General features: G+C 34.8%; 2 protein-coding genes across 7 annotated transcripts; one reads left to right on the top strand and one right to left on the bottom strand.

The window, feature by feature from the left end:
* Positions 1-11789: 11789 nt before the first annotated feature.
* On the bottom strand, positions 11790-48750 carry LOC140793636 (acetyl-CoA acetyltransferase 2-like). 4 transcript variants are annotated; one of them, XM_073145244.1, is made up of 15 exons: positions 48635-48750; positions 48084-48154; positions 47347-47445; positions 47048-47221; positions 46860-46965; positions 39539-39677; positions 38370-38447; positions 38221-38286; positions 28606-28691; positions 23014-23113; positions 22736-22846; positions 22593-22634; positions 22332-22418; positions 14406-14509; positions 11790-11996 (listed from the first exon to the last, which is right to left on the bottom strand). In XM_073145244.1, exons 2-14 carry the CDS (start codon positions 48121-48123, stop codon positions 14420-14422), a joined length of 1218 nt encoding a protein of 405 aa, XP_073001345.1. In that variant the 5' UTR covers positions 48124-48154; positions 48635-48750; the 3' UTR covers positions 11790-11996; positions 14406-14419. The 4 variants fall into 4 exon arrangements, with proteins under 4 accessions (XP_073001345.1, XP_073001343.1, XP_073001346.1 ...); XM_073145242.1 differs by having other exon boundaries at positions 14424-14509; XM_073145245.1 differs by having other exon boundaries at positions 48559-48703.
* Positions 48751-62335: 13585 nt separating this feature from the next.
* LOC140793345 (uncharacterized) lies at positions 62336-65807 on the top strand. 3 transcript variants are annotated; one of them, XM_073144771.1, is made up of 3 exons: positions 62336-62584; positions 63508-63575; positions 63668-65807. In XM_073144771.1, the coding sequence occupies exons 1-3, from the start codon at positions 62476-62478 to the stop codon at positions 65258-65260; spliced, it is 1770 nt and encodes a 589-aa protein (XP_073000872.1). In that variant the 5' UTR covers positions 62336-62475; the 3' UTR covers positions 65261-65807. The 3 variants fall into 3 exon arrangements, with proteins under 3 accessions (XP_073000872.1, XP_073000874.1, XP_073000873.1); XM_073144773.1 differs by having other exon boundaries at positions 62340-62584; positions 63741-65807; XM_073144772.1 differs by lacking the exon at positions 62336-62584 and adding an exon at positions 62714-62913.
* The last annotated feature ends 6282 nt before the right edge of the window (positions 65808-72089 follow it).

The following is a 72089-nucleotide window of genomic DNA, read 5'->3' as shown; positions in this document are numbered from 1 at the left end:
AGAATATCTGACAAACATTTTCCCACGGTTGCGCGGACTAATTCCTGTAATACATTCAGATCTTTAAGGAATCGTAGCATGGCTTATCTTTGGTTCTAGATCTTATCAAGTGGTATCAGAGCTTATCAATTGGTATCACAGCAGGCGAATCTCAAACTTCCATTAATGGTTGAAATAAGGAAGATGACATCAACAAGGAGACCTATGGAGAGCACACCGACAAGGGAAGACTCAATCCACGATGACCCTAATCGTAAGGCCGATTCCTTTGGAATGACTACAGTAGGACTAAGTCAACCAACGTCCATGGGTTCGAATATGGATGAACTTAGGCATGTTCCAAACATTATTATATAGAGTTAACAACATGCAAAAGGATCACAATGAATTCAAGGAATATGTCGTGAATCGATTAGGTTCGTCATCTCCTTGACGACGATCGGAGTTTTAAGAAGGACCAGCAGTGGGACCTCATCGAACCGATACCCCACAGGTCCAGGTGCGTCATTTGACTATCAATGATCCCCTCTTACCTATGCCTTCACATCATCCCCCACCACCGTTACAAAACCCAAGACCGACGGTGGTGGAACCCGAGAGGCGTGCGGCACCGGTGCGCTTCGTCGATGAGGAGGATTGGCACTATGAGGATGAGGTTGATCCCTATGAAGATGATGATGGATGTGCTCAAGGATTTAGAGAAGGTGATCAACATACACAAATGTTTAGATCTGAACCAAGGATCTTTCGCGAACCCGACAACGCTATACGGGGGAGAACCGCACGGTTGGACTTTTCAAATTTTCAAGGCAGTGATCCAATGGATTGGGTGTTTTAAGTTGAACAATATTTTGATTGTCAAGGTACAGCGAAATGTGCGAAAGTCCAGATGGTAAGCTTTCACCTCCAAGGAACGACATTGCATTGGTATAGATCAATTATTCGTGGTGGTGGATTTACTGGATGGGTGTATTTTTGTAGGAGGATTACACGCAGATTTGGGACAGCGACTTATGAAGATTTTGCTGCCACATTAAGCAAGATGGTTTAGAGGACGACCGTATCAGAGTACCAAGCTGAGTTTGAAAGAGTTAGTAGTCGTTGTGAGCCACCTTGACCCGAACAGTCATTGATGAGCACATTTATTTCGGGGCTACAAGAGGAGATACAATGGTACGATCCTTCCTCGGCTATAGGCTCTGATACCAACTTGATACGAACCCTCTTTTGGTGCTATGGCTCTGATACCAGATTGTTACGATCTTGCACGAAACTTTAAGATAAGATCCCGAAATATCCCGCCGTTGGATCACTGTGAAATTTTGATATGTTGTAGGCCCGGAAAAGAGCTTTCCAACGGATCTAGTTTCAGGCGAATCGGAGTTGGGGATCTCGATATATCGTTCGTTTAGTAGACGAACGTCAGGATACTCTGTTTTTGGATTCCGTGGATGAAGGCACGAAATCCTGGGTAATGGTGGATTGTGGAGGGCCGGTGTTGATGGGGTGGCACCGGTGTAAAAGTGATGGTGGAAGGGTTATGGATGATGGAAAAGTTAGGGATAGCGATGGATAAATTGGAAGAAGGGGGAGAAGAGGGCCACTCCTAAGGGACTAGGGTGATTGGCCTATCGAGGAGATTAGAAGCGGCGTCGCCGGGGAGATTGAGGGAACGGGAGCGAAGAAGATGAAGGAGGCAAGGCAAACTCAATTCTCAATATTCAATTCCTAATTTTGGTTGCCCTACACATACTTTTATAGGCTAACCAACAACTCAATCTTATCCTAAAACACAATCTTATCCTAAAACTCAATCTTATCCTAAAACACAATCTTATCCTAAAACTCAATCTTATCCTAAAACTCAATCTTATCCTAAGGTAAATCCAAACTCGAGACGACGTCGGTGAAGTCCGAATCGTATCAATCCACCACGCTTCCGCAACCTTGTCCTCAAGGTTTGAAATTTGGGAAGCGATCCATGATGTCTGTCTCTAGCTCCCATGTAGACTCGTCGCAGGTTTGCCCAGCCACTCAATCAGCACTTCGAGTCTCTAATCTAGATCCTTGGCGTCTTCTCCTACGACTTAGGACTCGAACCGGCTCATTGGAGCCATCTTCCTCCATTGGTTCGGGTAAGGTCGAACCCACTACATGGTTAGGCCCGATCTGGGCCTTCAATGCCGAGACATGGAAGACGGGATGTATCCTGGTTCCTTCGAGGTAGGTCCAATCGGTAAGCTCTTTTGGACCGATTCGTTGTAGCACTCGGTACGGACCATAGTACTTGTATCCCAACTTTTGGTTCAAAATTGGCCTCAATGTGGACTGTCGATACGGTTGAGCTCGAACGAACACCAATTGATCCACCTCAAATTCTCGCTCTGGTATCGGTAGTGGTTGCAGTAGCCCGCTAGGCTTGAGTGCCTCCGATTTGGCTCGTTGGCAGATTTGACATTCACGCACATACTTCTTCACGTCCGTCTTCATCCCGGTCAAGTACGTTTTGGGCCAGCCGCTTGTAAGTACGTAATACCCCTTCATGACCTGCTATAGGAGTATCATGGAAGTGTGCCATCAATAGCCTCCGTAGCTCTTCGTTTCGGGGTACCTTGATTCGCCCGTGCTCTAGTACTAACCCATTGCGCTCCTCGTGCTCGGGGTTGCTTGAGGGGTTCGCTCTCAACTCCTCCATGAGTCGGACCAGATCACTATCCCTCTGCACCGGCTCTTCGTAGATCTGAAAAGAAAGGAAAAGTGGGTGCCGAGAAAGAAGCGAGCTCCCTTTTTTTTGAAAGTTCAAGCGGCGGTTTACTTCCATCCAACAACACTCTCGACCATCTCTCCAAAAGGTCAATGTGAGGCTTATAAAATCAAAGGTCACGGGCCCCAAGCTCCGAAGCCATTGGGTCCCTAAAACAATATCGGCACCTTGCAAGGCCAATGGATAAAGATCCAATGTGAAAGTTTGGCCTTGCACCTTCAATTCTGCACCCCCACAAATAGAAATCGCTCGCAAGGTGGTGCCATCTCCAATCGTCACATCGAACCCTTCCGTGGGTTCCGACTCGAGCCCAATCTTCCTAAGGAGCCTCATGTCAATGAAGTTGTGGGTGGACCCGGTGTCAATCAAGATTCTCACTTTGTGGTCTTCTTGACTACTCCGTTCACCCGCAATGTCTTTGGCGCCGCCGTCCCCGAATAGGCGTGGAGGGAGATTTCAGCTATAACGTCCTCCACGTTTTGCTCCTCAACTTCTTCTCCTCGATGTCCAGCCACATCTGCGCTTTCAGCTGCAAGCTCATCCTCCGCTTCCTCCAATCCATCGATGAGCATCACCGATCCCATCGGTTTAGCACAACGATGCCCCGGTACAAACTTCTCATCACAACGGAAGCATAAGCCCTTGGCTCTTCTTTCTTCTACTTGGGCAGGTGTGAGTGCTCGCCCGGACCTCTAGGTGCGTACTTCACATCTTGGGATGGCTTCAAGGGTGCTCGAGGAGGTATCAATGCAAAGAGCAGCTCTTGGTACTCCGCTAGTGTTTCCCGCCGCTATGTTTGGTAGAGCTTGATTGCGGCTTCCTTGGCTTGTCAATTCTGCTTCTAGTGTATCTTCATGGCTCTATGCTTGTCTTCCATAAGCACCGCATCTTGGAAGGCCTCCTTTAAGGTTCTAGGCCTTAAAGCCCTCACATCGGCTTGTATGTCACCCCGCAGCCCGGAGATGAAGGTGCTGCGAAGTTGCCGATCCGTCCATGGTGGATGACATCGGCTACTAATCCTCTCAAATTCTTCTTGGTATGACCCAACCGTGGTCTTCTGAACCGTCTTTGAGAGGAGAGCATCAAAGTCTTCATAGCCCGATACTCCAAATCGCCGTGTGATATCGGCGCAAAATTCAGCCCAAGTTTCGATGGCCTCAATGGCATTGGCTGATCGAAACCAATGAAGCGCCGCATCCTCAAGGTGGAAGCTTGCAAGCGTCACCTTGTATTCTTCCGCCGTACCTTGGTATGCAAAGAATTGCTCCGCCCTATACAACCAATCAATTGGATCGCCACCTTTGAACTTGGGGAATTCGAGACGCACGACTTGTCCACGAATGTCGTTGTCTCGTTCGGATCATGCCCAACTCCTTGTCTAACCGGCGGAGGATGCACCATGAAGGGTTGATGATCCCTCCTTCGGTTTAGATCAACTCGCCGTGGTTCCGGATCGTATCGGCCCGCCCATGGATCTTGATCTCCAATGTGGTCTCCATGGTGATTCGCTCGTCGGATGGGTTCACCCGCAACTGGTCCTGGTGTAACCATCCTTGCTTGCCTCTGCCCATAGGGTGGTGGTAGCAGCGGCTCTTGTGGTTGCAAAGGCTGAACCGGTGAGGATTGATTCAAGGGGGTGGACTCGCGTCGTGGGGTCGATGGTGCCTTCCCGTTAGACATTGCTTCCCTTGGCGCCCGTAGTTCCCGCATCATCTCCATCATCATCTGGTGGTTGATGGCCATCTGCTCTGAAATAGACCCCAACATGGATAGAATGCTAGGCTCTTCCGTATTCCGATTAGATCGGATGGTTCCGCGGGTGGAAGTCCCCGCAATCGTCTCTTCCTCCTCTATTGGGAGAATCTCTTCTTCATCATCACGCCGTGTAGCCATGGATCTGGTGGTCGTCATTGGAAGCGCTTGTCCGAGGAACGGTGGCTCTGATACCAGATTGGTACGATCCTTCCTCGGCTATAGGCTCTGATACCAGCTTGATACGAACCCTCTTTTGGTGCTATGGCTCTGATACCAGATTGTTACGATCTTGCACGGAACTTTAAGATAAGATCCCGAAATATCCCGCCGTTGGATCACTGTGAAATTTTGATATGTTGTAGGCCCGGAAAAGAGCTTTCCAACGGATCTAGTTTCAGGCGAATCGGAGTTGGGGATCTCGAGATATCGTTCGTTTAGTAGACGAACGTCAGGATACTCTGTTTTTGGATTCCGTGGATGAAGGCACGAAATCCTGGGTAATGGTGGATTGTGGAGGGCCGGTGTTGATGGGGTGGCACCGGTGTAAAAGTGATGGTGGAAGGGTTATGGATGATGGAAAAGTTAGGGATAGCGATGGATAAATTGGAAGAAGGGGGAGAAGAGGGCCACTCCTAAGGGACTAGGGTGATTGGCCTGTCGAGGAGATTAGAAGCGGCGTCGCCGGGGAGATTGAGGGAACGGGAGCGAAGAAGATGAAGGAGGCAAGGCAAACTCAATTCTCAATATTCAATTCCTAATTTTGGTTGCCCTACACATACTTTTATAGGCTAACCAACAACTCAATCTTATCCTAAAACACAATCTTATCCTAAAACTCAATCTTATCCTAAAACACAATCTTATCCTAAAACTCAATCTTATCCTAAAACTCAATCTTATCCTAAGGTAAATCCAAACTCGAGACGACGTCGGTGAAGTCCGAATCGTATCATACAAGCAGATATTCGTGCTCTATGTCCTACTACTCTTGAGGAGGTCTTTGAGAAGGCCGTGAGGATGGAACAAAAGCATAGGGCTGGAGTGTTTCCCCGACTTTACACCTTGAGAATAGAATGGGGGAAGTGTGGAGGGCTGAACACCTTGTTAGAGTCTTTTGTGTGTTCGAACGAGGTCGACCTCGTTTGAACGCGATCGGTGGGAATCCACTAGAATTAGAGTTAATAATTATTATTTTGGCTTGTTGGCTAACCTCTATAAAAGTGTGGATGGCAACCAAAATTAAAATGATGAATGATGAATGAATATTGGTTTTTATCCTCCTCTATCCTCTCCTACCCTAATCTCCCTCCTCCCTTTTCACCAACCAACCACCTCTATCGTTGGCAAGGTCTCATCTATCTTCTAATCTCCCTCGTCTATCGAGTCCTCCCTCCTCCTTGGGATCTCGACCACTTCTTTCCCTTTGTCCTTATCCCTTAATCTACATCAACATCCACTCTCATCTCCATTATCATTCATAACCCTAACATTCACTCCACTTGTCATCACCACCATCATCCTCACTCTATTATATTTTCTTCCTAGTTCTAGTTCGAATCTGCGAAGAGCATAAATATGAAAAACATAAATCAAGAAGTTACAGATCGATCAAACTTAGTTCATAATTTTTTGATTATGGAAGAATATTTGGTGAATATTTTTCCTTGGTTGCGCAGACTATTTTTTACAATCAATCCAAATCTTGAAGGGATCGTTCTATAACCTATCAAAACGGTTAGTTTAACTACAACCCGACTTGCTAATGGACCAAATTCGAACCTGATTTGGGGCAAAAAAAATCTCTACCCGATTAGGATACATATTGGTTTCTTGCCAAAACAAACTTAGATATGGATACAGATTGGCTAGATTTTTGAGTAGGGGTGCAGATATCGAATAGTTGTTTGCCCACATAAATTTATAAATAATAAATCCAACCTGCCCAAATATGGTTCAAACTCGCTCGGTTTTAATTGAGCTAAGCTTAGCCCAAGCCTGATTTAGGCCCAGCCTGACCTAAGCCCGAGATGGTAGTGGGTAGCATGGGCTAAGCCTTTGCTCGACCGGCTTGGCCTGAAAGTTCGATCCAGTACTCTCATCTATGGCCCGACCAATAATGTATGCATATTCCTATAATTATTTTAGTCCCACATTGGATATTTAGTAAACTATATATCAATTTATAAATATGTTTCCATGAAAGATAACTAAAATGTCTTATATAAGTCCATGGGCTAGTGGGTGGTAACGGGTTAGAATATCCTAGCCCGGCCTAGCCTGAGTGATTGGTAGGTTGGGCCATGAATAAATATTTAAGCTTGATTGGCTCGAAATGCTCGGCCCGCTCAATGGTCACATCTAACTACGGATCTACAAGCGCTCAACATCTAGAATCCACTATCTCTGATGAGGATGTTTATGACCGTTGTAGAATGGAGCTACATGACGTGGTGAAAATGATCGGTTGAACTTTGACTGACCTATCAATGGACCAGATAATGGACTAGATTTGGGGAAAAAAATTCTCTACCTGAATGGATACAGATCAGTTTCTTGCCAAAATAACTCAAATTTGAATACAGATATGAATATGGATACGGCTCGGCTAGATTTTTTTCAGGTAGGGATACAAATATCGAATATCCATTTACCCACATAAATTTATACATAATAAATCCTACCACTTAACCCAACTTGTTAACCTATAACCCTTATAGCCTGACTCCCTCCAAGCCTCCCCTTACTTTCCTTAATCCATCACCTCCTTTTCATAGCCCAATGTGCACATCACCTTCCTTTCAATCACTACTCTCTCTCATATGATCCCAATCGACTTCCATCTACAGTTAATCTTTGGTGAGGTAGGCCAAGGAGGGAGGTCTAACTAGAAATTTCTCTATGGATCTACAAGCACTCAACATCCAGATCCGCTGATTTTGACGAGGATGACTATGACCGTTGCATAATAGAGCTACATGACAAGGTGAAACAATTGGTTTAACTCTTATCCAACCCGCTAATGGACCAAATTCGAAATAGATTTGGGTAAAAAAATTATCTCCCTGACCTAGATATTGATCGGTTTCTAACCAAAATAACTCAAATTCAAATATAGATTTGGATATAGATACAGGCCGACTACATTTTTTCAAGTGGGGATATAGATATCGGATATCCATTTACTCATGTAAATCTATAAAAAATAAATCCCCACTTAACCTAACTTGTTAACCCAAAACCCTTAGGGTGCATTTGTTTGAGGGATATATGTTAAATTCATAATTATCATATTTGTTAAGCCCAAATTATTACATATTAATATTTTATTTTAACTAGTTAATGTGGTTTAGTTATATGTAGACCTTTGATAAATTTTATCTTATTTAGTCATTAAAAATGGTCAAATTTGGGCTCAAACTAGATTTGGGCTTAACCACTTAAGATAATTAGTTAATACTAACAAACTCAAACAAGCTCTCATCTCTCAAGTCATGCTTAAGTCGAACTAAGATCTACTAATCACATTCTTCTTTATCTAAATTAGAATGGATCAAAATTCCTTCCTTTTTAATTAAGAAACACATTTTCAGCAAATAAATCTCTATCAAAGTACATAATTTCAGCAAAGAATCTTCACCTAATACAGCAAATTTCAATAAGAATCTTTACCTAATGCAACAGATTTTTAGGTTCAATTCACTAACAAATTTCAGTAGTAAATAGATTTCAAATTTCTATTTTGAGCAGATTTTTTTCAGCCAAACAAACTACCCACCTAATAGAGCACCAACTTATTGACCAAGATCCTTGCTACTAGATTTTGTCCAAGGTGTCTATAAAGAGAAGGGTTCAGAGCTAGAGAGGGATATCTTTTTCTTGTGCATTTCTGTTCAATTTTTTTTAGAGGAGTTGTAGTTTATATTCCAGTATTTAAACTTGCAACTGTTTCAATTCAATTGGCAATAATAGAGCTCATTAAAAGAAATTTCAATTTTTGTAGGTGAGAAAAGTTCATATTTTGATTTTTTTTTTTAGCTTACTCACTTGTTTTTAGATTTGGACTTTAATGGTTTTTGAAGTCAGCAATTATTTTTAGGTTAAGGATGAAGCTTGCTGATAACATATTTTCTTTATTCTAAATCTCTTTTATGTTCTTGATTGCTAAATAAGTTCTTCTTTCTTCTACTTTAAATTTGTTATTTAGAATTTAAATATTAGTTATTTTTCTTAAAAAGAATACATCTAATGATTTAAAATTTTTACTCCATATTTTCTAAAATTGAAAGAAGAACTTAATTTTTATGAAAATTGAATTATTCATACAAAGATAATCTTTTGATTCACCGGTGATTGATTTCTTAGTAAATCGTAGAAAAAGAAGAGATTTATATTATCTAATAAAAAGTGTTATCTATAAGTGGATTTCAAGAGCTTATTTTTCTCACACTTAATTTAAAAAAATCTGCAAAAAACTTTTTTTTCCATAGATCTCCTAAACCCATTTCGTAACTAAGTTAAAATAATTTTTAAGACTTTCAAATACTTTAAGTTTTCAAACAAGTCAACATAGGATCGATAACTTGCTTACCGATCTACTCTATAGATTCATGTACTTACGAGTGTTATTACATTTATCACAACAATATAAAGATGAGATTTGATTAATTATCCCATGGGCCCACATAATCTTAATACGAAATTAATAGATAGGATTAGGAATCCGTACCGGATACCATATCCGCGAAAAGAGAGGATATAACATCCCACCTAAGATATTTCCTAGTGGAGGGATAAGAGTTTTATTACTGTATTACCTTTATATAAGAAATAATAAATTTGAATACATAAATAATAAAACTAACAATCTTAATTACTTAAATGCTATTTTTTTAATTAGTGTTTTATATTTTATATTTATTTAAAGTATGATATATTAAAATACGTTACATTTTTTATTAAATTTTTATATAACTTATCTATTATTTGTATTCATTTTAGTTTCAATTTTGATTATTTTGAATTTGAACGTGCTTAATTTTTCTAATAATATAATATAATTTTGTGATATTTAATGATATAATTTAAGTTTGAGATAATCAATAATAGTTTAAAAAAGTAATTGATGTTTCTATTTTTTGTATTAAGGATAATAATGTAAGTTTTTTAAATTATCTCATATATAGTCTTGCATAAATCAAACAGAGATTAGAATTCTAATATGAGATTAGTAATTGTAAGGGATATGTCATCCCTCGGGATAAGTCATTATCTAATCCTACAACCAAACTCACTCTTTCAGCCTTACTCCCTCCCTCCCAGCCTCCCCTCATTTTCCTTAATCCCCCTTCATCTCAGCTCCATCTCCTTCTCATAGCCCCATGCTCACACCACCTTCCTTTCAATCACTATTCTCCCTTGTATCACACTCATTGTTGATAGACGAACCCTCGTTTGGCTACGACATACCACACTCGTTCAAGATTATATAAGCAACATTAGGTTGTTTAGCAAATCTGGGAGGGATCTATGACTAACTGTATATAAAGTTGTTTAGACTGTACAAGTTGATGTATATAAACTTGTTCAAGATTTTTGTTCCTATTTGTCTTTTTCTCCCCCTTTGGATTTGCTTGCATTTCTTTTAAAATAGCTATTTGTATCTTAGAGATATTTGTATTGATTTGGACCTGAGAAGATATGTGGTGGTATTGTAATATTTATTAGGTTAGAGTATACTATATTAAGACTACATAGGAAAGTAGTGCCCTTAGGTTTCGTTCACTTGTAATAAAACTAAATTTATAATAAATATTCTAATTTATTATACTAGAAGAAGAAAGCTATTTGTATATTAGTACAAGGAATAATAATTATATTTGATGTGATATAGAGTTGATATTAAAGTAATAGAAACAGTGGCATTGTATTGAGGATTAGTAATAATTTATACCCGAATAATTAAAATACCCTTGATTGGATTTAAAGTACTAATATCTAATAAATCTATTCTTGGGGTCATTTTTTTAAATAAAAGTGTAGGCTATATATATAATATACCCGCATTACCATAATATCCTCACATTACCTCAATGCAGTAAAATAACATCGCAATGCAAGTAAGATCCTTGCTCTACGACTGTATATTTTATTTCCTTACAATGTAGGTCACTAATTGCTAGCTTCGAAGAGGAGAGAGAGAGAGACATGTGATTGATTATTATCCTCTCAACGGGTAAAATAGTAATTTATTATTATTATTAGACTAAAATAATTTGGGTATATGAAATGCGAGGAGTTAAAAATAGGAATTATTATATCAATATAATCTTAAGTGGTTATTTAGTTGTTCGACTACTAGCCGTTGAGGTGAGTGACTTGTTCTCTTTAAGGTGTTCGACAGTTAGTCCTAGGGGCGAAACGGGTTTGATGTTTGTTAAGGTTTCATCCTGTGTCACAGCATAGACTTGTGAAGAGTATTTGGCATTCTTTTGGCTCCTCTTGATTCAGGCCAACATGCTAAAAGAAATGCCCAATAGATGCTCGAATTTATTTTTCTTAGACTTATAAACATAATTTGGATGCTTGAATGTTCGAGATCTTCAGAATCTAGTCGCCAAACAAATAGAGACAGGACTATTGTAGCTTCTCTTATGTTTTTTTCTTTAACAGTGTTGTCCCTTTGTTAGTACAAGTTCTAATTTTTTGCTCGGCATACCTTGTTATTTTCTTAAGTTTGCGAGTAAAGTCTTTTTTAAGATGCGATATATATCTCTAGTCATTTATTAAATCTGATCTGTTTCAAATCTGATCTGTATTCATATCTGTCTAAGATTCAATCCATATCCAAAAAATTATCTATTTCTATTTAATTATAATATAATTTTAAAATTTATCATCTTATCTCTATCTGAACCAAAAATATAAATCTTAATATGGGTTATACACTATCAAATCCATATCCGATAAGCTAATTGCCACATTTATCAATTGCTTAATATATATTATTAGTGTGATATTTTTTTTCCCTTATTTTATAAATTATGAGTGTCTTAGGTTATTTTGTTCTACATAAATCACTTCCTTCCTGTGCAAGACCATATATCTTCTCAATGCTGGAATGATTTTAGTAAATGAATCAGAAAGGACGGACAAATCTCTGCCAAAATGTATGGATTTATTAAACTTTGCTTCCGCTATCTTCCTGTGCAATTAACCAGTTTCTGAAATTTCTTCAGCTTAAAACAATGTATGTATGATATTGCAACCATAATGGCAATGGTAATTGGTGTGGCATTCAGATGAAAAAGATCTCATAAGTAAGGCCTTGCCCTAAACTAATTAGGCTTCCACATTCTTGAGCTAAATCTAATTGAAATAATACTAAAGAATTTGCACAAAATGAAGTCAGATACAACACGGGTTATTATCAAAATAGAAAATCTCTCATAAGAACGATCGGTTGACTCCTGCATGAGACCTGCATATTAGAAAAACCTTCATCAGAATAGAGCAAAATACAAACAAGCTTGCAAATTTACACTCAAAGAACTAACTAATACTAACAGTATATATTTATTAGTAAGTCACTGGAACCACTCAAAGCTAAGCTTCAAAAATTGACTTGGATGTCATGTAACTGGATAAAGGAACAAGAACATGGCCACTCTGCATGTCCAAGAAGGGAAGAAGATTTGCTTCTCTTTCTGATGTCGGACAGAATAGAGATGTCTACCGTGCAACGATAGACCGTCCAGTAGAAGAGAATTGAGAGATTAGAGCAGGACGAAAATGGAGAGAACCAAAGAGAATAGTGATAAACAAGCCACATCTGGCCAAACAAGCTTCTTTTCATTGATCAATCTATTGATAATACAGTTTTCAGCTCTCTAAAGGCCTTTTATAAAGACACTAACTTGCTCACAAGAAAAACTAATTTGACTCTTGATGGAAATCTTGAAGATAAAAGTAATGCAAAGACTCTAAACAACTTTTAAAAACTTTAAACAAGGACTCTTTATCTCATCTAGGTTACTGTTTCATGAACACTGACAGCTACAGCACCACTATAATAAAATCAGAAAAAGAAGATATAACCACTCCAATCTTATTTAGTTCTTCAGGAAGAAGAATGTCTGATATCTTCCTATTACAAAAACAGGAAATTCATAAACTTGCTTGAAAACCTCTGTAAAAGCAATTCCTGAATGAAATATTAGTATAACTCAGTAAGGGACATATCTGACAAGCTTCAAACTACTACTCGCCAGACAGTTTCCAAACAAGTACCTTTTCTACATGCAGCACTGGAGGTCCTTGAGTATTAATCTAGTAATTACATTCCAAGCTTGCAACAAAGGTCTTCAGCCTCAAACATATTCTCTTAGTTATGTATAACATAGGAACAGCAATGATTTGTGCACCAGGCAAACTATAGAGTGCATGAATGTACAGAGAAATAACAAAAAGTTACTATCAGGCAGATCATAGTTGTTCATGCTACCTCTCCCATGCACATTGCACCTCGAAATAAAACAAGAAGACAATGCTTAAGAACATCAAACCTGATGATAAAGGAGAATTCTCTAAATGTGTTCTGGTGAACATCAGAAAAGACATTGAGCATTAGGATAGTCAAATATTTGAATTGTCATATCCAACAGACAAATGGTCATTACTACTAGTTCTCAGTATAATTATCATCATTCATAGGCCAAACACATCCCATATTGACATGCACTATAATTATGGATCCATGACAGCACCAGTATAATTTGGCATCCAAGCCAGTAGTAGAATATGAGCAATAAGTCATTATTCATCCTATTCTGGCTAGATGCAGAAGTTTGACTGAAAATGAAATATTCCGCTGGTCCAAATGCAAGCTTTTATATAGTGCCAACATAGAAGAAGTTTATTAAGACATACCAAAAACTCAGCAATGCTTCTTCATAGATTATATGTAACCAATCACAGACTATTCTCTCACCTCTATTACATAGTGTAACAAAAAGTTCTCTGCGGATACATAAGGGTAAATTGGTTTATGGTGCTCACCAGATAATGCAAACTACAGTGGGTGCCTTATACCTAAAGCAGTTTCCTAAAATATGTTATCTTTTAGGTCTAGAACACATATCTTGTTAAGTCCCATCACCTACTACTCAGTGGGTGAAGTACCTACTTCAAGCAGAATATGACTAGAATTACATAAATACAATAGCATGAAGCAATACAAGTCTTGGAACATAAAGTAACCTTAGCTAAGCTGCCAAAGATGTCAATAAAGTAATATTACATATAAAAAATACATCATACAAAGATTACTAAGGAAGCAAAATGATCAGATGAAAGAAGACCCACCAATAAAATTGTTGCCAAGTCTGATGACTAATCAATTCTAAGCATTATAGTAGTTGCCTTTTACTATAGCACCTGTTATGGGTTTGGAGTTTTAGAACAACGCTACTATGTGGAATTTGGTATGATCATTAGGTGTCATAAAGATATGAGCCACTGGCATTGGGTGTCGGCAGTTTGTTGAAATGAGATATGCTAGGAGGCACATTTCATCCCCCTGGCAAAATCATGGTGTCAATGATGATTTAACTAGCAGAAAGGAGAGATGGATGGAGCAGCGGCAGAGTGATGGGAGGTGGGAGGGAGAGAAGAGAGCAGAGGGAGGTGAAGAGGCTGATGACTAGGGTTTACATTGCGCGAGGAGGAAGATGTAAATGCGAAATGATTTGGATCGGAAATCAGAGATCACTAAACTTGAGATGCTCTAGTGTGACAAGTTATTCCAAGTTCCTAGAGAGGACTCTTATGGGGAAGCCAACAATGACATAAGCATATAAGAACGCAAAATGATAGAGCATTTGAGACTCACCAAATTGAAAATGCTTACACAAGCTGTAGAACAAGTGCAGAAGCTCCCCCACCGCCATTGCAGACACCAGCAACTCCAACTTTTCCACTCCTCTGTCTGAGAACCTGTGAAGATACAAGAAACATATTGTCACAAGCAATCAATAATTCTACTTCACACAGAGGTACTGAGTATTGTCATAATTTGAAAACATATAGTTTAGGAGTTAAGTATATTAGGATGGGTCTCCCTCCCTCCTTCCCTCCTCCCTCTGTACCTTGAGTGTGCTAATACCACCAACAGATAATATATCTCCGATCTTGATATCAAAGTGAAACCAGCTAAATGGCCTTTACATCAAAGCAAAAGCTGAATTCAATATATAGACTTCAAGACAATAATCATGAATGATGTGTGCACTGGTCCATAACCTAAACAAAATGCATCCTCACTTCAAACATTCGAAAAATTGCAAATGGATGTATGGGTTATTTAGAACTAATAATATAAATTATTAGTGAATTACATGTCGGGTGACCTATGACAGGGCAAACATTAAGATCAATTGATAATTGAAATTAAATTAGGACAATTAATTAGCACTAGAAGTACTCCAAACTAGCAACAGCTTAATTGAGAAATCCAACATGCAAATTTTAATTTTTAGGGGTTTCTAATTGTGACCAAAATGTTTGTACTCTTTCAAAAATGCCATTCAGTTACTTAAACATAACTAATTATGAATAAAACCAAACTTAGATTTAAAAAAAAAAACATCTTCTCCTTGTATAAATTATTTTAAATGGTTCCAGTCTCAAGAGCTATCTAATATTTTACCCAAAATCATAGTACAAGGAAAATATCTTCTTTTATGCAACACAAGAATCGTTAAATAAATATATTTTAAGTTCTCAACTTCAAGAAAGGTTATTTTAGTCATTTATATGTGTTTGATAATTTTAACAATACTAATTAGATTTACATGTATGGTCAAGTCACATAGCGTATGGAAGATCAGATTGTACAAAAAAAATAAAATCATAAGAAGACTAGAGCTTCATGTTTTAGAACCTCGTCCACAAGGGGTTAATGGCATCCGGACTACCGGAACAGTTTACCTAATGAAACTTAAATAGCCTCTGTACAGGATAAATTGCGTCTGGACGGCATACATAGGACAACAAAAGAAAGCTTTGAATCGGAAATGGATTTGAGAATTCTTTTAGTGACTTATCCTATCACGAATCAAGGATATTTCTAACCCCTAATTAAAAGACTGATAGTCGGAGATTGGATCACCGATTGGAAAGAGAACTCTAGGATTCTTATTCCCATCTTAAAGGAATTCTGAAGTTTTTTTCTTAGAGTTTATGTTTCATATTTGAGTGAGGATATTTTTATACTTGTCTAATTGCTTAAACTATAGTTGAGGATAATCAGTAGCATCAGAAGGAACTAATCATTTGTCGACATCAAACACGTTGACATCAAACACATCGACACGTGCTTTTGAGGATTGATCTATCACTTGAGTGCTTACCAAAAGAAAGCAATATTTTTCACGAGATTAGTTAATCAAGGGGTTCTTGTTCAAAAGGTTACTCAAATACTACGGCATAAGAGTGTTGAAAGGGGTTGTAAGTAAATATTTCTTCTATTACTTAGTGAAATACGATCAATCACCTTTGAGTGGGTCCGTGGTTTTCTTCCTCTATGAAAGAGATTTTTCACATTAAAAAGAAATGTGTTGTCTTGTGTCAGCTGCATTTATCTTTTTTATTCGGCTTTTCCGTTTTCTAGTCCTAATTAGTTTTTCTGCACACCAACTTGAGTTTGATTTTCTTTGATATAGTATTCAGATTTTCTAATTAGTTTCAGCTTTGATGTTTGATTCTTAATTAGTTTTCTAGACCTAGTAGGACTCGGTTTTCTTAAAAAAATTTGGATTTGGTTTTTGACTTTTGACTTTGACTTGGGCTTTGAGATTCCATATCTCTAAACCTAGTTAAACTAGGAATCTTACTTCGAATTTTCAATAGGTATCAGAGCAGGTTTCTCTTATCTTAGAGAGATCCTCTAATATGGATTTGTCTAGAGAAGGTCTATCAATAGTTAGGCCTTCCAGTTCTTCATGGGTCTAACTACTCATTGAAAGCTAGGATGAGAGCTTTTCAAAATCAATTGATAAGCATGTTTGGATTTCTATTGTATATGGTTATTCACCTCCAACTGAAAAATTAGGATAGTCAGTGGTACCAAAACCTATTGAGAAGTGATATAAAAACAATTTTGAAGGCATGGGATGGAACAACAAACCAATCAATGTCATATTCAGAGGTGTCACTCAGGATAAGTTCAGATGCATCAGGACTTGTGAAATCGTAAAGGAAGCATGGGACATATTGAAATTTACAAATAAAGATAGGCATGCAGTTAAAATTTTAAACATAAAAATTGACCACTTCTTTTGAGACGCTCAGGATGGAAGGATTAGAGACCTTTGATGAGTTCTATGCTAGACATGGTGAATACTAGTTTCAGCCCTAGCAAAAAGGACCCTCAGAGTAAATTCAACAAAAAAGTCCTTCAATCACTACCTGAAAGATTTGAAGCAAAGGTAACTAACTGTAAATTAAGAAAAGTAAAGATGTTAACGCTATCAAAGTCGAAGATTTAATAGGAAATTTACAAACTTATGAATCTTTACTTCATCGTCCTAAAAAGATAAAAGGTATTGCTTTATTATCTCTAGAAAAGGATAATTATGATTCTGACAACAATGTAGATCCTGAATTTCTGGCTTTCTTTGTTAAGAAATTTAAAGAGTTTATCCAGAAAACTAATAACATGGCAGGGTGACTCATAAGGAGAGGACTTTGACTAAAAAAATTCTATAAATAGAGCCTTATGGCTTGTATCTTAGGTATGCTTGGAATAAAAGATTAATTAGCTTTTGCCCTTGCATCCCTAGAATATTTTTCCTCTCAACTTGGTCGCTGGCCTCAATATCTCTCTCCTCCCTTTTCACCAACCAATGCCGCCTCTCCTGTTAGAACAATATTGTCTTGCTTATAATCTCCCTCATTCGCCAATCCCCCTAGTCTTGTAAGGCAGGCCTACTTCTCCCCTGTCTTCTCTCCTACAGTATCAATCTACCAAATCATCACCACCATCATCAACCAACCACTCCATCTCCTTCACCGTCTACAAGTCGAACCACTCCTGCCACCAACACAACCATCGGTTTGTTATCCAGATTAGACCCTGGTATAGTCCTAATCTATAAAGGATCTAAATATAAAAAACCTAGATCTGGAAGTTAAGAAGTTATTCCAACTGGTTTTATAATTTTATGATATTAGAAGAATATTTGGTGAATATTCTCCAATGACTGCAGAATTGTCTACGATTCGAATTGATCCTGTCAGTTCGAATAATTGTGAGATTATTTCAAGGAGCATATGAATGACAAGGACGATAATGAGGACATTAGCACCAATATTCAAACGGGCCTACGATATGCTCTGTGAGTCATAAATTGATGAAATCAAATGTGAAGATGACGAAAAAGCTTAAAGTGGCCAATGATGAATAGATGTATCTCGAGAACCAAATTGTAGATCTTAAGACAGAGCTTTCATTGTATTTGATTTGAATTTTTTTTATTTGATGGATTTTTATGGATATTGTTTGAGTAATATCTTCATTGTTTAAGTTTATTTAAGTTATCTTTTTCTTTAGGTTAGTTTCATTTTTGGTATGTTTCTTTTATTATTTCTTATTTTCAGAAAAAGTTAAAAAATCTAAGAAATTTAAATACCAAAAAAATTTTGATAGCAACTTACCGATCTATTTGATCATTATATATTTCTTAAATAAGTTATATATTATTCTTGTGGTAGAGATTGTCATGTTTGATATTACATGTTGAATAGAAAGCAAATGACCTAGAGTGCATATCAGGTAAATCTAAAATTTAAGTTATCCTTAATATCTAATAGGTTGCATAATGCCCATATTTGATCATACTAGATTGACCATTAGACTTGTTGCAATTGTATATCAGTGAACTTTTAAAATTGCATTGGAAAGGAATACCTTAAGGATAAGAGTAAAAGTCACCTTAAAATGAGCATTTAAGAAAAATCTTAGACTCAATGTGGCTTCACAAAATTGAAGAATTGATTGATAAAAGGTGAAAAAGAAAAGGAAAATCTTATTGAGAAATTTTTGCATGAAGCATGCTTTTGAAAAGATTCAAGGAAAGGGTTATCTTACATTTTTAAGTGTGTAAGCTGCCATTGCAAATTTTAGGCTGATTGGACTTCTAGATTAATCACTTATTTACCTATCTTTACATATTAGTGCATCATGATAAGATCTTTTTTTGAATTTAGTACTTAATATCATGCAAAATAGGAAAATGCTTGATCTTCAAATGCTTTGATTGATTTTGACATCTCTAATCCTCTAATCCTATAATATGTTTCTATTTGACTTACAGTATCTTTGATTATATTAGCAAAGTTGATTTTTAGAAATTCTAAATTTTGGCACAATACAACACTTTTTTGGATTTTTGGAATGTACACGGCGTCAGAACGGGATCTGACTCATGTGGATGGGTTGCTAAGCTGAGATAGATACTCTTTGAGAGTTCATTGGTTTTCTTCTCTCCTTTGTTCTAGAATAATTGGAATTTGCATGATTACTCTCCCTCGTCAATTTGTGACAAAAAGTGTCATCAAATTGTTCCATAATCGGAGAAGATGATAGGGTAATGGGTTGATAAAAGGATCCATTGAGGAATGCAATGGCGACTACAAAGAGAGGGTGATGGCAGAGAGGAGGGCATATCAGTGATGACCTATCCTTCTCTTTTTCTCTCCTCCTCTTACATGGGGTCAATGGTAGAGATTCTACTCTTGTGGCATGGTCAGCAAGTGCCGCAGCACATGCCATGCTAGCCACCTTGACTTTACTACAAATGTTCACCTAATGGTAGCAATGTTATCTATGTGACATGATTATAAGAGAATCAAAAGCTTGCTAAATAAGCTTCTCTCAACCAATCAATTAAGTACTTAGAAAGAATAATTTTCTAATCTTATTTAAGGTCAAAGTTACTCTTAACAGGTAAACCAGAAAGGCATTAAATGTAAGGACCTGTTTCAAGTGGCACATATTTGTCATTCGATGTGTACTATGATAATAGGAAATCGACATGATACTGAGCCATATCTCAATACGTCCCCCATGTCAATGCATGGACTAACACTACTCCATGTCAAACCGACAAATTATTTCACATTGTGTTGCCCCATGTTAATCATCTTAATCGACAGATTTGTCAGCCCTATGATTTAAATGGTTTATTATTTAATTTTAATGATAACAAAAAAATGAATAAACTATATTATTTTAATGATACCAAACATGTTAAAATAGTAATTATCAATTGAGAAGTTTTTATCTTTGATGTAAAAGTTGAATTAATTCTAACTATGTGGTCGTATTTCTGGCATAACTTTTAATTGCTATATGATATCCATTTAATTCTTTTATATTTGAAAAGAAAAATCAATTATCTACATCTTTGTTATAATATGTAATTTTTAATTCTTAGGTTTTAATTTTCAAGCTTATGTCACAATTTAGATATTACAAAACTGTATTCTGCCAAATAGATTCTTGACACCTGTCCAATTTTCTTATTTATAAATTTCTTTATAGTGATCTGATAAATATGATATTTTATATGTGAAAAGTAAACTTGATATTTTAAAACTTTCATATATAAATATATTTAAAATTCGAAGTTTACCTATGTGCAATAGGGCCTACAAATTGACCATTCATTGCTATTTTTCAGGCTTACATCTTCGTACACGTTTACTCTTTTGGCCATAACTTTTAGCTAAATGTCTTTTGATATAATTCTTATCAGGTTGGAAAAGTAAATTCCACCGTTTTAGTTGTTAACAAGGTGATGCAAGATAGACAAAAAAAACTATCCAAAATCTGCATATATTAAATACTTTGTAAAATAGTTTTCATTTTTTCAAATTATTTCAAATAGGAAATAATCTTCTCAAGCCTATAAAAGGAGGCCCATACCTTATGTTGAAGCAAGAGTTTAAAAGGCAAATCAAAGGATACAAAAGAAAGCAATGTATTTCAGCCCATATTGGAGAAGAGAAGTTCCCACTTAACAAGTTCTCTTTATACTTTTTCTTTTTCTTAGTAAAATTTATTTGTAAATCAAACTCTTTGAGAGTTATCATACATTTTAGGTGTGTGTGTGTTTTTGATTTAATTTGTGAAGAATGTGGAAAAGCCTTCGTGATTTGTAGGTGAGAGATCGAGTATATCTTTTGGAAGAAATTAGTGGGCTTCTTGACTCAAAGTAAAGGTTATTTTGAGAGAAGAGATTTTGAAGGATAAATCTCTTGTGTAAAATTTATTAGCACCTTAATAAGCTAGTGGTATGTCTTTTAATGCTTAGTGAATTTTTAAGGAAGAAAACCTTGAGGAATGGACATAGGCATTGACCAAACCACTATAAATATTAGTATCATATTCACTCTCTCTTTTCTTCACTTATCTCATTTAAATTTTCATAACATAATCATACATATAAAAATAAAGTTATCTATTTGCATTCTCTTAATTTGATGAAGCTTTGAGTTTCTCATTATCATTACAATTTGCGCAAATATTTGCATACTTGGTTTTTATCTTCTTATTTAACTTTTAAACTCAATTCATCCCCTCTCATAGGTTGCCTAGTCGAGTCAACAAGATTATTTCACATCATGCTGCCCCATGCTAATCAGGTCAATCGGCAGTACTGCATTGAATGTGTGGTTTGGCAGTACCATGCTGATGACCAAATAGTTTCACTATCCATTTCAAGATGATCCAAGTAGAAAGGGTGAAAACAAGATTCAAAAGAAGTAACCGCTATTGTTAAATGAGTTGGTCACTACTGAGAAAATAGCATTTGCAAAATTAATGACTCTGCAATAAGGAATTTATAGATAAAGCATCACCGAGCTCTCCCATGATATCTTTTATCAAAGAAATTGACTCACTAGAATACTACAAGCCAAATTGTAGGAATCTCAAAATATTGTTTGGACTTTGGACATGCAAAGGTACAATCATTAATTCAAAATTGTCAATGAAATATCTGTGGTGATTATAATTACTCGTTATTGGTTGAACAGATTAGTCATCAACACTAAAAAAGAACACAGATTGGTTCTATAAATTGAAATTAGATGCAAAGTGCAACTGGCTTTTTGATATTATTGGATAGCTAAAAGGATCAATGCTAAGGAGAAAGATATCTGAATGATGAGATATGATAGTGCACCTCCATTTTTATTATTAGCATATACTCATTTTAGAGTTTTTTGCATATCAATATAAGCCTCTTTAGTTATGACTAGTCAGCTTAGAACAAATTATTGATATTTCCTAATTTGCATTTTCCTATTTTTGTCCAGAAAGTTAATTGAGTCTATTTATATGTAGTTGCCTTATGCACCATCATTTTCTAAGCAAGTCATAGTATCTCGGTTTGTTTGCTTTTTGTTCATGGTACCAAACATTAAAAGTAAGACCTAGCATCGTGGCATACAGGAACACATAAATGCAACCTAGTCAATCTGCCACATCAAGAAGAAAGAAAAAGGCATGTCTGAAACATGAGCACAAAGGTTTATTACATCCAATATATAGAAATGCAAGGTCAGTTGTTCTGCTCTGGTGACTAAAATCAATGTAAATGATTAGTAGAACTACTTATCCAGATAAGATGCCAGAAAAGGAACAAACACTGGGAATTATTGTGGCTAATAAGCATAGCTATCCAAGTCAATGATAAATGAGAAGAAGAAAATAGAAGTATAAAATAGTTATGCGCTTGAGTATGATGCTTACCCCTATCAGGGTGACCAAAATGCGAGCTCCACTACAACCTAGAGGGTGTCCTAGAGACACAGCTCCACCATGCACATTAACCTTTTCCTGCAAGTGCAAACAGCAATAGTGACAAGATAAAGAAAGAGTTCAAGATATCAAAATGATGGTAAACATATCTACCAAATGAAACCCAATGACTAGCATATAAATCTAGTTCTTCAAAAAGTTACTGTAGTGAACATAATTCTAGAATCATATTAAATAAGTAAGATAACTTACAGAAGAAAGCCCAAGAAGCTTTTGATTTGCAAGGGCCACAACCTGGCAATAATAATTTGAGTTAAGTTACAAATAACTAAAAAGACAAATGTTATGATGAATCAGTTTACTTAATGCGGTTGATAGGAAGGATTTAGTCATACAGAGAAAGCTTCATTGATTTCATAATAATCAACTTGAGAAGCAACCAAGCCAGCATTTGAAATTGCCTTTGGTATGGCAAGAGCTGGAGCTGTTGTAAATAGCTCAGGGGCCTGCATGAGAATTCACTTCGGTAGAAATTATGAAAAAAGACTGACTTGATTGTATTCAACTGGCCAGTCTAGCACTAGCCTACTTGTCTTCAATTTTTCTTGATATTATCCAGCATATCATCTTTTTATTTTAAGTGTGACAAGGGTTTCTCTCTTTGTTGCCATACCTGAGCGGCATCAGCATATCCTGTTATCTTCGCAATCACTTGCAATCCAAGATCCAAAGCCTTCTCTCCACTCACTAATACCAATGCAGCAGCACCATCACTTCACCAAGAGAACAAAGAGTAGTTTATTGGCATATATTCACAGCTTAAAGAGACATCTTACAGAAGGTACTATATTTCATCAAGAAACAACAAAAATAATCAGGTAACTTATCAGACATCTCAACTGTTTATGGAACAATCCTCATACAGAAAAAGAGACTTGTCTCGTTCAAAGAAGATGATACAACAACTTGAAATTCAAAAGTCTTTATATTGGAAACTCTTAAACTAACCTAATAATGCATAATTATATATTAATATTGATGGCCAAAAAATCGATCCTAGAAAGCAAGGTTCTAAAACTCGATATTGGGATCGGATCGACCGTTAAAAAAATGATACGTATCAGCTATATTGGTCGTATTGGCCGTTTGTATCAGATTGGATAATTTTTAATTACGTAAAAAATGTAAAATAATTAAAAAATGTAAAATAATTTAAAATTTGAGAAAAATAATAGAAAATTAATAATGCGAACCGAGTAAGATTGGATTGCATCATAAGAACATTGAGCTTAATTGATCAGCCTATTTATCTTTTAATTGATTCATACTTATGTAAATTCTTAAGGTAAGTCTAGTTACGTCATGTAAGCCACTAAGGCAAGTTCAATTAAGTTATGTAAGCCACTGAGATAAATTCAATTAAGTTATGTAAACCTCTAAGACAAGTCCTAGTTTGAGTCATATAAGTTTTTTAGGACTAAGTCCGAGTAAGACTCATTGTATCTTACCTCTATATAGAAAAGCTAGGCTTTAAGAATCCAAGTATCCAAGCATCAAGAATTAATTGAGTTTAATTATTTTCCTAAATCACATTTACTATTTTTACGTAGCCATTAGATCATCTTTATCTTCATAGGAATAGATCGTAATCGTAGAATCCTTTCCAGCATCCAAACCCTAGCCACCATCACCCTTGGTCGTCCATCACCTTTCGACGACTGTCGCAACGTTGGATATTTACCGTTTTGCCCCATTTTGATCTTGCTCCACTATTTTAATTATTTCTTTTCATTCAACCATCCGATTGATGTAAAATCAAAGCCATTAGAACCTTATCTCATGAGACTACCACCACCTAAATTTTCATAATTTTCTTACTTCGATCGGTCCAAATCTAGTCCGTAACAATTAAGAAAATAAAAAGTAGCCACATATGAAGCCTAAAAACTAAAGAAAAAACTCACTCGAAAATTATGATGAATTTCAACTTGAATTTGATAAATTTTTATATTAATAACTTATACTGCAGAATACAGTGAAGAGAGAGATTTCTCTTCACTGTTATTTTATAGCAATAAAAAAAGAAAAGTTAAAGAGTGAGCAAGAAATAAGAAAAAAAAAAAACTCATCAAAGTTCACCAGAGTGTAGAGTAGTTGGAGGAGCTCACCAAATCGACTACCGGATCAGCTCGATGTAAGAGGTGGGAGAAGAGCATGTTAGAGATAGAGGGTAAAAACTAAAATTTTGAAAAAAATGAAACTGAGGACGACAATTTTAAATTATAGGTTAGATATATTTTAATTTTGAATTGAATCTTAAAACAATTTAGTTTTGGTAGAGTTTCGACCGATCGGCCGAGACTGATTAGTCGATCCAACCAATACAGCTAACACTGGCTGATACTAGACTGGTTTCGGGTCCCGTTTCGATCGATCCTAGATACTAGACTAGTTTTGGTCCAAATCAAGATCAACCAATTTTGGGAACCATGCTAGAAAGTAGAAAATACTCACCCATTAGAAGTGCCAATCTTAGTGGTAACTTCCCATAGAGAAACTAGATGGCATTCAAGTAAATCAGGGTTAAATACGTCTACACCCCCTGAACTATACTTGATTTTCACGGGGAACCTCTAAACACTTTTAGCTTACAATGCCCCTAATAAATTTTAGAAAAATTTCAATGTCACTCTTTTGTTAATGTACCGTCAAAAAAATTAAGCAAGTCAAACGTACATGGCAATCATATCAGAGTACATCAGCTGCAAATGACCTAGATGCCCTTGTTGGAGGGAAGAGAACTTAATTTTATTTTGCTCCAACAATAATAGATGAATATACCCTCATCTTCATTCTTCTCTCTTTTATTCTCTCCCTTCTCCAGCTCTTTCTCCATCTCTCCCTTCTATTCTCTCCCTCCCCGACAACGCTACTGCCCACGGCTTGCCCTTGCCCGCCAGCGAGCTACACGACGAGGCCCGCTGCCCCCAAGGGTGAAGGCGTCGATATTCAGGCTCGTGCTATTCATGGCTGTCCATATGTTTACCACCTCAGGGGTCTTGCTGCCTAATCCAATATCATTAGGCAAGCAGGTGTCTTCACAAATTTCAGTTGGATTCTTTTCACTTTTCTGACACGAGAAATCCTTCGAAGCATTTGGCATGCCACCAAACTAGCTGCTATTGAAGCAAGAATCCTTGCAGCATGCTCGATGAAGGAAGAATTAACTGGGTAGTGGGATGGACTTGGGTTCAAGAGGCCATTAGGAAAGGAATCCAAGGAAGCCATCTAGCTTCCTTGGCAGATGGAAGTTGAAGGATCAATTGGCACCAAACTGATCAACGGATTGCCAAATTGCCAGTTGGTCGAGACATGTGAACCAGGGTAGTTCAGATCATCACCATTCTTCTCCAATCCACATTTATCTTTTGCATTCATATCCATCTCTATATTCCTCACCTTATGAAAACTAAATCAATCAAATAATGGGAAAATGGATCACCTATGTACCTTTTTTCCAGATATCAACAGTACAGCAAAAACCAAATCGACAACCAAACCATTCCAAGGATCTATAAAAATTGTTGGCACAACCAAGTTGAGATCAAAAGCCAAAAACACAATTTAGAGATCACAAATAGAGATAAAAGCTAGGTTAATGGCATCTAATGGCTCTTGAGATTCAAAAGTTCAAGCAGCCAATAAAATCAAACCCATGAACGATGCGAGCCTAAATACTGGCACCCTCGCCCGTGGGGGCAATGGCAGTAACGTCGTCGGGGAGGGAGATAATAGAAGGGATGGAAGGAGGAAGGGGGAGAGATTAGAAGGAGGGAAGAATGAAGATGAGGGGAGAGATCTTGAAACCTCAGCACCTCCAAAAGTCGATGAACACAAGGTAGAAGACGAGTGGAGAGAGAAGAGAGGTTAAGTTATTTAATTGTAACTATGTAATTTGCTAATTTTATTTATTTATTTTTCATTAATAATATTGTGATATATTAATTAGGGGTATAATAGTCATTAGGTGTATTCTGTCACTACCACTTGCCTTTTCACTTAGATTCAAAGTTTAGGGAGAACGTTGTAAACTAAAAAAGTTTATGGGATTCTCGTAAAAACCATATATAGTTCAGGGGGTGTGGTTGTAATTAACCATATATCTTATTATGCTCACTGTAGCATAAGGCTAGAGCAAATGAACGTCTAGGGAGGGAGAATGTGTCTTATCCTTATTTTGATAGAGACAAAAATTAATTCTTATGGCTTACACAATATGGTCTTGCTATATATCTCTCTTTGTGACATGAACAAGGGAATTTCACACAATTTCATATAGAATTAGCTATACTTCATTATGAAAGAATGCAAATGAAAAACACACATTAGACATATAAAAAGAAAAGAATTAAATAGAGATGAAGCAGAAGCTGAAAGAACCAGTTGCTCATACCAAAAAATCCACCAAAAGTTTGCTGATTTTTTAACAGACTCCTATGAGGAAGAATAAATGATGAGAAGACAAAGGTAATACATTTATTCAATCAGTATTAGAGGATATAACGGCGAAGAAAGAGATAACAACATAAAATCACAAGATATGGTGAAAGAAAATAAGCATTACAAAAACCATGGTTCCCAGCCGATCCGAGTCAGCCAATTGGGGGGGGTATCGGCCAAATCGGCCAAATCGACCGATACCTAAACCAAATCGAACAAATTTCAATTGTTTCGGCCGAGACGAACCGAAACGGGAGAGAGAAATGGAGAAAGAGAGAGAAGAGAGTGAGAGAAAGAAAGAGAGGGTAGGGAGCTCATCAGAGAGAGAGAGAGAATAAAGGAAAAAATTATATATCTAAGGTCAACGGAGCCAGATCTACGTCGGAGGAGTTTGTCGAATATTAAAAGAGGCTGAATATGTTGGGGAAGAATTAGCTTAGGAGAGAGAGGAAGAGTGAGAGTGCGAGAGAGAGGAAGAGTCGGAGAGGGAAAGGGAGAGGGAGAGGAAGAGATTTTGAGGGAGATCAGATTTTTTTATTAAATGAGTGAGATTGAGATTAGAGATGAGATGGCTGGGAGAGTTAGTGGGAGAGTTAGTGGGAGAGAGTTAGAAAAAGTTTGTTATTTGTGTGAGACGGAGAGAGAGATTGAGATTTAGACAATTGTATTTTTCTTTTTATTTTTTAGATTTCATATATGAATAATTTATACTTATTTCTTATTATTATTTTTTCTAAAACTTTTAGAATTTTTCTGTATTTTAAAAATTATTTTAAAATATAGGGATGGCCGATACCGCCAATACATATCATTTTTTTTTCAGACGGCTGATTTAGATCCTAATTCCGATACTTAGAACCTTAATAAAAACTAATTGACGTTGTGTGATGATTTAAAGGCAGCCATGCGCAAAAGAATATTAACAAGTGATGAAGAGATTGCACGTGCTTCCAAATCCTAATAACCAGTTTTTGGGATCATAAAAGGAGATTTAAAATATAATATAACCAAAGCTTTTAAATATTGCACAATAGGTCAAGACAGTTGGGTGTCTAAGTAACAGAACAACACATTATCCTTAGTTTGAAATACCAATAGACCTAATAAGCTAAGTTTGAAATACCAATAGTCTCTCAGATTTAAGTTTCATATAAGCCATATTATAAATACACAAGGAACAACACATTATCCTTAAGAAAGCATGAGTGCATGACAATAAGTTTCCCACTTGCAATATAGCCAACACCTTTATGTTATGAGGCCAATTAAATAAGAAAAGGGCAAACAGTAGGTAATGGGCCCAAACGAGGCCTGCAAAATAGTTTAGATATCCATGATTCATGAAAAATTAGTAAGCCATGGGTCCTTCTCAGAGAATGAAGGAGAGTTCTAAATATAATTGGAAAAGATATCACATAAGAACCTTATGCATGTTATAGTCTACTCTTTCCAGTATAACAATATCAATTTTAAGTTGTTCCTTGTTACTTTGCTAAAGAGAAGTATTGTAGACAAATAATAGAAGATTTATAAGACCACAGATGAAGGCAAAGATGAATAACTGAATAACAAATTTGAGCGAAGAGGAATTGAGTAATATGCTACAAGATATACCATATGACACTTATTACAGACAATTAAAGTATAAATACCAATTAGCATGTTAGAACTTCTAGCAGTACTGTGGTACAATTTAGACAATGCACAGAAATAAGGCCTTCCTACTAAGTGTACAGAAAATATAATTGAACATGGTTACAGATACCTTATACTAGAGGCATTTCCAGCTGTAACAGTACCACCATTATCCTTAAAGCTTGGTCGGAGCTTCCTAAGCTTTGCAGGATCAAACTATCCAGACAAAAGGATTATTAGACAAACAGAAAGCATGACCTATAGAATACAAGATGACAAACCAAGGAAAATTTTATATATGATACTACTAATGAGATGCTTTAGAGTTATAGGTATCAAATTTCACGCTATACCTGGATCAAGATTAAAGAAGAGTGAAATACACAAAGGATCACCTTCTGATGAAATTTCAATATTCATTCTTACCTGGAAAAGTTTACTATTATCTCCACTTTCACTCATCATAACATGGGTCAAAGTAGGGTAGAAGAGTAGGAATGATTTAAGTCAAGTTCCTAGATATTTTGTGCTTACAGAGACTATCTAATATTCTAGCATGAAGAACTGGGTTTATATAAGGTGCCTTAAAGTTTAATCTAAACTAGCAATCAAAATTCCATGGAATCTGGATGAGTTGTAATATAGTTGTACACATATTAGGTTAGTTTATTAAGAATGAATTTGTGTTTCTTATCTTTTCCCTAAAATCATAATATTATTTTGATATTGTTCTGTCAACTCCCTATTAGGTCATCTATAGTGTACCCCTAATCCATAAAAAATATATAGTGTACTCATAATATTAATGTTAATCTGTTATGCAAAAGAAGAAAGAGATCACTGTCTAGAAAATTAATTTATTCATGTTAATCTGTTATTTATTAATGCTAATTTTTTTCACTGTCCTTTAAATTTTGCTTATTTATTTGTTAATTAATATTAATCTGTTATGCGCTTATGCTAGAGGTCAACGGACTTAATTGCTAATTAGATTTTGGAACCAATGAAATGTAGTTTATTTTGTCAATTGCCCAATGGACCCAATTTTGTTTTCCTTCACTTTCAAAGGAATTAATTGTTAATTATTTTGTGAATTAATTGCTAATTAGTTTATTAATTGCTCATTGGCCCCAATTTTATATATTAATAATTAGATATGGCCACTAAGTCCTCTCAAACACTATTTATGGCTGGGTAAATGGCATTTGAACATTTTGTGCCTACTGGCTCAATTATTCAAGGTGGAAATATGGTTATCTTCCAAATAAGAATGATGTCAATTCAGTAAATTGTAGATTTTGTGGGAAGGTCACCAATGGAGGAATTATTATATTTAAAAACATGGTTCACCAGATCAGGATCAGCCGAACCTGATCCCGATCTAGGCCTGATCCAAACTCTCTCTCTCTCTCTCTCTCTCTTTCTTTTCACTCTCTCGCTTACCCTTTTTCTTTCTTTCACTTTTTCTTTCTTTTTTTCTCCTTACATATAATCATTGTTTCTCTTACAGAGAGATCTAGCCTCGGTGAACTCCAACGAACTCCGACAAACTCCAACAAACTCCGTATATAATTTTATTTATTTATTTATTTATATCTCTCTCACTTTTTTTCATTTCTTCTACTCTCTCCCTTTTTCTTTCTTTTATTCTTCTTCACTACATCATGGTTTTTCTTTCTTTTGTTTGATTTTCTTTTATTCACTCTCTTTCTAAGCTCTTCTTCTTTTCAATTTTTATTGCACCATAGCTTTTCTTTCTTTACTTTCTTATTTTTGGTAAAAAAATTTCTAAATTTTTAAAAGTTTTCCTACATTTTTACATAATATTTAAAATTTTATGTAATTAAAAAATCAAATCCGACCCAGGCGACCAGTACAGCAGATCCAGCCAATACGTATCGTTTTTTCGGAAGGTCGATCTGATCCCAATTTTTTTAACCCTATTTAAAAAGCATATTGACATATTGCTCATGTTAGAGATAATGTTGCGCCTTGTCCAAAAGCTATTGATGAGGCCAAAAAATGTTATCAAAGAAATATCTAGAAGGGAATCAAAATAAAAAAGAGGAGAAATCAAGCGAGGCACAAACACTCAAGGCACAAGTAAACATATTTGGAGAGTAGAAAGATTTAGAAATTTTAGATGTTGGAAGTAAAGGACCAAGAAGAGGGTTTTGTAAATAAATTCACTTCAATAAATCTTGAATTTGCAATAAGAAAGCAAGGAAAGATGGCACAGACAAACATAAAGGATAATTTTGAAAAAGAAGAGATAGAGTGAACAACTATCTAGCATATTGGATTTACAAGTGTAGCATCCCCTTTAATGTCGTCAACAAATATGGTTAGTATGACCTAGGATACAAGCCAGCATCTATGCATGAGTTGCATGAGCCACTTTTGAAGTAGTAAATGGCTAAACAAATGATAATTTGGAAAATCATAGGGTTGCATGGAAAAAAACTAGCTGCTCAATTTTGTCCAATGCTTGGATGGATTAAATAAGAACATTATAAATTTATGTGTTAGTTGTCAGTTGAGAATTAGTTTTCTATGTTCCATGGATGGCCGTGCCGACGGCGTACCGGCACATAGCACGATGGGTGCCGCACGACACCCCTCCTAATAGTTCCGCTGCTCGCCGTCAAGCTACCCGTTGTCGATCGCCGTCACCATCGCCGTTGCCGATCGCCATCGCCCGTGCGCGTCGGTACCCTAGCCCGAGGGAGAGATGAGATCGAGAGAGAGAGAGATCGAGAGACGACAGCAATCGGCGACGGCAGGTGAGCGGCGGTCGGCGATGACGAAGGTGAGTTTCTCGTTTTTTTTCTTCTCCTCTTACGGCACGGCCGACAAGTGCCGCGGCACTTGCAGTGCCGTGCCGTGCCTGTGTATCTATCTATCTCTCTCTCTCTCTCTCTCTCTCTCTCTCTCTCTCTCTCTCTCTCTCTCTCTCTCTCTCTCTCGATCTCATCTCTCCCTCCGGCTAGGGCACCGACACGCTCGGGCGACGACAGGTGAGCGGCGGTCAGCAACGACGAAGGTGAGTTTCTCTTTTTTTTTTCTTCCTCTTATACGGCACGTGCCGTGCCGTGCCGTGCAACCATCGGTCGGCACGATCCGTGCCTGTGGCACGGCCATCGTATGTTCTATTGATTGCTCCAAAGATACACATATAGGTGACTATATTCATAATATTTTTGTTAATGATATCAAGGAAGTGGGAGAGGAGAATGTTCTCCAAGTTGTGTGTGACCAATAATATTGAATATTGCAGCTAATTTTATAATCCATGGTTGCTAAAGAAACATAACCCCCCACCCCTATACTGGAAATCTTGTGTCGCCCACCGTATAAATCTAATGTTGGGAAATGGGAAAGGATATTCAAGGAATGAAGAATTAAAGATTCAACTAAATGTGAGAAGAAAGTCATGGTCTTCACTTATGGACATTAGAATATATTAAGTTTGATGCTTCAGTTTATATAGAAAAGAAAGATCGTGAGATCCAAAATTACAAGATTTGCTACTTCTTTTCTTATATTATAGAATTTTTTGGAGAAAAAAGAAAAATTAAGACTAATATTTACTTTTGATAAATTTATAACATATAAGTGATCAAAAATTGCTAAAGGAAAGAGGATTTATTCTACTATTCTCAACTACCAATTTTAAAAGCAAATGTCATTAGCAGTTAAAGTATTCACTCCCTTAGTGAACTTGCTTTGAGTTGTTGATAGCAAAAATAATTCATCGATGAAATTCATATAAGGTGGGTTGAAAGATGTCAAAAAGCCAAAAAGAAAATAAATAATATTTTCAATAACAATGAGACTTCTTCCAAGTCCTTCCTAGATGCTATTTACTACTACACAAATGGAAAGCTTGACACGCACCTCCACATTGTTGCATATTACTTAAATTCATATTACTTCTATAGAGATTGTCATTAAATGGAGAGTAAACTAAAGGAAATGGATGGTACTATTAGTTGTGTTGAGAATTTTTGCTCAAATTTATCCATTAAAATCCACATTTCAAATGTTGAGATGAAGGCATATAAGGAAGCCAATGGGAATTTTGAGAGACCACTAACAAGGTTAACAAAAGAAAATAATAAATGATGAATTCAATCAAGGTAAATAATCAACCCATTCATATCCACATTTCTTTACTCTTATGTATGTTACCAAGTTAGTAAGTTACTTTCTAACTTTAATGGTTATTTGACTTATTGGTAGAGTGTATATAGAGTCAGTGCCCCCTACCTAAAAAATATGGCGATAAGATCCTTAATTTAACATGTAGCTTTTCAGGATGTAAAAGAAATTGATGCTCATTAGATGGGTAAAGTATCATTGTATTGATGAAGCTATCAATTATAATTCATGAATTTTATTATCATTTTTATTTGGTCTTTGATTTCAAATTCATTCAAAGAGAAATAGATTGGAAATGAAAAGGCTGATTGATTTCGTTTTTGTATAATTTAATGTAAGAGCAAAGGATTGAAAGACTGCAAAAGAGAAGGATTATGTCACATCAAAAGAAACAAATAATGCAAGAGATTGGTTAGATAATGAGTCTCTAAAGCAAGAGGTCCAGGTGAAGGGCTAATTCCAGAGGTGGTGATAAAAGCATCAGGAGCTAACGAGTATTTGGCTTCAAGGATGGAACTAGATCTACTCAAGCTACTACTAGTAGCATTCCTTTTATTTCTCTAGATAAGCAACTAATCTAGTTGGATGAGGGAATTGCTAATGAGAATGTTGTTAAGCTAGAGCTTGATGATAATTCCAATGATAATTTATTGGCAAACGAAGCCCTTCCGCAAGATTGTGAAGAAAATTAGAAGAAGGCATTTATGTTTTTATGGTTGTGAACTCGATAATTTTGATCATATAATTTATCATGGTTGTGAACTTCTTGTTATGGTTGTAATAATTTTGAATCTTTGATAATATTATTTGTTATAGATGTGAACTTGTTATATGATTATGATAATTTTGATCATGTTATTTGTTATGGTGTGAACTTGTTATTATGGTTGTGACTTCTAAATTGGGATCATGTTATTTAGTATTTTGGTGTAATATACCATAAATTTTTATATATACTCTATTACTAATTTAGTTATCTTATTTATTATATATGATACTTTTTTTTTTATATATTAAATATGCTAGACCACCTTGGTACCACCTTCCGCCTAGGCGCTAGGCGGTGGGGTAACCCTACACCCATGGCCGCCTTTCAATACATTGAGAAAAAATAGTAGCGGTACTATATTAGATGACCAATTGACTCAAAGTTTAAGCTAAACCTAATACTATTGACTTACCAACTACTATAAAAATTTAAGCAGCAAGCAACTGTTAGCTGCTACTGACAGCAGCAGCTAGAGAGAGAGGGAAAGAAGAAGAGAGAGTAAGGGAGAGAGAAAAGGAGAGAGAGAGAGAGAGAAAGAGAGAGAGAGGGAAAGATTAAAAAAAAAAGAGGGTGAGGGAGAGAGAGAGAGGGGGAAAGATAAAAAAAAGAGAAAATATGGGAGAGAATGGATACTTCAGACTAAAAGTTAGAGGGATAGAAAAAAGAGAGGGAGAAAGAAAGATTTTTACTTTTTAGGCTTTAAATGTGAGTAATTATTATTTCTTATTTTCTTATAATTTTTTCTAAATTTTTAGAAATTTCTCAAAAATTTTAAATAATATTTAGAATTTTATTTAATTAAAATAGTCCGATCCGATACAGGCAGCCGATACATATCATTTTTTCGAACGGCCGATCTTGATCCCGATACCGATTTTTGGAACCTTGAAAAGAACGATGCATGGACTTGACTAAAATGAGTGGATGTCGTATATTTTAAACACATATAGGCTTACGGGATTCATGCTCTCTAATACTATGTTAACTCACCAATTACTCTAAAAGCTAATAAAAATTTAAGCTATTAATTGGCATTTCAATATAGTTTACTCCAAAACCTGGTAAGTTACTCTCATTTCTTAGTCCTAAAAAAGGTAACCTTAAACCTATTTAAGAAAATTGAGAAAAATAGGTGTTTGGTTGTAAATCGATCTAGTGATGTCATGATTATACTTTATGTGAAATGAAAAAATAGTGATTTTAGGTGATTTTTATGTCAAATGACCAAAATACCTTTTATAATGGATGGATGAGAGGAGAGAAGAAAGAGAAGAGATAGAATGAAGTAATAATTGATTTATTGAAGTGATATCTTTTGAAAAGCAAAATGATTATTGAATTTTGTTGGTAAATACAAAAAATTGGATGAAAGAGGAGAGCAAAATGGTTTTTAAGTAGGTTGTCGGAAACTAATTTTACCTTAAACTAGTATTTGGATAAAAAACCAATTAAGTGTTCACTAAACTAGTTTAAAAACAAACCTAAATGATCCAAATGAGACCCTAGAGAATAGTTGTTTTTTTTCAATATTCTAACAGCAAGAAGAAAAAACAAATCATGATTATTTAAGAATAAATTATTCCGCATAAGTTAAAGAAAGTGTCGCAAATGATTACTGATTTTTCCAAACTCTTATTACCCAGTTGGATTAGGATTAAGGTTTTCCTTAAACTAGGCTAGTGTTTCACTAACCTGGTTTTGTAATCAAACACCAGTTTAAATTAAAACCAGTCCATATCAACCTACTTCTCCCGAAATCCAGTTTACAACAAAGTCAAATAATTATTTGCCAGGTTCTGAAACTCAGTATCTGACAGCTGCTAGAAAATCAATATGTATTGGCCGTATCAACCGTATTGATTGTATCTACCACCCATATCAGATAGAACTATTTATTAATTACGTAAAATTCTAAATATTAAAAATTTCTAAAATTTAAAAAATAAATAAATAAGAATATAAAAAATAGTCACATACAAAACCTAAAAACTAAAGAAAAAACTCACTCAAAAATAATGAATTATGAACTAAATTTGGTAAATTTTTATACTTGTATATTACTACTAAAGAAGTGAGATGATCTCTTTTCTTCACTATTGTTAAGCAATAAAGGGTAGGCGAGAAAGAGAGAAGAAAAATGAGAAAAAATAAATAAAAGAGAAAAAAACTCACCCGCATTCCCCAAAGCGCGGAGTAGCCAAAGGGGCTCATTGGATCGACCTTTGGATAAGCTCGGAGAAGTATGAGGGTGGGAGGAGAGATAGAGATAAAAACTAAAAACTTGAAAAGAAGGCAGTTGGGAATATCAATTACTAACATCTCCTAAATTAGATCCACTTTAAATTCAACCTAAATCTTAAAACAATTTCGTTTCAACCAATCTAGCCTAGACGAATCAACTAATCCAACCGAAACTAATTCTGGACTGAAACCAGTCATTAGACTAGTTTCAGGCCAGGATCAGGATCGGTTATAGCCGATCCCAATCTTGATCGAATGATCCTACTCGGGAGTAGCCCAATTTTGCAAACCATGTCATTTTGCCCTTGATAAACATTACTTCAATCATCTGTCATTTCAGTCCTCTCCTCTCTCATTCTTCACAAGACTTTTAATAATTTTATTTAGGTGCAATTCGTTCATCCACTATAAAAGATATTTTGTTCAATTGACATAAAATATCTCCTAAAAGGCTAAAACCATTTCTTATTCTAGTTTAAGGACCACATTTTTATGTCAAATCAAAAATAATGATGACCACTAGCCTAATTTACAACTAAATACCTAATTTTCCTAAATCCGTTTAAGGCAAGGTTTGAAAAATCAGGATTAGGATCAAGATTGACCTTCCAAGAAAACAATACGTATCAGTCGTACCGGTCACCTAGATTGGATCGGACTTTTTAATTACGTAAAATTCTAAATATTATTTAAAAATATAGAAAAACTTCTAAAAATTTAGAAAAAGTTTACCAAAAATAAGAAACTAAAAAAAAGAAAAACTATGGTGCAATAAAAATTGAAAAAAAAAAGATTAAAAAGAGAGTGAGTGGAAGAAAATCAAACCAAAGAAAGAAAAACCATGGTGCAATGAAGAAGAAGAAGAAGAAGAAGAAGAAGAAGAAAAGAGAAGAAAAAGGGAGAGACCAGAAGAAATGAAAAAAAAAAATTGAGAGAAAAACAAAAATAAATTAAAAAATTATCTACAGGAGTTCGTCGGAGTTCGCCAGAACTATATCTCTCCGTAAGAGAAACAATGGTTATATACTAAGGAGAGAAAAAAAGAAAGGAGTGAAAGAAAGAAAGAGAGTAAGAGAGTGAGAAGGAGTGTGAAAGAGAGAAAGAGAGAAAGAGAGTTCGGATTATGCCTGGATTGGGATCGTGTTCGGCTAATCCAGTGAACCATGGTTTAAGGTATCACATTCAAGGTTAAGAAATGAGAGTAAGCTAACTTACATCCAAACGCCACCTCGTCTCTTGAAGTGACACTTTCTCAAAAACGTGATGGGTCGAAAAAATCACTACCATAAAATATAAACTCTTAACTGAAGTTTTCTTTTAGCAAAAGTACCATTCAAGAATTAAGCTCATTATTCAATTGACACCATTATTACCTCCTTCATTCATACTATTATCAATTTTTGAACTATGCATCCTTATCCTAGTTAAGCATAGTGGTACATTAGTGAAGCATGATGATGGAGCAAATATAGAACCTTTCCATGATATCATCAACCAGCTTCATTGTATTGTAATGGCAATCTAGGATCCATAATTTCTATGATATCACCCTCTTTTGATGTCCAGATTCTATGTCTTTATCATTATCTATCGTTTAAATTCAGTCAGATCTGGATCTGTGATCCTTCTTACTGGCCTTTAGAGAAGGTACGGTCAAACTTTGTTTTATTGAAATGGACTTTTCATTTATTGGAAAATAATTGGAATAGAATTGTCTTAGAATACTGTGATCTTGAACTACTTCATTTCCACTGTTTTGTATATCTGGATGAAAATGTTGCTGAATTGATACTTCCTAAACCTAAAATTGATCAATTTGACATCTAATTCGATTTCTGGTTCAACTATTTGCACATCATTGCAAATAATTGAATTCTCTCAATACTCAAACCCTAATGGTGTCAAATGTCAATCAACTGAACTCGTCATGTACTACTTCAGAAATTTAATGTTAGCTGTTAAGTTGTTAGACAGTATAAGATAAAGTGAATATCTCTATAACCACCTATAAGAACTTTGTTTTCCCCAACATAATAAGGGAAGTAACACGATGGACAATTTGGTACTTGTATTCACAACCTGTTATTAGTGAGAGTTCAAAGCATAAGTTAACTTCTGGATATTATCTGCCCTTATTTAATTCAAGGGGATGCAAAAACTTAATACTATCCGTTAACTTCAGGATACCGTAGCTTCTCTTGAGCCATGTCCCCTACCCAATTATCTTCAGAACATTGCCAATTATTCATCCAAACCTATCCTGCTTTCCCAGACATGCACTCTTATGAGAAACCTGCTAGAATTAGCAAAGAACTAAGAAAATCCAGATAAATTTCCTTAAGCGTTATAGCCATAATTCTCTTACTACTAAACATGCTTTACTAGACCTGCCAAGGATTTCCAGGAATAAAAATTAAAACTAACTAAATTATTATTAGATAATAGATATTTAAACAAATAATACGATATACATATATATAGGTAGATAAAAAATCTTATCAAAATGGTGCTCGATTACAAATATTACAATTAAAAGATATGAAGTCTAGTATTCTAGTATTGCAAAGGACTTACTTTTTGTAGACTTTCGTCCTTATCAATAATTGTTGATGGTTTTCCTCTACCTGCAGAAACTTCAACCTGCATGGCAGCACGTCAAAGGAAATAAATAAGACATCCAAAATAGATAACTTCATTTTCCTAGTTGCTAAAATGAATCTAACCGGAGTTATTTCCCAAGTAAAGGCACCACTATCCCGAGCAGCTATTCCGCGCTTATTGCTTTGAATTGCAAAAGAGTCCTGCAGAAATTGAAACAGAGTAACACTATCAAAGTAAGAGAGGCTCTTAATGGTATGATATATATGTATTGTCGGTCTATTACCTAGCATCTTATGTTTTTCGGTCAACTAATTATTCAATACAATATTAGAGCTTACTGTTCAGAGGTCATGAGTTCAAGTCTAGCCCTATTTATCCCTACTTTTTATGATCTATTGAAGTGCAATGTGGAATTGCAGCATATCATATTATCTTTCATCTATTTACATGTGGTGCATAGGGACCACACGTGAGTGGGACATTATATAAGCACGATATACCTTATTGGTCAAGTACGTAATAACTTAAGTTTTTGAGTAAACTAATTATCTAATAATAGACTATATTCATTCTTGTGAAAAGCAAGCGCCAATCCTACGGGAATTATAGTAAAGTCATACTCTCTAAATAAGAGGCATGTATCCATTGTTGTATAAAGTGAGTGCCAGGTCAGTCTTGCCTTTTCAGTGCCACTATTGTTATGGCCATGAAAAATAGCAGACTGCCACACCGTCATGGCGGATTTAAGGCTGCCACTATGGGGATTATGGACTTTACTGCACATTCAAGTTTCTTTTTCTGTTTAGGTAATTTATACCCATATTTAATTGAGGACTAATATGAAGGGTCAATAAGATGTTGCCAATTATTTCTCATCAACAGCACAATCAAAGAAAGTGAAACTCGTAAGTGAATATTTGCATCTAACTTTGCATCTTAGCACAATAATGGTAGTTGCATCACTGAGCAAAGTGAATATAAGTATGCTAAAAGATACACTATATTAAACTTTATGGGGTAGTGTACTACCAGTAAAGAAATAGTGTGTAATCTATGTCTAATTGATGCTAATTAAAAAATATCACCCTGTTATTTGTTTAAATTTGATCCAAGTAGAATGAACAATTGAGTTTCCTGGTTTTACTTACATATAAACAATAAACTTATACCTGACAACAACAATTTTTGGTGATTTCTAGTGTTCAATAAGTAACAGTCTAATATGAAAATGTAACATTAAGAAGGTACTATACTAGAAATTAAAAAAAAGTATGCATTATTCTCTTATTACCTGCTCTTCTTTTGTTATGGAATGATTATCAGCACATAATTCAGCACACATTCCCATTGCAAAGTCATTATATGCATCCCAAAGACCATCCTTAAGCATCCCATCAACAAGAGTGTCATGTCCAAATCGAGATCCTTTCCTGCACCAAAAATTATGTAAAAAGATAGTTTATCAAAAGATATGGTAGTACCAAATATTCATGAAGTATCAAATTCTAACAAAGTAACAGGACTGCTTACATAGAGTGGCCATAATTTCAAATCTAACAAAAAATACATTTTTCTAGAGCAAACAAATATTGAATGTTCAAAGTAACTTTAGAAAGAACTAAGTATCCCACCAGAGTAAGCATCTAGATAAATAGATCCTATGTGTTCTTCCAAACTTTGTCTCAAAAGGCATTGAAATAATAAGTAAGCGTGAGAGCAGTGCTGGTTCATGATCCATGACTTTATATCATTTACTTAATTGGCATCAAACAAATTAGGAATATTCATTGGAAATCTAGTCATGACAGGAATCTTACCAAGTTGAGAAACATCCTCTACCACAGTTACTCCTAATCATCTTCCTTTCTTTTTAACCTAGGTCCTTTTTTCCAGTTATGACCTATCCCACAATATCATTGCAATCCATCACCTTCACCATCACCTTTTCTTGTATTATTTTCATTCACCCAACTACATGAGATGGATCTTGAGCTTCATCTTTCAGTGTATAGATCTTTTAATCCAGCTTCCTTGTTATATTTATGTTTAGCAGGATATCAAGGTCTCAGTCGTAAACTGCAGCTGTTGAGAAACAAACTGCAAATATTCTAGGTACTAATGTTGGCCTTATTGAGAAGAGAAGTGAATTGAAACAATACAAAGCCTAACCCAAGATTGGGTTTGGAGAGAAGTTGAAAGAGAGATGAAGATTTAGTGAAAAATATATTGCATGCATAGAGAGGGACATGGCCCAATTTGTACAAAGTCACTATATATTTAAATAAATAAAATATATATATAACATAATAACTCTAATAACCCCCTCCCCCACCCTCAAACTCAAGATGGATTATAAACCGAGAGTTTGCTAACTAGAACCTCAAAACATGGAAGAGGAAGAGACTTCGTGAAGTCAGCAATTTCCTCCCTAGTGTTGAGAAATAATGTCAGCTCGGTACTCTTGGCGAGTGTAGTGCATATCGATTTCAATGTGCTTCGTCCTCTTATTAAAAATAGGATTTTCAGCGAGCTTTTTAGCACTATCATTATTGACATGAAGAAGAGTTAGGAGGGGCAATGGAACACACAAATCACTAAGGAGGCTATGGAGCCAAACAATCTCCTTAGCCACCATACACATAGCACAGTACCATAACTCAATACTGAAGAGAGACACCACATTCTTCTTCTTACTGTGCCACATGGTCATTATTGCTGCGAGATTCCTCATTCTGCTCGATAGAGGAGACGATGCGCCATGAGGTGCAGCGAGCGCCGATGACATTCTTGTAAGCAACAGAGAGGAGGTTAGGCTCCTCCACGGTGAGAGGAGCCTAGATTGTCATCTACCTAAGCCTAGATTGGGTTTTGAGAGAAGATTGAAAGAGAGAAGAAGATTTAGTGAAAAATATGTTGCATAAAATGGTCGAGAGGGACATGGCCCTATTTATACAAAATCACCAAATACAGAATGGAGGTCAAAAGATGTCTGGAAATTTTATAATTGCCTATACAGAAGTAAGCCATGTAAAGGTTTATGCAGCAGGCTAGATGGCTAGGTTGGAACCTGGAAATTAATGCCTCAATAATTTGACTTATAAATTTTAAGATGTGATCTTGAAATAAAGTTGGTATATGGAAGTTTGTGACTTTGTTCATCATCAAAAGGATTAATATTGCTACAGGAAAGGTTTTCCAGGACTCGTCTTTTTATCACTTATTTCCTCCATTTCCTCAAATCCTTCCTCCCTCCCTCCCTTTATTATTTCTGTAGTGGCCTTATGCCCTTCTCTATATGCAGCTTATTATAAATGTAGTATAGTAGTAAAATTATATGTAACTGGAGATGTTAAGTGTACATATGTTCTATCAATATGAATAAAATTTCATCAATCATTGCATGATTTCCAAATCTAGAGGTGCAAGGATACAAAGTACTGGTGAGTGATGTCTATAAATATAACCTCAAAAGGCATTTCCTCTTTCAGTGCTATTAAAGTCTGAATCACACTATCTCATTTTCTCCAACACAGAACAGAAACCATGTAGTTACAAACACCTTCGAATATTTGTACTTATCAATGTCTCAAAAAGCACTCAGTGTGTACACAATGGCCAAGTAGTTTTGTTTTGACATATAAAACTGAAGTGCTGAACCACAACTATGAAATCAGTAATATGTCATATCAAGTCCATAAAAACACAAGAATTAAAGAAAAAGAAAATACAAAAGATAAAAGAAATGTTTATATGTATCAAAAATAGTATTAAAAATAGTTGATAATTTGACATAACATCATCAAGAAGAAAAGTAATATCTTCTGAGTTATGGTGCCTAACACTTTAGACAGTAATCAAATTCAATATATCATTCATCAAATGTGTTTGTCGTCTGCTAGATTCTCCCATTCTAATTTATCACCATCTGCTATATTCTCTCATTCTCCTTTATCATCATAGCCATCCATCACTTTGCATCATCTACTTCATCCTTGTCATCCCTTTCATAATTCAAAATCTACCTTTTCAAATCTACTTTTTTAATGTTTACGAACCTTGCTTTCTTCAATTGTTTGGTTGATGAGGAATTAAGAGTGGCAAATTATTGATCCTTTAGATTAGTCGTTAAATTGAGCATCAGATATAAAATATCTAAAATGAAAAACGAAACTTTAATATTATAATCAATAATTCGACCGCCACAATTGGAGTATCGGACCTGAACAAAAGAAAGAGGATCTTCAAATACGCTATAATAGGCCATAATCCACCATGATAGCCACCATAACCCACAATGGTAATCAAAAACATGTGCCAATCCATCATTTTTGCCGCCACAATAAAAGCATGGTGGTGAGAAGGCAAAATCCACATTGTGGCCACATTTTACAGCAATGGTACTTATATGAATGACAAACTACAACCAAATGTGGAGCTGAGAGAACTTTAAGCCTCTCTCGTACATTGTGGGTAAGTATTTCATCAAGATATTCTTCTCAGTGGGTTGATCAAGTCCATATTGTGGCTACAACAATTGATAACCAAGAAATCAACCTTACTAAGTCACTAATTGAAGCACCACTGGACAATGTTAATTTTTTACAGCATAACATTACATAGATATTTAATGAAGGCCCCCTAGTCAACAAAATTTATGAAGGCTCTAGTCAACCAAGTCATGAAGACCCTAGCCAACCTCTTGATGGCCCTAGTCAACCTCTTGACTGCCCTAGTTAACTAGCACATAGAGGTTTTGATGATCAATCTACTAATACAACTATTGCATATATTATTGAATATTAATAGAAATGCAATATACAATATAAAAAGAGATAGCGAACTATATGAAACCTCTGACAAAGAGGATAATGATGCATTATTAGATGGTCATTTAACTAATGATGAGTCTGATAGAACTGTAGACAATTCGGTCAGTGATTTTCAGCCTATGTTTCAATTGTACAATATATATTTGGCATGAAGTGTCAATGTTATTAATCAATTTGTCAACTTGTCTACTCCTTCGAGGTATACAAGCAATGATTTGCATGCTATTAAAGCTTCTAAATCTAATACTTTATATGTTAAATGCAAACAAGATAACATACATCAATGAAGGTTACATATGTTGTTACATAACAGCGATAAAATATGAAAATTACTAAATATAATGGTCCATATACTTGCCTTAATCTATCTTTGAATAAGGACCATCATCAATGGATATAAAATCCATTGCATATGAGATTAAAAGGTTTATCAATAATGACACTTCAATTAATATTACTCAATTGTAGAGACACATTCTTAAAAAGTACCACTATCAAATTTCATATCGAAAGGCTTGAAAGAAAATAATAAAAGGTCATTGCAGATGTATTTGGTGGTTAGTTAATTCATATAAAACTGTCATCCTTTATGCTTGAATTGCAATATAAGAACCAGCGTACATTATTGTGTGGAACAAAGTCAATTCGGATGAACCAATATAAACTTCTTTAAAACTTTTTTTTTGTTATCTTCCATCGAAGACTTTGCACATTGTAGGCTAGTGTTTAATATTGATAGGCAAACTTTTATAGAAAATATAAAGGAACTTTACTTATTACTATTGCCACCGACACGAATGATAATGTGTTTCCTCTTGCATTTGTTGTTGTGGAGTGAGAATCCTAATAGTTAAGATTAGTTTCTTACATGCTTGCATTTCAGGATTGTACTTCAAAGGCAAGGCATATATTAGATCATCACGTCAGAATTATAACAGCAATCAATGATAAAAAAATGGATGGATTGAGCTATTAGTCTTCCATGGTTTTTGTCTCCAACATATGTTAGCAACTCCAATAAAAAAATTCTAGGATAGAAGCTTGACAAACTAAGTTCACATAACTTCTTTGCAAAATAAGATTCAAAAGTTTGAACTTTTACATAGGTCAAATAGCTCAGTGTATTCCAAATGCCGAAAAAATAATTTGATGATATTTTGCTAGAGAAAGTGGTCTCAAGCTCATGAAGAGAGTCATCGGTATGACATCACTAACTACCAATCATTTGGAGATATTTATTGAAGTAATGAAAAGTGTGCGGGGATTGCCTATAAAGATGTTGATGGAAATGTCATTTTATCATGCAACAGATTTCTTATATACTAGATGGAAATTACGAAATGAAATAATGACCAACCACCAAGATTTTACTCTTTCTATCACTTCTATTATAACTAGTTCTAACGAGAATGCTCGATTACATACAATTCATTTAATCATTGTCTGGGTGTTTTTGGGATTACCATTAAATGCTTCAATTTGAGCAGTTTGAGAGATAAATGATCTCAAACTTTGTTGGCCTAAATAACTAGAGTTGCATGTGCGGCAAATGCAACAATATAAATATTCATACACCTAAGGTTCTTAATATCTGGGATCAGTATCGGCCGTCCGAAAAAATGATACGTATCGGCCATATCGGCCGCTCATATCGGATCAGACTATTTTTAATTACGTAAAATTCTAAATATTATTTAAAAATGCTGAAAATTTTTTAAAATTTAGAAAAAATGAGGAAAATAAGAAAATAGAAATTACTCACATATGAAGCCTAAAAATGTAAAAGTTGTATTAACTTACTTAAAATTCAAATTTTGATGAATATCGAGCTCTCCCTCTCCCCTCCTCCCTCTCAAAATTCAAAACTTACTCAAAAATTACTCACATAGACAAGTTCCCATTTTTTCTTTACTTCTTTCCCCCTCTCTCTTTCCCTTCCCTCTCTCTCTCTCTCAGGCTCTGAGCAACTAGTGCTGCTGCATCACTGCAGCAGCAACAGTAGAGGTTGTCAGATCTACTCGATGCAAGAAGAGAAAGAGAGAGGGAATGAATGATAGAAATTAAAAACTAAAAAAAATAATAAAAAAAACTCATCCGAGGTCGCCGGTGGAAGAAGTGAGAAAAAAGAGAAAAAGAAAGGAGAGAGAGAAAGAAAAAAGAGAAAGGGAGGCAGGTGGAGGGGTGGGGTCCGGGTCGGATCCCACCCATTCCCGCCAGTTTCGGGCAGATCGATACGGCTGATCCATTCTGAAACGGATCAAGTATCAACTGAAATGAGGAACTATGCATACACCTATGTACTTGTTGCATGCAAAATTGCAACCTTAAATTGGAGGTCCTTTGTTGATCATATATATATCATGGAGACATGCTTGAGTAAATAGGAGCCTGAGTTTCATTCTATTCATGACAAATATTATCAATCAAATTATGATAGTCTAATATTTTACCTAATCAAGCAACACAGCAGGTGGCCAAACTGAGACCAAAGACATCAAAGTTTTGTAATGAGATGAACGAGTAGGAATTTGCCACAAAAAAAAAACTTATGTGACATCTATAGGCAAGAAGGGTGTAATAGACGCAGTTATAAGAGTAAGAATACAATTGCTAGTTTATCCTAGCTCTAGGTTACCCTAGTTCTAGGTAAAGTGTTAGATTATATTTCTTTCTAGTTTAGAAAACACAAGCTTTACAATATAATGCCTTTCACATAATTAATTGTTTGAAATGAGTAAATTTACTGTCTCAAATGTGTTTTACTTAATTTATTATTCATTTGTATTATCTAAACTTGTCATGACTGCACACAAGGAGCCAACCCTGTCGATACATTAGTGTTAAGGTTGCAGGGATGTCATAGGTCCAAGGTGATATGGAGGGGCGAGGTTTGTTTTTATGATTTCACCTAACTTTTTTATTTTAGGGCATTCAATCTTCTTATTTATATTTCATATGTTCATTCTTAGGATCAAGGGCCTTTGACGTGTAGGCATTGCTTTAGGGGTGTCAAAATAAACAAGCCACTCAGACTCGACTCGACTCGGCTTGAGTTGAGCCAAGCCAAGCCTAAATAACTTTATGGGCTCAAATTGAATTTGGAACCAAGCCTCAGCCAAAGCCGGCTCGCCTAGGCTCAGCTCAAAAAATTATTTATTAATATAATATATATTAATATATATTATATATAAGTATATCTATAATCATTAGATCTTTGATCCAAAGACAGGCTCGATAGGTCCGGCTTAAAAATAGCCTAGTTTTAGGTTTTGTTTAACCAAGATCCAAAGAAGTGAGATTGAGGATAACCTACAGATCATTTATTCAGCACACATGCAAGCAAAGGATGATTTTAGCTGCAGCAAGCTTTTATATCAGTCTTTACGATTTTCTCTTGTGCAAATTATATTTTTCTCCTCAAATATACTTCTAGAGAGAAGGCATATGTATCATGTATAACAAGGAAAGAGAAGGAAGGTAAGCAAACAGGGAGGGGGAGAGGGAGAGAGAGAGATGACCACATATGCCATTTAAGAAAAAGAATCTTATTACCATGAATAAACTTCCAGAAAACCAGTCTAGCAAAAGGCACTGCCTTTACATATCATGTTAATAGATGGGTAAGGAACAAATATCTCATTAAAGGCACTGTCATCCATTTGCATATTGCATTGCACGATGTTCCATCTAACTATGTCAGCTGTACTGTATATTATGTGATCTTTTTTTACCCAAGGAAACCTATTATAAAGGAAAAGTTTCTCATTAGAAAGGTAAACTAACCTTGCTTCAGCAATATATTTAGGAGCATTTGACATGCTTTCCATGCCACCAGCCACAACAACATCGTTGATGCCTAATTGGATACTTTGTGCAGCAAGCATCGTAGCTGTGAACAAGGATAATATTATTATACTGTATATTACCAATTGTTGTATAGCAATGATTCACCAAAAATAGACCCACTGCACCTTTCATTCCAGATGCACAAACTTTGTTAATTGTGGTGCAGACCACTGAATTTGGTATTCCAGCACCTAATGCAGCCTGCCTAGCAGGAGCTTGGCCTAAATTAGCACTTAAAACATTCCCAAAAAAGACTTCTTGTACAAGTGCTGGATCTACATTTGCCCTTCTAAGAGCACCTAAGAATGTCAGAAAATGAGTAAGGTTCCTTATATTAAACCAACATAACTGTATGTGTATGCATGCGTGCACGTGTGTGTATGTGTGTGTGTGGGGAGGGGGGGGGATTGTTTGGGGTAGATACATTCAATCGCTATGGATCCGAGCTTTGTAGCAGGCAAGGATGAGAGGGCACCAAGAAAGCCACCCATAGGAGTTCGTGCAACACCAACAACACATACATCTGTAGGGAAAAAACATATTAGCTGGATAAACTACATAGAACATGTACTCGTAGCATAACATTTATGCATGTATATCATTCCAAGAGCCATGGTATTTCAAAATCTGCACTCCTTATTAAATTACTTAACTATCCATCATTCAGCTTTCCATTAGTTAAGCAATTATCTCCTTCCCTAGAGTAAATCTTACAGCTTGGTGTATATGTTGTTGGTGGGAGTATGAGCAATATGAATCAAAGTGGACTATGAGATTATCATATATTCAGATAATATGGAAAATTAGAATGTAAAACTGTGACAGATTTGACAGAAACTGGGGGAGGGAAAGAGAAGCCAAAAATCTAGTACCTTAACATGCATTCTAATGAGTGGATTTTCTGAACGAACTAGGTTGACTAAAAGGAGCATTCTAATGCAGGGCCAATACAGTAGCTCTTTGGCAGCAAATATGGGTCTAACGAAGGACCCTACAAACTCCAAGAACTAACAAGCACTATTTCAATTATTAGATATGATGATTAATTTAACAAAGGATGCTATCAAATGCAAATTAGGTATGTTACTTGATATAAACGATTCTACATATTAGTAAAAAGAGTATAAAAAATAAAAAAATCAGCAGGGATGTATTGTACACCTCTGGGCTTTATCTGGTCCAAAGCTGCTTCTGAAGCCATCAGTATATCCAGATACAAATAACTTCAGGAGCTAAACAAGAATATAACAAGAGATGAGCATATCAAGCGAAAAAATAAATCAGATGGAGTTATGGACAAAAAATCAAATAATAAAGCAAAGAGATTTGCTCTCCCATGTAATGTATCATTTAATAACCCGCCAAAAAAATCCTATTAAGCAGAAAAAGAAAAGAGAGTTATTTTTATTCAAATAAAAAAGAAAAATTATCGTTGATATCAAATTGCAAAACTTACGATTTACAAGGATCAAAAGAAAACGAGCAAAAAAGACGATACGGGAAATGCAACACAGCCGAAAAGAAAATAAAAAGAGATACTATACGACAATCCAATAATAATGAAGACGATCCAAATTTACAACGAAATTGATCCAAATTTACAGCGAAGAGATCGAGAATGGATTGGGAAAAATACGGTTGAGTAGATCGAAAAAGAGATGTGGGAGATTTGGTAGGGTTTATGGGAGGAGACAATGAATAAAAGTTCCCACCTTTGGCTTCGGATCTCTGGATGGAAGGAGAGAAGAGGAAGAGGAAGAGGAAGAAGTAGATGGAGACGTACTTGATTACACTTCACCCCTTCTAAGATTTAAATATTGCAAAGCGTGATATACGTGACTGACACAAACCAAGCCAATATAGATTTACTTTGATAAAATTATTTATAACTATAATTACACTCAAACCCCTGAACTCATTTATAGAATATAGGATCATTGCAAAAATAAGCTTAAATAGGTTGTGGGGTGCAAAAGAAATAAATATTATTAGCTTATGATTGGTTCATCTTATCTTTCCACAAAATGTTGTAATGTAATTCTCTTTATCAACAAGTACAACATTAGAAAAGACAAAATCAACGTCTAATATTTGCAAGCGATATTTACTTTATCCACTTAAATAGGTACAAGGGAGTTACAATTATTTTATAGCCAAAATAAATAAAATTAAAAGGTAATTTAAAATGGGTAGGGGTTAAAAAGTGAATTATCGAGGAGTGAATTTTGAAATAACTAGAAAATATTAATTTAAAATTTATTTAGAGAAACTAATATAGAGGACAAGATGAAGAATATGAAAGGAAGATAGTGGTAATTTCTTTCATCTATTCAGTTAGACAAATTTTTAAAAATATTTTCTTGACTGAGAAGTTGTAGCGATTTAGTTTACATCTGTCAAATTTTATAGGGGCTTATGTGTAAAAGAAACCAATTTATATTTACTTGTCCAGAAGTAGGTAGTAGACTGGTGAGTAGACTGGTTGATGAAGCACGTGGAAGTCTGTCTTGACTCACGAGCCTACGCCAGTTTAGTTTTGTTTCATTTGTGAAGAAAGATTGGAAATAGTGGTATTTAATTTTAAAAAAAAGTAGTGGTAGAAAAGTGATTGATTTTCTAGTACACTCTACCTATCACTTTTTGAACATTGGAAAATTTGCATTTAACACCTATTCATTTCACATATTTGTTATAATGTTTACAAATCAAACCTTATATTTTATCAACTTACTCTGAGCTAATTTCTTTGGACGTATAAGAATATTCCATCCACCCTGAATCTATTATTTTGCTTCTTATTTTACTTTTTTCTCTTTTTACTTTTGCAAATTTACTTGGTTGCACAAAACAGGCCATGAACCTCAAAACACTACATCAAACTGCCTTTCCTATACAAAACTCTACCAGCATCTTTATATAAAATAGAGATGAACTCCAGAATGACAGAGCCATCCCAACAAAATAAGGAAACATTTGGCACGGGAGTAGTTGGCCAACCAGTTAGCAGCAAAACTAGCTTCTCTATAGATGTGATTTATCTTGATTTTGATGAATTGTCTCATCATTTGCTTAATATCTCCGATGATACTTCTGCTACTCAAAGGTCCATCACCTTCATTAATTATCTGGATAAGAATTTTAGAGTCCACCTAAATTTGCAGGTTGTTAATCCAGAGAAGAGCGAATTAGGTGCGTTCAAACGCGAGCGGGCACGTTCGAACGCGGTTAACGATAATGTATTGTTTAGGGTTAATTTTGAATTGTTTGTTTAACCTCTAAAGGATGTAAATGGCAACTATAGAGTCATTATTGAATAATTGAGTTTTGTTTTGTTCTCTCAATCCCCGGCAACGCCGCTTCTAACCTCTCTCGACCGACCAATCACCCTAGTCCCTTAGGGGTGACCCTCTCTCCCCTTTCTTCCAATATATCCAACACTTGCCCTAACCCTTCCACCACCACTTTTCACCGGTGCCACCCCATTAATGCCGGTCCACCTCTAACCACCATCATCCTAGGATCTCGTGCCTCAATCCACGAATCCTGATCAAACCCCCTGACGTTCGTCCACTAATCAGACGATATCTCGATATTCTCTCATCCGATCCACTTGAAACTTAAATTATTGAAAAACTCTTTTCTGGGGCTACAACATATCCAAATTTCACGTCGATCCGATAACGGTATATTTCGAGAGTATATTTACAAATTTCCGTGCCAAAATAAGTCATGATCTGATAATTGGAAGACAATGAACCTTAACCAAAAGGGGAGATCTTATCAAAAATACAAATTTTTCTGACATTTTAGCAAATTGGCTATCATTTGTTGGCTTTTTTGGAGATCCCATATGAATAAATAGGGCACCAATAAAAGTTTCAGTTAAATATATTTTACTATTATGTTGTGAAAATCACTTCATCTCTCTCAATTTTATTTTGTATTACTAAGTCATTCTAAATTTTCTCTCCGTATGCATATATTTAATAAAAACAAGATCATTTTAGTTATTTTATCATTAATATCTTTTCTAAGGTAAAATAGTAATAATAAATATAAAAATATTAGATGAAAAAAGAGAAGAGAAATAAATAGGTATTATAAACAAGTATTATGATAAGTGATTGTTTACTTACTATACTAGAATAAGATGGCTTCTACTAGAATAAGATGTTTATATGTACGGCTAAGAGCTTGATCCAGAATAAATGGTTCACACTAGTAGAGGGTAAGCAGATGGCAATGGATTTATGAATAAAATTAGGTAGACAATTATATTTCTTTAGGTGTGAGAAAAAAGTTATAGATTATCATAAGGCTATAATTCCACATTGATTAGTTATTAGTCTGGCCATTGTAACAGTGTATCCTTCTATTAGTTCATGAAAAAAGTATGGGTTTAATTTGAATTCATCTACAAATATTGGGAATAATATTTTATGGATTTTGAACATAAAGCTAAGTTTCGATAAACTATTTTTAGTATCTGTTCCTTAGCAGTAAAGCAGTAAGCCTTTCGTAAAGTCTTGAAGTAATATTACCTACTACTTTTTCAATTATGGGAGTAATATTACTTACTTACAAATGTATTTAGTCTTTGGTTAAGTACCAGAGTTAACTATATTGTTGACTTAGAATAGCTCCACGTTTCTTTACTTTTTTTTTATAGAAAATTTGTATATAACACCCGACTTTATAACATAATTATGATTTACACTCTATATTTTTACTATTTACAAAACAAGCCCTATAATTTATCAAATATGTGCAAACAATACTCTATATTAGATTTAAACTAATGCTATGAGAATATTCCGTTAAGTAGATAACTATTATTTCTAAAATGACTAAAATGCCATTATTTCTAGAATGACTAAAGTACCCTTAGTATGACTTGGTTGAGAGTATTTTTATAATTTTTTTAGTATAGTTAATTTAATTAAGAGATTTAGTTAAGTTTAACTAACTGATCTAACGACAAGGTATTTTCTGCGTATATTTATTAAATCATAAGGCTCGATTTGTAAATAGTAAAAATATAGAGTATAAACTATAATTTTATTAAAAGAAAAGGTGTTATATGCAAATTTCCATTATTTTTTAAGTAACGTTCCATACTAACCAATTATTTATAAAAATAATTTTTATCTGTTAATAAATTAAAGGGTATATAAGATATTTTACATATGTAACTAGATTAATTAATAAAAAATTAGAATTTAAATATTTTTTTATTGTTTATCCTTATAACTGTTTCCTTAATAACAGGAGCATCAACTTCTACCAATTTATTATTAGTTTTATTCTTTATAAACAATATATAGCTAAGAGAAAAAATAAAATACGACTAATTTATACTTACAATTTTCTATCGATACCGCTAGGCAGCAATAGACTATCCGTCCCACTTTTCTTTTTGGGGGAGAGTTCAATCCCTTTAATCCACCAAAAGTCCACCAAAATCGTAAGCTTGACCCAAAGAAAATTGTATGCTAACAAATTGGTTATGACAGAAATCCCGTCTCCGGAGCTTTAAATGGTGGCGTGTCAGATAATAAATGGGTTAAATAAATTGAGATAATAAATGAATACAATCGTTTAATAATTAGACTAAACGAGTATCCTGACCAGATTAAGCTAAATTCAAATTTATTTAAAAATTATGTTACCATGTCATATTATCGAGTCGAATTAACTTGTCACCCGGTATGTATGCATGTAATTTATGCACGGTACATGTATGTATGTATGTATGTACATACACATGTATGTATGTATACGTACGTTTGTGTGAACGTACTTACACATGTACGTATCTACGCATGTACGTATCTATACACATGAACTTCGTGTGTACGTATGTAGGTATGTATGTATGTATGTATGTATGTATGTATGTATGTATGTAAACGATTGTGTTTAGATATGTGAATACGTGCGTCTCAGCGTGGTTAAATATGTATGGATGAATGTATTAATTAACCTTCTCAAGCCGAACTCTATTCAATCCTACTTTCTGAGCCTTGGAAGGCTTTGGAGCCAAGTTTGATCGACTCTAGTATCAAACCATGCTCGATTACTTTTGACTACCCTGTCCATAGTTGGATTACATATTAATCTCGTAAAGATCCAAAATATATCGATGATGAGAGCCACGTTCCAACGAAGTTGACCTTTTCAAATCCATAACTCCCACACGTAGACCATACTCCCTCCATCTACCTTATGATATGCTGAAACGTGGACGTGGTAACTACCCCAGTCTTCACACACCCATCCACTCTCTTCCCCTCTCCAACCTAATACTGCGGAGGCAGAGAGATCACAGCCCATATAACTACTCTCTTTCCCTCCCTTCTCTCTCTCAAACAATCAAAACCTTTCATAGTACTCATCCACAGAAAGGAGAAGCTCTAACTATCGCTCTCTCTCTCTCTCTCTCTCGACACACAACAATGGCTTCTCTTGCACCATCTAATGGTCTTAACCGCCTCTTCTTCTTCTTCTTCTCTCTCTTCATCTTTGTTTCTCTTCTGATGTCGCCGGTGGAATCGGCTTTGGAGTTCCACGTGGGCGGATCGAAGGGTTGGAAAGTTCCGGGTGCTGACGACACCGAGAGTTACAACCATTGGGCCATGAGGAGCCGATTTCATGTCGGCGACTACGTTTGTAAGTTACTAGCTCTTAATTTGTTTCTTCTATACTTTTGAAACACAACAACGAAACAAGAATTAAAAAGAATCTGATTCCCTGACTACGCTTCGTTTTTTATTTGAGGAGAGAGTTAGCTAGCAGAATAGTTGTGATCACGAAGCAGTATTCAGAACATTTTGAACTTCATATATATAACAAATGATAACTGCATCACGGGTAAATCAATCAATAATCATGCGTGCAGATTTCAAGTACGTGAACGACTCGGTGCTCCTCGTGGACCGCAAAGCCTACAGCGAGTGCAACACGACAGCGCCTCTCCTCGAGTTCGCCGATGGGAACACGACGTTCCGCTTCGACCGGTACGGCTTCTTCTACTTCATCAGCGGGACGGCCGGGCACTGCGAGGCCGGCCAGAGGCTCATCATACGCGTAATGGTGCATCCCGAAGTCACCGTCGGTAGCCCCGGACCGGCGCCGGGGTTGCAGCCGGGTGGCAGCGGAGGGTCCGGGCATGGCTCATGGGAAGGACCATCTGGTCACCAGGAGAGCTCTGGTGCCTCCTTGGCTGTAGCTGGATACTCCACCGCTTTCATGGCAGTGTTAGGGGGTGTGCTGAGCGTTGTTTTCTTTTATTAGCTAGGTTTAGGGTTTGTGTTTGTGTTTGTTTCTCTCAGGGGCTTAGATTTGTTATTCTCTTTTCCTTTCCTCTCCTCTCGATTTATTTATAGATTTGGTTAGCCTAAGTAGTTTGTTATTTATGAATATCAGATAGAGATGTTGTGTTTGTTAATTGGTTATGTTAATCATTGTTCTTAGCCAACTGATAACTAGTTGACCTAATTGCGATACATTTTAAGTGAGGAACATGTCAGCTGCCGGTAGCAACATGGAACCATAAATGATTTCTACAGCTCTAAAGTTTAATTAGGGTCTGATTCCGAATCTTTTTTTAAAAAGAAAAAAAGAAAAAAGAAAAGTAATCTGTACATGAGCTCCATTGTTTGCATCACGTCGCTACACATTTTACACCATTATGTAGATTCATAGATACTCTAACGAGATTATAACTTTAGATTTTTTTTTTAGAAAAATTTGTATATAATTACTCTACTTTTATAATATAATTATGATTTATACCTAATATTTTCACTATTTATAAATCGAGCTTTATAAATAACTGATTGCACAGTTTGTACAGAGATATCTTAAAGTACTCTGACTATACGTTCCCTAGCTATCTTGAGCATGCATGCTTACTAATTAACTTTTAAAGTACTAACCTTTGAAAACACTTAATTAAGGGGTCATTTAGTTAAGGGATAATTTCCTTTTCACCCCCTGAACTACCACTCATTTTCACAATGACCCCGTAAACTTTTTTTTGGTACACTATGACCCCCCAAACTATTAAAAATATCCCACCCCCTGACGCCGTTGACAGAATCAATGAATTGACCAAGTTGCCCCTCCACTCAATATAGCAGGTTAATTACGTGGCAGAGCTAAAATTAAATATAAAATTTATTTTTTGAAATGCCTTCATTGCCCTCTGCCCTAATACCCTTTTGCCCCCAATTTTTTTTTTCATTCTCCTCTCTTGCTCCGACCTCTCTCACCCCAACAAATAGGGGGAGGAGGTGGGAGGTTGGAGCTTGAAGAACGAAAAAAATTTAATGGAGGTGGGAGGTGGGGGAGTTGGAAAGTGCCTTCTTTGACTATCAATGTTACCAGTTAGAGAGCTTGAAAGTGCCATGAAGGTGAGAGATTGATAATACTGGTAGGGGGAGAAGCTTCATTGTGTAGGGTGTGGAGGTGGGAGGTTGGAGCTTGAAGAACGAAAAAAAATTTAATGGAGGTGGGAGGTGGGGAGTTGGAAAGATTGGAGAAGAGGATGAGATGCCGAAACTTCATTGTGTAGGGTATGGAGGTGGGAGGTTGGAGTTGAAGAACGAATTTTTTTTTAATGGAGGTGAGAGGTGGGGAGTTGGAAAGATTGGAGAAGAGGATGAGATGCAGAAGATTTTGGAAGAAAAATAATGGAGAATCGGGTTCGGCTAATATTGAAAAAGAAAAGGGTTTTAATTAGCTATATAAGAGTATTATGGTCATTATAAAAATCATATGCATATAAGGGTATTCTGGCCATTTACTTGTCACGTAACCAACACATAATAACTTATGGACGGAAATGGATAATGGAAGAGGTCAAGTTGGATATTTATGATAGTTCAAGGGGTCATAGTGTACCAAAAAAAAATTTAGGGGGTCATTGTGGAAATGGGTGATAGTTCAGGGGTGAAAAGAAAATTATCCCTTTAGTTAATTGTATCTGAAAATGCTGCATCTATAGATGCAATATCTAGCTTATATATGGTAATTATTTGGTTTAGTAATAGATGAAAACCATTATTTCATGTAGTAATTATTAAAAACCAATATCTAGCTTATATATAATAATTTTTAGTATTTGCAAATCGAGACATATGATTTAACGAATATGTGCAACTACCATTGTAAGAATATTCTGTTAAATAGAGATATATTATTTATAAAATAACTAAAATGCCCTTAGTATGACTTGGTTGAGGATATTTTTATAATTTTTTTAATATAGTTAACTTAACTCAAAGATTTAGTTAAATTTAACTAACTGATCTAACGGCATGGCTTGATTTGCAAATAGTGAAAAATATAGGGTGTAAACCATAATTTTATTAAAAGATTGAGTGCTATATGCAAATTTCTTTTTTTTTTTATATGGTCAATTTTGTGCATATGAAAGTGAAAATGCTTATATTTATGTATTGGATATATGAGTTGTTTAACAAAGAAAGGCAAGGACATCAGAAACTAGTCACTTTATAGACAATGTATTAGAAACATGGTGGATTGTTATAACTCTACTACGTGGTTAAGTCTAGTCAATTGAGTCAAGTTAAGTTAGTTAGTTAGATTTATCTTATTACTTTAAATTTTAAATAAATCGGATAATTCGCATGTGAATCCCAATTCAATAGGAGTTTTATTCCTATAAATAGGAGTAGACATGTTTTGATTAGAGTCAAGAAATAAATCTAAGTTTAGCTAATATTATTCTTTAGTCTTTTTCTCTTATTATAGCCTTTGGATCGACTTTATCTTCATAGGAGGGGATCATAACCCTAGATCCACCTTCAAGCATTAAACCCTAGCCTCCACCTTTCTTTAGTAGCCACCCTACCTTACGGCTGACCACTACCACCTTTGGTTGTTCCTTACCCTCTAATGATCGCCACTATGTCGGATATTTATTATTCTAACCCATTCTAAACATCCTCCACTCTTTTATTTATAACTTTTCATCTTGATGCTGGATTCACGTGAAACATTGGAACTCTAACTCATGAGGCAACCACCAGATAAATTTTTATAATTTTCTTACATCTATATTGGTCCAAATCTAGTTCGTAATAACTTTCAAATTTCTTATATTAGTGTAGGTGTCAATATAGACAACTTTGGTTCAGATCCTCCAATGCTTAATGATCAATTTCTGATGTAGTTTAGCACCCAGACATATGTAATAGTTCCACTCACACTTTGGTAAAAAGTATGCTCTTTGAGAGAACTAAGAAGTCATAGATACTAAACTTAAAACCCTTGAGTTCTCTTTGCACGGATCCTCCTTCTAACCTCTAATTTAGCTCCACCGATGTGCTACAAGTTGCATATGATGCTTGACTAGCACTCCAACTCAAATTATTTCTCACACAATGATAAGGAGATGAAAGCTTCAATTGAGAGATCATTGGAAGGGGATGGATGTTTTCTCTGTCTCTAGATTGTTTAAATAATTATGGAGGAACTTCTATAATTCATATTAGGAGAAACCCAAAAGAAACATTAAATTTGAAATATATTTAGAACTTTCTATTTGCTGTTAGCCTATCTGGTGCGCGGCCAATTCTAAATTACACACAGACAACATGTAAAACTTGTGTCAAAAATTAAAAGTAAGCTCTATGACTTTATTTATTGTTATTTTTTTGCATAAGTACTTTTCCACAAGCCATGTCTTAATCTAATACTAAAAATATGCCATTATATGAATTTGCACTTACAAGGCGCTTCCCTAGTTGGGCTTCCACCCTTTTCGTATATGGACACTCAAAGTATACATAAGGATATAATTGTCTGTACCTAATTTTGAGCATTGACTATATCTAGTTTTGAGATAATATTTGCGTTTTAGAACAAAAAAAAAGAGTTGACTTAGTTACTTTATTTGGGCGATTTCCACTAAAAATCGATATCATTTCTCTCTGCACTCCTAGCCATTATAGCTATTTTTTAAGGTTTCACCCATTCTAGATACAAAATAACCAAAGTACCCTTAAATATGCTCATAAGAACACAAATGTACACCTAATTGCAGCTCTTATTTTGGTTTTGTCCTTTCTAATGTATATTTTTCTGGTAAATAAGGCATCCTCTTTCAGGAGGAAAGATAGTGCAAGTATATAAATTTACAAAATGACATCTACTCTGCATTCTTCTCCATTCAGCAACATAACAATCCCTAATTTTTTTTCTTCTTTCTAGCAACAAAACTCTAAACTAACTTCCCCTTTTATATTGTCCTCTAACGTTATGGTTCACCTCTCAAATGGAAACCTTAGCGGATAATTTTTTTTTTAAAAAGGAAAACTTTATTAAGAACTAATTTTGGCAAGTACAAAAGTCTCCTCTACCATTAGAGACCAAAATATGCATTAGCGCAGAAAGATAATCCCCATCCTAAGTACACCGAAAGCCTAAGCTCCTACCCTTACAAGCAAGCCAATTTGCAGTATGATTAGCTTGCCTAAAAATATGAGTAACTTTATAATTATTAAAATGGTCAATTACGCGGACACCCCCTTAAATTATAATTGGTTTTCACGAAGACCCCCTAAACTCTTTTAGGTTACAATGTCACCCTAAACTTTTTAAGAGTTATAATGTCACCATTCCGTTAGTTTACTTGTCGAAAAATTAGGCGAATCATCTTACGTGGCAGTTATGTTAGAATATATTAGCTGCGAAGTGACCAAGATGCCATCATTAGAGGAAAAAGAACTAAATTTCATCTTGGTCCAATAGTGATGGACCATTTTACCAATCCACTTTCCTCCAATATATTCTCCTAAACCCTTCTTCCTACCATTATTGTCAATCCGAGCTAAACCTTCCCCCTTCCCATTCTCTCCCTCCCTTCTTGCCTCCATTTTGTTTTCTCCCTCCTCTGCGATTATGACATCCTTCAGTAGTAGCAATAGCAGCAACCACCAAACTGTGAATAATGGGTCGATTACATGCTATTGTGGCTTAAGGTTAGCGATTATGACCTCATTTATAGAGCATATTCCTAAACGAAGATTGATAGGCTGTGTTAATTTCAAGCTAAGTCTTCTCTTCTCTTATACATTTTCTTTTACATTTTCTTAGCCAAACCATTACCAGTTGCTACAGTCCATATTTTTTTTTTCTGTTTTTGATTTGTTGTTTTTTTTTGTTTTATTTTGCAAAGCTCTTATACGTTTTTTTTTTGTTGAATTGATACTCCTACTTCTTACTTCTTCTAGGGGCAAAGACATTGAGAATGCTGAGTTAATACAAGCAGATCTACAAAGTGGATCTAGAGAGAATACTTGTACACGTAGAAGAGGGAAATGAGAAGATTTGCAAGAAAAATGATATTTTGTTAAAGAAAATAGAGGCCGGAAAGAAGAGAGATAAAATTAAAATATTTGCATGCTATTTTAGTTACATTAGTATTAATAATGTTTGTTAAGTAAGAATAGTAGTTACATTGTATAGCTTTCTTGATGACTCTATTATTAAAATCTTAATGAATGAATTTTATGTGAAGCTTGTTGTGTAACTTTCTTGAAGTAAAAATAGTAGTTACATTGTATACACTTGCTGTATAACTTTCTTGATAAATTTTCTCTGAAGTATTATAATTATATAGTTGCTAGAAGTATTACTATAACTACCGGTACACTAGCATTACAACTAATAAGCAAATGTCTAAAGCATTGCTACCAATAAGAAAATGTCTAAAGCATAGCTACCATAGACAAGCTTCAATTCCTAAACTCCTATCTGGATGCTTTGTGTGGGAGGAACTCCTGTCTGGCTGCTTTGTGTGGGAGGAACTATATTACTTTGTGTGGGAGGAGCTCTTGAAGCAATAGAAGTTGAAAAAGTTCTATCTGACTGTGATAATACTCCATCTCTAATTCTTTTGATTCTTCTGCCCTCCTAAAAATGTTGCACTAGTAATAGTTTTACTAAAAATTAAAGAGTAGCAAATCTTACTAGATGAAGAACCATCTCTTTACTTTGGCACATTTGCAGATATAGGAACACTATTTGGTGAACCACTAGCTGCTGAAACACTACTTGGTGGATTACTAGCTACTGGAACACTACCTGGTCCACCACTGGCTACTGGAACACTACTTGGTCCACCACTGGCTACTGGAACACTAGCTGGTCCACCACTGATTGTTGGAACTCTAGCTGGTCTACTATTGGCTGATGCACCAACTAGTGGACTACTAAATTCCTGAGCATAATCCAATTATAGCATGTAGATAAGTAAAACATATGATAGTACAAAAAAAAGTAATTATAGTATAGAGAAAAAGTAAAAGTGATTACCTATCTCATTGGTGATTGTCCACAAGTTCTTACATTATGTCTATGTTGATTGCATTTCTTACACCTTAATGTTGTAAAATATTTTCTGATTCTGAATGGGTTTTTTTGGCTCATCTATACCTTTCTTTCTCACTTTTTTAGGCCTGCCTAGTTGCCTTCTTAAGAGAGGTTGTATAGGGTCATAATTACAATGGTCTCATATCTTCTAATCTAGTATAGGACTTATCATGTGATCATATGACCTCAAATAAGTTGACAAATGTAAGCATTCGTAGACGTAATTTTCTAGTTCTCCTCTGTCAAAAAATATAGATGCAACTGCATGTGGGCAAGGTATACTATCAGATCTCATTTTCTACAACTACATTTTTGTTCTTCAAGGTGAACTATAAATATACCCAAAGCTGCAGTGACCTCAAATATTCTCCTTCTAGCATATATAATTTCAAATCTTCTTGCTTTTTCGTTATTTTTCTCTAGCTTACTCTTGGCTTTAGGTGTCAAAAGTGCTATGTTGCTTTAAACCAAACTACCTTCTATCTTGATATCTAGTTATAATCTGTCTCATTGTCATGTCTAGCCAATTTAGAATTTGATTGTTATAGATAATATTTTCAAACCTCTATACTAGTATGCTTCAATCATTTTTCATATAGAAGATGCTATAATATTAGATGTGCATTAGAAAGAACTCTACCATAATAGATTTAAAGTCAGCATCATTAAGGATGAATTTATCTTCTTAATGTTTGAAATTTACCCATTATATCAAAAAGTTATTTATTTCTTTGACATTAGAATATACAAGCATGGAGATAGGCCAAGGCAATATTTTGTTGATATACTTTTAGATTTTATTGATATTTTTTCCCCCATATTAAGCTGTTAACTACACCGGTGAGTGTTAGATCTAGACGAAAATGGGAAAAAAATGTCCAAAGACGAGATTGGAGAGATAAGAATAATGAGATGCTTAAAATGTAAAAATATATGGCACAATGTAAGGTCTTGCATGATACCTCCAAATACTTCAAATAACATCTATGAATTCTACGAAAATAAATATGGATTGCATAGATATAATTATGAAATCCGTTAATAATCAAACTAGCATTCCACTAGATATACTTACAAGAATATTATTTTTGGATTCTGTAGATAAATGGAGTCCCAAAATACATCTATAGATTTCGCAAATATATTTATTGATTATGTAAAAAAAAACTATTGAGTGTAAACAAATTAATGTACATGGCAATGCACAAATGGTAAACACTTTGTCAATAAGAATATTATATAAAAGAATTTGGCTATTAAATTATATGTCTTAACGTCAAGATACATAATGTTGTGTGTCGAAATATATATTGTGAATAAGAGTAACTAAAATTTGATTGAATGAATATTAATTTGAGAAAGTGTCTCCGGATTCTACTGATAATAACTCTGGATTTTATGAATACTAAATCTGAGGAATCCATACTTACTAATACCAAATTTTAGGAATAATCAAGATTCTACATAACAACTGATTAAAATCTACATAATTATAAATCATAATTACATGGAACTAACAATTGAATCTATATATAAACGGGCAAAACTTACATAAGTCAATAGGTCATATATGTGTAAGTAGTAATAGAATGCAAAGATAGATTATAAAAAACCTACAAAAATATATATTCTAGTTAAATAGATTAATTGATTACATGATTCGTAAATAAACTAACAAAAAATTAATAGTAAGTTACATAAATTACCTTATTACTCTTAGTAGTGGTGAATGATTTATCTAAGGATAAGAGACATGAATGATTCAACCTAGGATTTAATTAGTTCTCTAGCAATATGGGTTCACCAAGTGGAGGAAAGATTGGAGAGAGAGTTTTATGTCACTAGGGTTTAACAACAAGAAAAAAAAAATAGAGGCAGTTAATGCAAGAAATAAAATGGAAAAGAGTTAAAGAGTAACTATAAAGACTGTTTGGGCAAGAGAGATGAGATGGGCTGAAAATGAATAATTTTTTCAAATTTTTTGTAATATTTACAGTAAAAGCACTAAAAAATATTATTTATTTTGCAGGGAAACCTAGTTCAGTAAACAAAACTGAGGTTTATCGTAGGCATGCTCATGTTGGAGCTTAACCATAGTGCCATGTGCATAAGCTCATGAAAAATAGGTTGATCTCCCGTAGCTTTCCACTCCATGGGTTCGCCGACTTCGCCCGCTTCGATCCCGGTCTTCATCGACACCAACCTCGCCACCCATCTCGCCGTGCCCGTTCCTCCTAGCATCACGGTCGGCGAGCTCAAGTGTAAGCATTGCTCAAACTAAAGCTTAGTGTCGTTCTTCTGTTTGTTGAAATGCTCAAATGAGTAAATTATCCCAATACTGGAGTTGGGCATGTTGGGCGTATCCTATTTACTTTTTTCCACTTCACCAGTAGGAATCAACTTCTTGGAAATAGCAAAAGAGGAAGCGAGTAGGGGAAAAAGACAACGCAATAGGAATTTTGAAATTTTGCAAGATCAAGATGATAGCTAACCATAGCTCAAATGTAAAGAGAACCATCTTCCAAAAACTGCCATTAGGAAAGAAAAGGATCTACACCAAGAAGCCCGTACAGTTCTTATAGCCAATCTGGTATAGTTTTTCCTTCAAATCTTCATAAACATGACAAATTTTAAGTTTTACCTAACTGGGGGTACGAAAAGCATTCTTCATCTTTGAAGTTACCAGTTCGATTTTCTGAAGTATTTTATTAGAGATGCCTTTGTTTGTGGTCGTAACGTTGATTCTAGGGATTTAAATTTACAAAATAACCTTTTTTAGTATAAAAATGATTTGTATCCTTCAAATTTTAGGTGTTTTTCTTCCTTTTTCTTACTTTATGACACCTCATTTTTTCCAAAGAGTGCTAGGTAATTGAAGGTCCTAGAGAAGATTGATTGCTTTAAATAAAAGAGTATATAAACACGCTGCCTTTTTTTTTTTTTCATTCTGTCATTCAGGCTATATAGCTACGACTCTCTTAGAAATATAGTTCTTCTTCTCATGCTGTCAATCTAATGTTACTCGACTGGAATACATCTATGTGGTTCTTAGAAAGTGATGGAAGCATTCATTTTGGTATCTAAGAGCATTTTCATGCATGATGTTTCTAAGTGTAAACATCATCGACTATGTCTCTGCCGTAGCTTTGATACATTAAGGTTGAGTAATTTCTGTTTTCTGCAGCTATACTTGCGAGAGATCATTTCTCTTGTTTTCCAGAACTTGGTGAAATCAAGGTCACGTCTTTAATGGTATGCCATTTATGTTCTGCTAAGTAATGCGTTCTCTATCCTAAACGCTAATTTAAACTTTCATAATTTTTTCTTTCTTTTGGCTACTGTAGGTAAAACGAAGATCTTTATTTTATCATCTTTCAGACGTAATGCCTCTAAAGGTTGTCTTTGTGGGGTCAGCAGATACTTGGTTTCTTCATATGGATGCTTTTCCATTGATGAACATGCACAGGGAAGAAACAACTGTACATTCAATGGAAAAACTTTCATCAGTGCAAATATTTAACAATCATAGAACTGGCACATCAAACCTCAGTACTTCAGTTGCATCGCAGAAGTTAAAATCATCAAGGAGACCGAAATGGTTCGTTGATAGACATGAACATGATACTACTATGCAATGTAACCTAAATCAGGAGACTGAAGACTCTGTCTCTGATATTAGTGATATTACAAATTGTTCAAAATCAGCGAGTAACATCAGATCTGGAGATCTGAATGCTAAGTGCAAAGCTGCTAGCAGTAGAAGAAATCATTTTACATGCAATGCAAAGAAACTGAATGTCCTTTCCTTGCCTAGGTTCAGCGGAAAAGAGAACAGCAAAAAGACAATAGGAAAACAAGTTCGTACAAAGAATACAAGTTCTGGATCTCTAAATGATCTCATGGAGGATAATCCTGCTAGTTCCAAAAATAAACATGTAGCTGAAGTGACTTCAACTTCAATTCTGGAGATAAAAATACAAACAAAATTAAGTACCGTCATGGATGTGTCCACCAACATGAATCAACACGATGATAATCTTTTGCCAGAAAACACATTAAAGAGTAAGAAACTGAAGCACATGTCCAGGTATGCAAATTCAAGCATGAGTTTATCTGGTAAAGTATCTGTAACAGGTTTAATTACGAGATACTTTGCTGACTATGATGAGGTAGATTCATCTTATATCTTTCCCAAAGATATCGAGGAGTGTGGGATATTTACTAATCATTTCAATGTACTAAACTGTGAAGAAATCCGAGATATTGGCATCTCGGCTCTTCAGGGATCTTCAAAGAGGATAGCAGTTACAGGTTCTCATAATGATTGTTCCTTCAGTGTGAAATCTTCTGGGAAAAGGCTGTCTGGAGATAATAATCTCTTAAATGTGAACAATCTACAAAGTGGCAACAATGAAGTCGTTTCTTTTTCTTGTGACAATGATGTCTTGGGCACTGATAGTAAGACCGATACATCTACTAATTTTCTTGTAAGTGATGAGCACAGTATTTGCCAAGTTGACACAGAGACATTATATGGGGAAAGAACTAGTAGATCTAAAAGGAAAGTCAGAAGAAAATTACTGTATGATACAATATCTTCTAGATCAAGGAAGCTGTCCACTCCATCATCCGTAAACAAGCATATGGAAGCTAGGAGCAGAAAAGTACTGTATGGTACAGCACCTTGTAGGTCAAGGAAGATATCCACTCCATTATCTGCAAACAAGCATATGGAAGCTTCAAGTAGTAAGTGCATCAAAACTGAAGTTGGGAAATGCCTCCTCCAAGCTGCAAAGAGTATCTGGCGTTCTTCTAGTAGGAAAAAATCATCAAAATCAATGTTCATATCTAGGAATCAATGTCCATTAAAACCTGAGGGAACTAATCCTATGAAGAACTTCTCATTTGAGATTGATTCTGAGACATGTTCGAAATGAAAAGGAACAGGAGAGAGAGAGAGAGAAAGGAAGGAGAGGGGGGTTAATGGGAAAAGGTTCTTTTGAATATTTTGGGAAACAAAAGGTTTAGTTAACCCCAACCACCCAACAAAATTTGTAAAATGGTTGTCCTGGATTCTGCATATATGATGAACCAAGCATCTGTGAGCATAACTTCTAGATTGAGCAAGTATACTCCTGGGAGTTCCATACGTAGAATAAACAACCATATGCATGACTATAGGAAGTGGCTGTTTGTTTATAGAAATGTAACACAAAAGGCGCCTTACCTGAAATAGTACCTCTGGGACTATTGGTAGCCTATTTTTTTGCTCGTGATAGCTGGAGGTAAGGTAAATGCATAATTTTATAGAATCACAGAATGGATTTGTGTTGGTGCAACAGTGAAGAATATGTCTTCTTATTTCTCATTGGTTAGTAAGTCTACAAACATTTATACTATATATATATATATGTGTGTGTGTGTGTGTTTATTGTACATATGCATGTGGATCTATTTAGGTTAATAAATTTCTTCTTTCTTGCTCTTCTTTTCTTATCCTTCTCTTTTCTGATTAGCAAAGAGTGGTACCGCTAAAATGAAATAGTAGTTTTCTTATCTGTTTTCTTTAAACCATCTTGGATCTGATATATCTGTTCCATGTAGTGAGAGTTCAGATATAGAGCTGAATTTGATTTGCAGCTCCATGGATGTGCAATCTCCTTGCTATTTGAACATAACCTACAATTCTGTCTTAATCCTCCAATAGCGAGATTAAATTATTAAAGGTTCTAATGCAAGATGATTTCTTATTAAGCATTTTCTATATCTTTGCCTCTTTGGTTGTTAGAGAAACTTGTAAGGAAGTGCCTTATTTTATGAGCAGAGCATCAGATGGAGAATTGATTCGGCTGGCAATCGTAGAGTGTGACATTTTGTTTGGTTGTATCTAAGAGAAGAGTAGAGAAAAATAAATTTACTCTTGTTGGAGTTATTGAAAGAGAAGATCATAAGAGAACATGTTTACTATTATACTCTTTATGTATAAACTAGCACAAAATATAATATACATAAATTACTCTTTAAAATAAATAAAAATAACATAAACAAGTTATAATATCTAATATTTAATTAGTCTCCTTTAAAATTATAAATAGAATCTCAAAAAATTAAGTAAATAGTATAATAAAATAGGGATATATTTGGAATGTTAAAATACAAAAAGAGTGCTTTTTTCTTCTTTTTATCTGCTATTTTTTTTTTCTCTCCCTTTCTCTTCTAAAAACTCAATCCAAACAAGATTTTCTCTCCTAACTTTTTCTCCTTTTCTCTTTTATTCTCTCTATCCAAATAGATATAACTAATTTCTTATTTTCTCCACTTCTCTTCTCTCGTTTTCTCTTCCCTTCATTTATCTCCTATTCTCGCCATCTAAACATAACGCGAATCTACTCTTCCCAGAGAATCATTTTTCTAAAAAGTTGTTAAAGATGATAGAAACTACGGATTTCCTTACTTTTGTTAAGGGCATGCTCAGTTAATAAGAAGTGGAGGCAAGAAACTCATAAAGTTTATGGTGAAATTATTTTTGATAAGTAATCATAACTCAGTAATGCTTGATAAAAAGTATTAAAGTGAAAATAGATAATTATGATAATTAATGATTACATATAGGTTAGAAAGTGTCACTCTCCCTCCAAAGAAGTGAAATGCGTTAAAAATAAGGAAAGATTTTAACAGAACTGGAGAAAAAGGTTCTTGAGCCTTTCAGTTATATTTTGTACTATTGATACCTAGTTTTCGACGCAAAAGATAATAAGGTAATCATGGATCCCAAAATTAGTCGATCTTAATCATATCAGTTTCGAACTTGGCCGTATCGATGGAAAATACTAATGTCAGCTAAAATTAATTTTTTAAAGATTCGGGTTGAATGTAAAATGTATCTAATTTAGGAGACATTAATAATTAATATCATCAATTATTTTCTTTTTAAACTTTTAGTTTTTACTCTCTATCTCTTATATACATCTCCTCTCACCCTTACACTTCACTTAGTTTATTTAGCGACTATTCCGATAAGCCCCTTTGGCTAGTCCACACTTTGCTGACTTGAATGAATATTTTTTTTTCATTTTTTTCCATCCACATTTTAACTCATCTTTTCTCACTGTTATAGAACAACACTGAAGAGATATCTCTCTTTTCATGTTATTCTACAATAGTAATTTACGAATATAAAAATTTGTCTAATTCAAGTCAAAATTCATTATAGTTTTGATTGAGTCTTTTCTTTAATTTTTAAAGTTCATACGTGACTAATTTTTAATTTTTATTTTTCTATTATTTTTTATAAATTTTTAGAAATATTTCTGTATTTTAAATAATATTTAAATTTTTACGTAATTAAAAATAGTTCAATCTGATATGAGCAACCGATACATATCGTTTCTTCTAATGGTTGATCCCGATCTTGATACCGAATTTCAAAACCTTGGAAGTATGATTTGTTTCTAAACCATGTCATCTCTTCAACGTATAACTTAGAATTAGTCTTCGAGATAGCATAGGGTGACAACATTCTTAATAGAAATTAATAGTTGAGTTTTATTAGTCAATAATAGAAGTTATAAGTTTGATTCCAACAGAGAGGTTGGGGCTAGTATTTAGTATATTTTTTATTAGAGTGTTAATTGCACAAAATTTGAACTTACTGTGATCCACTTTTTTCAAAAGCTTTAACACAATTGTCCAACTATATATTGAAAAACACTCCCTTTTGTCTAGTATGAGAGGAAAATTGATTTCACCGTACCCCCTCGGGGGTGATTTTTGAGTGATCCCATTGGATTACTTTTTGACTATGGGAAGCTTTACGGAAAATTAGTTATCCCTAGCTTGTGTTTTTGGTCGGATTCTAACGTTATATTTTTTCTGGGCCTCAATGGATTTCATGGGCTAATCTTGTGGTTTGGATAGACTTGTGTCTCATATTTAGGGTATGTTTTAATTTTAATTTTTTTTATAATGTTTTGACATATGTACCGATTTCCGTAAGAGATTGATGTTTTTGATCGGATTCTTTCGTATCTTTTGATCATTGGATTTTATTATTTGTAACGGATCTTGATAGACACATGGCATACTTTTGATAATTCCATTGACTTGTTTGCATATCCATGATTTGTACTCACTACTGATATATATATATATATAATTGTTTTTATAGCTTGTCCATACCTTGTGATGAATTAAATTGATGATTGCTCTTGATGTCTAAATATGAAACTTTTGGACTTGACATGATTGTTTTTCTGAAATTAATTTCCTAAAAATTTCTGAATTTATTTGATTGCTGAAATTACTGGCATGCTGAAACTTCGTTTCTGAAAATTTAATTGCTGAATTTTAATTATTGAAATTGAAATCTGAAATTTTCCGAAATCTAAAATTATTGAAAATTCCTGAAAATCTGAATTCTGTTTTTCTGGATTTGTTAAATGGCTAAAATCTGAATTCTATTTGCTGAAATCTGAGGATCAAAATTCTGAATTTCTGAAATCAGTTGTTATTTGCTAAAAAATATGTTCTGAAAATCAGAAATCAGAAATTACTATTTAATCTGAAATCTGAAAATTGTTTCTGAAATCTCGAAATTATGTGCTGAAATTTCAAAATCTTTCTTTTTTTTGGAATTACTGAATTTCTAACTTTGAAATTGCTGAATTTCTGGATTTCATGCTAAAATATATCATTTAAACATTTCAGAAAAATTAAAACTGAAAATTGAATAAGATTTTATTGATTTTATTTTTTTGGCTCTTGATATAATTTATGGATCCATCATTTGGACATTGATCAATTTTCTTTCGATTTGACGGATTTTTTTTATAATAGTTGACATTTTTTTTTCTTTTTGGTGCGGTTTTTATTTGTTTCATTATTTTAGAAAAATAAAATAAAAAACTGAGTTGCAACCTTACCTCTCTTGGATTTTATGATTAGATTACAATTTACAAATCACATATCAGATTTTACTTGACATACTTGGATTTCATGATTTCTGTATTTTTGTGGAGATAGTAGAGATAGGTCAGAGAGGGGGGGAAAATGGTAAATATCTGACGTTGCGGCGGTCGTTGGAAGGTGGCGGACAGCCAAGGGTAGGAGGTGGCTAGGAGGTAGCTAGGGTTTGGAATCTTTGGAGGATCTACTGTTATGATTTGCCCCTAGAAAGGTAAAGACGATCTTATAGCTACGATAAAATGGTAAATACGGTAATAAGAAAATAACTAAACTCAATTAATTCTCAATGTTTGGATACTTAGCATTTTTAGATTCTTCGATTCGTTCATGTATAACAAAGAAGCCCTGCCCCTCTATATATAAATGTGGGGTACAATGAGTCCTACTCGGATTTAGCTCTAAGGCTGACACGACTCGAATTAGGACTTAATTTAAAGACTTACATGACTTAATTGGATTTGCCTTAAGGCTTATTTGACTTAATTAGACTTGCTTTAAGGGCTGTCATGACTTATTTGGACTTGCCTTAAGAGTTGTCATGACTTATTTTGACTTACCTTAATGGCTCACATGACTAAACTAGACTTGACTCGACTTAACCCATGTGGTCAGTCGTATAAGCCTTCAGGGCTAAATTTGAGTATGACTCATTGTACCCAATCTCTATATATATATAGAGGGCTGTGCTTCTTTGTTTAATCATTCAAGTATTGAGAATTAATTGAATTTTCTATCTTGAACCCGTAGTTATCATCACCTCCAGCATCCACCCTACATTACGGTCGTCCATCACCACCCTTGGCCGTCCGCCACCCTCCGACAACCGCCGCAACGTTGGATATTTACCGCTCTTCCCTGTTCTGACCTATCTCCATGATGCGAACTGAGTTAGATCGGATCACATCAGATATTATGCTCAATTGATTGAGTCTAATTATCTTATTTAGTTATTTGGTTTAGTTAGAGTCTTAGTAGGTTAGTATATTATTTAATTAGCTAAATTCAACTCTGCGCAGTTTTGAAAAAATATTCGCAGAATATTCTACACATATTCAAATAATATAAAACTAGTTGGATATGGTTTCCAACCTCGACATCTACAACTTTTATATTCATGACTTCTCCAGATTGAGAATTTATCTATGACGAAACAAGGGGTTAATTCGAGAAGATAAGGAAGACTGATTTAGTTGATTTGTTAGGGTTTTAACTTAATTATTGGTTTGTTAGGATTTGTTTGGAGTTGTTTAAAATGAGTCCCTAGGATGAGTCTTTATATATATATATATTTATGTGAAGGAAACCTAATTAGAGTTGTATGATGAGGATGATGTTCTTGTTATTAGAATTAGTTTTAGCCTTATCTTCTTCTCTAGCCATTGGCACCCTCTTCCACAACAACTTCTCCTCCTTCACACCATGAACTAAACCTAGCATCTATCTAGCCATCGGAGGGTTATCAAGCTAGGATCTAAACTTTAGAACCGTTGCGGATCGGATTAGGCCGGTTCGCAACACTTCACTATTTTATTTTTAACTTTTCATCTCGACTTTCGATTTAGGTGAAACCAGAGCCATTAGACTCTAACTCACGAGGCTACCACCACCTAAATTTTTATAATTTTTTTACGTTGGGATTAATTCAGATTTGGTTTGTAACAATTGATTTGCTAAAATTTAATTATGGAAATTGATTTGAGAATTATGTATCTAGTGGTTTTCATATTACACACATATTTTTTTTAACGGAGTTTTTAGTGTTTTTTTTTTTTGTAAGAGCTTTAGAATAAATGTGTTATCTTGATCTTTAAGAAGATTGTAATAGGTAGAGCATTGTTTAGATTTAGTATTTTGTCACAAAATTACCAAGTTGGAGATTGTTAATGCAAATTTTGTAATGATAAACACGACACAAAATATTAAATATTTATGATGTACACTAAATATTTATGGATCATGAGAAGAAAATCAAAATGCTACATCCGGATAGGGTTAAAATTCTATCATACTTATTTTTACTTGAAAACATAAAATTTCATAAATTTCACCGGTTTAAATTAAATTTAATTATTAGGCACATCTCAAAATATTTCAACACAAAAATATAAGAAAGTGTTAGAATATAAAATATAAAAAAATTACCGTTTTCTAACAGCTTCAAGCTTGTAGAATAGTTTGATGAGTTAACATTATCAATGTTTATATTTTCTTTTCTTATTCAATTTTTTCTTACTAGAATTTTACTTACTGACTAGAGTTTGGTTTTCATAGTTAGAGCAGTATTCAGAATTTCATTTTGTACTCTATTTTTTATTTTTTAAAATTTGATTCTTAATTATTTTCTAAACCACTTACATTTAGCTTTCTTAAATCAATTTGGATTTGGACTTTGATGTTTGACTTGGTCTTTTATTTCACATATAGCTAAATCTAGTCAAAAAATTTTAATCTGTATATCCTTCCAGTGCTCTCTCATCATTTCTATTCCAGCTGAAACCCACCTTAAAACAAGTAGCAGTGCTCACAATATCTCTCCAAAAAGGGGAAAGCCTGATTGAACTTTTCAATAGAACTTTTGGCTTCATGATAATCTAAGCCCATAGCTAGTTATGAACATTCAGCAACCTCCATTGCCATTTTATAAGCAATGCCATGTCCACATCTTTTTGATCTATCACTCACATACCTCTAGGTTCATTTTTCCTCCAATTCATCACAGCATAACCCTTTTTGTCCATTCCCACACTTCTCAAAAGGAATTTTCTCCAAAGAAACTCTTATTAAAGTTGATCTTTAACCCAA

The sequence above is a fragment of the Typha latifolia genome, chromosome 8 (assembly GCF_019914945.1).
Source record: "Typha latifolia isolate L0001 chromosome 8, TyphaL0001v2, whole genome shotgun sequence".
Lineage (NCBI taxonomy): Eukaryota > Viridiplantae > Streptophyta > Magnoliopsida > Poales > Typhaceae > Typha > Typha latifolia.
The sequence above is the reverse complement of the archived record's forward strand: the minus strand, read 5'-3'. Positions and strand labels throughout refer to the sequence as shown.

What these genes read in the sequence shown, in the direction of transcription:
- LOC140793636 (XM_073145242.1), bottom strand. Translation starts at nt 48,123, where the DNA reads ATGGCTTCAGAAGCAGCTTTGGACCAGATAAAGCCCAGAG. An exon ending in AGGACGAAAGTCTACAAAAA is followed by an intron (nt 28,692 to 38,220) that starts GTAAGTCCTTTG and finishes TTGTCTGGATAG; the next exon opens with TTTGATCCTGCAAAGCTTAG. An exon ending in AAATCAATGAAGCTTTCTCT is followed by an intron (nt 22,635 to 22,735) that starts GTATGACTAAAT and finishes TATTATTGCCAG; the next exon opens with GTTGTGGCCCTTGCAAATCA.
- LOC140793345 (XM_073144771.1), top strand. Translation starts at nt 62,476, where the DNA reads ATGGGTTCGCCGACTTCGCCCGCTTCGATCCCGGTCTTCATCGACACC. An exon ending in CACGGTCGGCGAGCTCAAGT is followed by an intron (nt 62,585 to 63,507) that starts GTAAGCATTGCT and finishes TGTTTTCTGCAG; the next exon opens with CTATACTTGCGAGAGATCAT. An exon ending in TCAAGGTCACGTCTTTAATG is followed by an intron (nt 63,576 to 63,667) that starts GTATGCCATTTA and finishes TGGCTACTGTAG; the next exon opens with GTAAAACGAAGATCTTTATT.